The sequence below is a fragment of the Cervus canadensis genome, chromosome 18 (genome assembly GCF_019320065.1).
Source record: "Cervus canadensis isolate Bull #8, Minnesota chromosome 18, ASM1932006v1, whole genome shotgun sequence".
NCBI classification, from domain to species: domain Eukaryota; kingdom Metazoa; phylum Chordata; class Mammalia; order Artiodactyla; family Cervidae; genus Cervus; species Cervus canadensis.
The window spans coordinates 17,045,726-17,117,544 of NC_057403.1; the positions used below are offsets into that span (position 1 = coordinate 17,045,726).

The following is a 71,819-nucleotide window of genomic DNA, read 5'->3' on the forward strand; positions in this document are numbered from 1 at the left end:
CCGCCCCATTTGTTTTTTCCTGGTAGAGTGGTTACAGTCCTACTGCATTGATATGTTTCTTACAGTTCTTTTTATTAAGATTCTGACTCTTCAAATATTTGTTATGTTTTATCAGTGAGATAAAGCAAAGCTCTACTGGTGTCAGAGAACTGCTTTAGGTTGGCAGTAACAGGACGGCATGAAGGAATATTCTGGAAATCTTTGGCCGAGAACTCCCGAGAGTCTAGGGTTAAAGCTCCAAAGGGGCAGGCATGGCCCTTCCTCCACTTCGGGTCCCGGGAAATGTATTTCGCCGCCCTACCCCGCCCCCCTCCATCCCCCCCTATTCCCCACGCCCCCCACCCCGAACTCTCTCCGGAAATGAGGGGTTGCTGCTCCTGTTCTTCAGGGCTTTTGGGAAGTGTAGTTCCCGAGCTCTGTGTAGTCAGAGGCTCTTCCGCTCCGGGAAAGCGCGGCTGCCACCATTTCTTTCGGTTTGGGAGGTGAGTTATCCCTGCGCCCCTCGACCCCTCCGAGCTTTTCTGGCTTGAGCGTGGCACGAGTCACTACCTGGCCGTCTGTCTTAGTATGGAGAGATCTTGGCCGCCGGCGGAAGCCAAGAAGCGGAGAGCAGAAGTGTGGAATCCCTCTGCTGTCCTCCCTGGCTTGCCAAGCAGCGGTGCTACTTCTATCCTTACGATATATGGCGAGCTGTTGATTATGAGTGCCCCTACTTTTATCCTCTGTAAGATTGCGAGAGATATGGTCACTACTGGTTAGGGTTGTGATTAGATTCACGTGAAGTCACACGTGTCAGTAGCTTCGAATACTGGCGGCACCTAACGGGTTGCCTTTTGCTATTGATGCAGTTCATTTTCCCAGGAGCACCGTTTTGACTGGATTCCCCAGGGAAGACACCCAGGAGCGATGGCGTGGCCTTTCTGTCCGGAGACAGCTCCTTCCGAGCTTTGACTGATCTGTTTCTGTAGGAAGCACTGAGTCACCCCGCGCTAGTGCCTCGGAATGTCCGCTGCAGTTTATACAGGAAACGTGAGACGGACAGAGTCATTCTGTCCCACCGCATCGTTTTCGTCGCCCGTCCTGAATCCGGAAAGGGGGGAAAGCGAGGACTTCCTGGCTCCCCAGAGCATAGCTGCAGGTACTTACTAATGAAAGGTCTTTCTTGGTCGGTCATCTGTTTTCAGTTAATCAGGTTTCCTTACCACTAGGAAAACGTTCAGTTATCTATTGAATACATCTGAGAATGTTTAATATGCTTGTTAATATGTACGTGTGTATTTCTACCATAAATACATCTGTTTTTGAAATAAATATTATAACGATATAAAACATTTAATTTACTTTAGGTTTTAAATATTAAAAAATATTTTTGAAGTATAGTTGATTTACAAGGTTGTGTTAATTTCTGCTGTATAGCAAAGTGACTCGGTTATATTCTTTTTATTATGATTATTACCAAATATTGAATACAGTTCCCAGTGCTACACAGTAGGATCTTGCTTATTCTGTACATAATAGTTTGCATCTACTAATCCCAAACTCCCAGTCCTCCCCTCCTCCAATTCCCCCACCCCCAACAACAGTTTGTTCTTTATATCTGTGAGTCTGTTTCTGTTTCATGGATGTGTGTTATACTTTAGATTCCACATATAAGTAGTGTCATGTCGTATTTGCCTTTTTCTTTTTGGCGTCGTTTAGTATAATAATCTCTAGGAGCATCCACGTTGCTGCAAATGGCATTATTTTGTTCTTTTTAATGGCCGAGTAATATTGCTTTGCATATGTGTACACCACATGTAATTTGTCCATTCATCTGTCAGTGGATGTTTAGGTTGTTTCCATGTCTTGGCTGTTGTGCATAGTTCTGCTGTGAACATTGGGGTGCATGTATCTTTTCGAATTATAATTTTATCTGAGTGTATGCCCAGGAGTGGAATTGCTGGGTTATGTGGCAACTCTGCTTTTAGTTTTTTGAGAAATCTGCGTACTGTTTTCCATAGTGGCTTCACTAGTGTCCTTTGCCACCAGTAGTGTAAGTGGGTTTCCTTTTTTCTGCACCCTCTCCAGCATTTATTATTTGTAGACTTTTTAATGATGGACATTCTGACCAGTGTGAGGTGGTACCTCATTGTAGTTTTGATTTGCATTTCTCTAATAATTAGTGATGATGAGCATCTTAACATGTGCCTTTTGGCCACCTGTGTGTCTTCTTTGGAGATGTCTACTTAGGTCTTCAGACCATTTTTTGATTGGGTTGTTTGCTTTTTTTGAAATTTATTTTTATTTTATTTTGTATTTTGGGCTGTATGTCACAGCTTGCAGGGATCTTGGTTTCCCAACCAGGGATTGAACCTGGGCCATGGCAGTGAGAGCCTGGAATCCTAATCACTGGACCTCCAGGGAAGTCCCCCTGTTGTTTGCATTTTTGATATTAAGCTGTATAAGCTGTTTGTATATTTTGGAAATTAATTCCTCATTGTTCACATCATTTACAGACATTTCCTCCCATTCCATAGGTTGTCTTTTTGTTTTGTGTACAGTAGGATCAGAAATCTTCACAGTAGGGATACTGTGTTTGGTCATGCAGGTTGTTCTTTGTCCAGTGGCTGCTCGCTGACAGTCTTGTTAGTAACTGCAGTCTACTCCAAGCTCTGCTTACCAAGCTATGGGGGCGTATCTGCCTTGGAGCATGTGTGTTTGTGCATAGTTTCTGCAAAGATCCACATGGGGTCATGAAAGCCGTGGCCTGCATCTCATGGCTTCTTTGTCCTTCCCCAGTTGTGCCTTCTCAGGACTCTGACTTTCCCCAGAAGGAACATGAGAAAATGACCGAGTCTCAGGTAAGTAAGGCATTGCTTTCTGTCTTCTAAGGATTTTATTTCTCAGAGATTAGGGACATCTTTGTCCCTAATCTTCCTTGGAAAGCTTAATGAACACAACACATCTTGAGTGCATGTTGTGTGCTAGGCTGTGTGTTTTGTTTGTTTTATCATCTTTGTTTCACAAAGCAATCTTTGAAAACATTAGGGAAACTTAAAATAGACAAACATAATTTATACTGCTACCCTGCTTACAATACAAACTAGCTGTTTTCACTTTCTCATTTTCCTTTTTCATAGGCATTCACAACGATATATTTGCAATATTAGAACCGATGGGATATACTTATTTATTTGTTTAGAATTTTAGTATGTTATTGATTTATTGGCTGTGCTAGGTCTTTGTTGCTACACACTGGCTTTCTCTAGTTGTGGCAAGAGGGGGCTCCTCTCTGCTTGTAGTGTGTGGGCTTAGTTGCCCCATGGCATATAGAATCTTCCCAGACCAGGGGTTGAACCCCTGTGCCCTGCATTGGGAGGCAGATTCTTAACCACTGGACCACCAGGGAAGTCCAGTGACGTGTACGTGTAAACATTAGATAAAGATTTAATATCTCTAATTCTTATCAAAATTAGCAAGACAAACTAAGACCCAATTGGAATATGAGCAAAAGAAATTAATAGACATGTCAAAAAAAAGGAAAGTAGATTTATGAAGAAAATAATGAAGATAATAACTAAATGTGTGAAAACGTTAATAAATCTTTCTATTTATTTATTTCACTTAGATTCTTGAATTTTTTTTGTTTCGTTTTTTAAGACTTTCAGTTCAGTTCAGTCCCTCAGTCAGTCGTGTCCAACTCTTTGCGACCCCATGAACCGCAGCACACCAGGCCTCCCTGTCCATCACCAACTCCCGGAGTTTACACAAACTCATGGCCATTGAGTTGGTGATGCCATCCAACCATCTCATCCTCTGTCGTCCTGTTCTCCTCCTCTTGTCCCCTTCTCCTCCTGCCTTCAATCTTTCCCAACAAGGCTTTAGGTCCTAATTAACCTGTCTAGAGATTCAGAAACATTTGTACTCCTTCATGTGAAAGGTGAATCGGGAAAACCTTTTGAGAAAAGGGAAACCTGCCATTACACTTTCAAATATTTTAAAGTGCATATTCTTTGACTTTGCAATTGCTACTTCTTGGCTAAGGTCTCTGAAAAAGGATCTTTACAGCATTGATGATAAGTAAATATCTGTAACTAATTGTACTTTATTTGAATTGATTAAAGCTAAATCACCAGTTCTGAGGAATACTGTACTGTACGGTCACAAAATGAAATGAAAGAGATTATAATAAAACTGCTTGTTCAAATTTATTGAGCACTTATTATGTTCCAGGCACCAGTGTAAGTGATTTACATGTATTCACTAATGTGATCCTTTCAAACACCTTGTGATTTAGATACGATTATAGAGAGGAAATTAAGATAGTGAGAGGTGAGGGAATTTGCCCAGTGTCCTGTAATTAAAGCCTTGAAGTGTGAACTTAGCCTATGCCTTCACCAGCTGTGCGTGCAGCAGTTTCTGGACGTGGCTCATGCCTTTAAAGCACAGACCAGAAGCTGTGTACCTGTCCTGGAGGGTTGCTGAAGGCCTGTGAACTTTGCAGACATTAAAAACAGTGATGGAGTGGGGCGGTAGGGAGGTGACAGCATTGTGACTGAGAGAGAGAGACAAGTGTTGGGACTGAAAACTGCCTGGAGTCGCTCCAAATCAGTAACCGTTTTTGGGGTTCATCTTCTTTATCCTGCTTGATGCCTGTCCTTCTGGTGGAGGTTGTAAGATTGAGTTGACACGTGTTTGATGTTGTAGGAGGCCGTGACCTTCAAGGATGTGGCTGTGGTCTTCACTGAGGAAGAGCTGGGATTGCTGGACTCGGCCCAGAGGAAGCTGTACCAGGATGTGATGGTGGAGAACTTCCGGAACTTGGTCTCAGTTGGTGAGGACGGGCGCCCTCTGACCCTGAACCTCATCCCCCATGAGAGTCTCTTATCCTTCTTTGTTTGAAGGGTTGGACCTTTTAGCCATTTTTTTTTTTTAAACTGAAGGTTAATTTTATAGTTACTATTTTGTTGTTGTGGTTTAGTTGCTAAGTCGTGTCCAGCTCTTTTGTGACCCCCACAAACTATAGCCCCCAGGCTCCTCTGTCCATGGCATTTCCCAGGCAAGAATTCTGGAGTGGATTGTCATTTCTTTGTCCACTTTGGACCTTTTGAAATGGTTCCCTGACCTGGAAGACAGAGATGTTTCTAACTCACAGGTTTCTCTGGTCCCTGTCTACTTGGGCAGAATTCTGTTCAGGGGTGATTTTGCATCCCTGGGAATGTTTAGTGATGTCTGGAGATAGTTTTGATTGTCACAGCTGAGGGAGGGGTGGTACTGGCATCTGGTGGCTGGCGATGTGGTTAAACCTCCTCCAATGCACAACACAACCCCCACCACACAGAATAGCCAGTCCAGAATATCAGTAGTGCCTCAGTTGAAAAACCCTGTTTTAGATGAACTAGAAATGCGCAGCTTAGCTTCTATACTTTGTCAAATATTTTGGTGGATCATGGAGGCACCTTAGGTCATTGTACTGGGATTTTTTTTTTTTTTCAATAAAATAGAATAAGAATAGAAACTGTCAGAGTTCCTTATCAAGACCCACTCACATTGCAGCAAAACCCATGACCGTTTGCATTAAGTAGTGTGACAGTGTGGGAAATATGATAAAAACAGACATTGGCCAAATCTGATTTTATCTATATATAGTCGTGAATTAGATTACAACATTTCTTTTTCTTTTTTCTTTTAAATTGAAGTATAGTTGATACATTAATACAGTGTTGTGTTATTTTCAGGTGTATAGCAAAGTGATGCAGTTGTATATACATATTCTTTTTCAGTTTCTTTTCCCTTGTAGGTTATTACAAAACATTGAGTGTAGCTCCCTAAATTCATTTCTTATTACAGTTTGTGATCAAGAAGTTTTTGAAATATCACTCAAGGGTTATAGAATTTGGACAAAGATCTCTTTTAGCTGTGTGTTCACCTTAAATATATAAATCTGGCTTTTCCTAGGACATCTTCCCTTCAAAGCAGATATGGTATCCCAGTTGGAGACAGAAGAAAAACTGTGGACAGTGGAGAGGGAAACCCAAAGAAATGGGCATTCCAGTGAGATCCACTCAGCTGTTACTTCAGGTATTAGTTAATCTGCTTCTCTCCACATCCATGCCATCACCTCTTGCCTGTGACAGCAGCCTCCACACTCATCTCCACACTTCCACCCTTACACTCCTGTAATCTCACATGGTAGCCAGACTGGTTCTTTACAAAGCAGGTAAGACTATGCCATTCCTCTGCTCGAAACCCTTCCAAGGCCTCCCTTCTCATTCCAAGACCTTCCAGTGGACTGCAGGGCCCTACCTGATCTGGCCTCCTCACCAAGTTCCTCTTTGATCACCCGGCCTTTTACCCTTGCTTACATGATCCCTGCCATCCTGGCCCTTTTGGAGTATTCTCTTCTGTTTCCTGGCCTTCGACTTGCTCTCTGCCTCGGTGTCCAGGCCCCCAGCCACTCCCTTACTCACTCAGGTCTTTGCTCAGATCTCATCTCATCTGACAGCCCTTCTGTGTCTGCCCGATTTACTGTCCCATCCTCTCCCCATTCTCCATGCCTTCACCCTGTATTAATTTGTGTCTAAGCACTGATCACCTTCTGACCCAGTAATCTGTCTTTATTTCCTTGTTCATCATCTGTCTCCCTGTGAAAGTAAGAATTTGGGCAGTTGTATTTGCTGTCTCTGTTCAAAGCCTCTGATGGCCCTACTGCGTGATAGGTGCCCAGTACATACTTCTTGGGTGAAGAAATTACTCTAAAACTTACTATTGTTTGGAGCAGGGGTGAGGAAGCTCTCCTCACAGTTCCTCCTGACCTGTGACCCCAGCCTTCCTCATCCATGAAGTGCGCTTCATCCTCCAGATCCCCAGCCTCTCCATGGCCCTCGGTTCTCCTGCCCTCGCTCAGATTTGCTTTGTTCACTTCACTTTCTAACCGCCTTTTCCTTTCCCGCCTCTTCTTTCCTTTCTCTTTAATTTGAATATTCCTCATTCCTACCCATTTAAGCATATTAGATATTCATAGGGAATGTAAGTGTATATACTCCCCCTCTGCCTGAAAAATGAAGCAGAGAAGCTTATCTGCAGACATGATGGATGAGGCCCTGCATTCTGAGCGTCACCGATCTGCCTTCATTTGTCCATCTCCCTTCTCAGGTCTACATGTTGCTTCACATTTGATGCATTCAGGAATGTTACATACTTGCTTCACTGGAAAGAGTTTTGTTTTTCTTTTTTTTAGATTGAAGTATAGTTAAATTACAGTGTTTTTACATTGCACACTGGACCTCCGGAATCATAAGCCTCCATATTGTCACACTTCAGCTTTGTGCCATAGACCAAGTCTTTCTCTTAAGAAATCTGGTAGCATTTTCTGCCCCCACCTTTCTCAAACTTTCTTTGGTAGGTTTTTTTTTTTTTTTTTTGGACCTCTTCCATCATCCACATGTTTCAGGATTTAATGGATCATTTTGGAAAATTGTCCCCCATGAACCTCTAATGTAATTCTAATTTCTTAACATCCTTCAATATGTAACAGTACATACTCAGTAACCTTATAAGATAAAAGCTGTTCACAGTTATCAGAATGTATCACTAAATTATCAAACACTAGCCACACCAGGATGCCAGGCATTCTAGTTCATCACTTCTCATGTAGCAATTTCAAGTTGGCTGCTTATGAACAGGAACTGCCTCATCCCTCCAAGCCAACTTCCCACTGAACTTCTAAATAGCCACTACCCAAGCAGTTATATGACATATATGGTAATTGTTTCAAACTGGATATTTCCAGAAGTCTAAGGGCATTGGCATAACCCATGGATATGAAGGAGTTCTGATTAGGACAGAAAATGACAGAATTCCTAAATAGATTTTCCAGTGTAATTCACATCCTAGGAAAGAAAATTACAGACGTTTTACAGAAAATCTAAATAGATTTTCCAGTATAGTTTGCATCTTAGTGTCATGATAGGCTATCACAGGTAACATGAGAAGCCTTCTACATGTTGCAATGAGTTCTCATACCGAGCACCCAAAATTCACAGGCTAAGGGCACTGCCCCCCAGGACTTCAGACACCAGCTTGGGGTTCCCAGGGCCTCACTTCTGACCAACTGGCTACAAATTCAAGTGTTTCTACAATAATTTGCTAGGACGACTCAGGACAAGCGCAGGAAAGCTCTCTGCGTACAATTACAATTTTATTATAGCAAAAAGGATACAGACTGGTACTGGAGGGAGATGTGTAGGGAACCCTGGGAGAGTTCTTTCCTGTCTCCCTCTTACAAGGACCCTTGTCATTACTCTGGGCTCACCTGGAGAATCCAGGATAGTCTCCCCATCTCAGGATGCTTCATTCAATCAAACCCAAAGTCCTTGTGGCTGTGTCCATTAACATATCTGCAGGCTCCAGGGATTAGGGCATGGGCATCTTAAGGACATTCAGTTAGCAAGCCTGTCATACCCAGAAACGTGCACATACCTGTTGGGACTTGTTTAGTTTATATTTGACTGTAAGTTTCCATTTAAGGAAATAATCATTCAGGACTTGACACCCCCTTAAACATTTTAAGCCAGCGGCTTCCATACATTTTAAAAAATTAATTAATTAATTTTTGATTGTGCTGGGTCTTTGTTGTTGCGTTGGCTTTCTCTAATTGTGGCAAGTGGCAGCTGCTCTCTAGTTGTGGTGTGTGGGCTTTTCATCGTGGTGGCTGCTCTCGTGGCACACAGGCTCTAGGTCTGCAGGCTTTAGTAATTACGCTCATGGACTCTGGAGTACAAGCTCAGTAGTTGCGGTGCATGAGTTTCATTGCCCCGTGGAGTCTTCCCAGACCAGGGATGGCACCCGTGTCCCCTGCATTGGCAAGTGGATTCCTGATCACTGGACCACCAGGGGAGCCCCTTCCATACATTTTTAACTGTGATCCTCAATAAGAAGTATTTTACATCCCGACCCAGCATGAATATAATGCATGTGCATGTTTATGTGTATGTCTGCAGCTGAAACAGCGTTTCATGTAGTGGTACCCTTACTGCTTTTGATACATTTATCATGTTTTTAATCTTTTCTTTTTCCCCAACGTCACAAGGTATGGAATTGGTTTCACAGTTCTCTAAAACATGTCAGCAATTTGAAGTGCATGTTTTCCTTGTGACGGTTATTCTAGTGGGTCTAAGAGGGAAGAAAAAACTAGGGAGTATTAGTAAATCCAGTAAGTGCTGTGGGGGAACATAAAGCGTGTAAGGCAGATGGGAAGAATGGAAAGAGTGGGGAGTGGGGAGGAATTATTTTTACATTGGTTGATAAGAAGGCCTCATCCAACAGAGTGACATGCAAGCAGAGAACCCAAAGGGAATAAGAGAAAAGGCAAGCTTCACGGCTTCCTGCACAAAACACTCTTAAGCGGAATAGAACACCCCCTCTCCTCCCATTCGGGGTTGCCTTTGAGAGTCTGCACTCCGCTCTCTTTCTTTCCCCCACCCAAGTTCTTTCTCAGCTGTCCAAGGTTAGTTTTCCCTTTTCCTGCTTTTTTTCACAGAGACCTGAATCACTCCCAGGTTTAAAACAATGAATGCTATTATCCCAACTGCTTCCCAGATTTGCTCTTGGAAGATTGTTTCTACCAGGACCTAAAATACTGTTCTGTGCCTGGACTCTGAGCTTTTGTAACCTAACTGAGTAGAAGCCCACTTGTCATAAGGCTGCTACAGAAAAGACGAGGGGACTTTTAATTGATGTTGCTTTTGTCTGAAGTGTGGGTTGTCTTAGTTGTCCTGCAGCCATCTGGTTTCAAATCTACCACCCTCCTATTAAACTGTTAGACATACAGTTCTAAATGGGTCACGTTTCCATAAGAGTCTGCTGACCCCATTCTTCAGAAAGAATAACAAAAGGATAAACGGTGTGGTATAGACATGACCCTTGCCCTGGATTATCAAGGCCTCATCCCATGGCCCAGGTGTGAAATCCCAATATTTCTGAACAAAGCATTTACTTGTCCTCATCTCTGAATATCTCCTTTTCTTTAGGCAACAAGAACCCAAATGAGATGGAGACTCTTGGGAAAGTCATGTTGAAATACCTCTCGTGTGAAGAGCTGTCCTGCTGGCAAATCTGGAAACAGTCCACAAGTGATTTAACTCTGCAAAGGAAGAATTCCTGGTTCCTGCAAGGTGATTCTCTTCAAGTTTCTGAAGATGAGAACCATATAATGAATCATAAAGGAGATCACTTCGGTTGCCTGGAGAATCAGGAGTTGTTGATTCCGAGAGCCCAGGCTTCCTGTGGGAGTAGGTGTCTGAGCGAGTCAGAGAATCCGAGCAGAGGTAAACAGATGAACGTGAAAAATCACCTGCATGTATGTGAAGGCTTCACAAAGAATTCACCACTGAGCGATCCTGGTAAAACTGACGCAGAACAGACACCCTGCAAAGGAGAGAGACTGCGTCCCTGTAGAGTATGTGGGGAGAGCTTCAGTCATGGCGCGGTGCTCCCAGTTCATCAGAAGGTTGACCCTGGAGAAAAATGCTCCCATCTGCAGACTCATCAGAGAATTCACCCAGGAGGGACTGTCAATAAATGTCCTGAGTCCAGCAATGGTTTTTATCAGAACTCCTTTCACCCCCATCACTCTAACCCTGCAGGAGAGAAGTCCTACAGGTGTGACAGTTGTGGCAAGGCCTTTGGCAGCAGCACAGGCCTCATCATCCATTACCGGACGCACACAGGGGAGAAACCTTACAGATGCGAGGAGTGCGGTAAATGCTTCAGCCAGAGTTCCAATTTTCAGTGCCATCAGAGGGTCCACACGGAAGAGAAGCCCTACAAGTGTGAAGAGTGCGGGAAGGGCTTTGGCTGGAGCGTCAACCTCCGTGTTCACCAGCGGGTCCACAGGGGCGAAAAACCCTACAAGTGTGAGGAGTGCGGGAAGGGCTTCACGCAGGCCGCCCATTACCACATACACCAGAGGGTCCACACCGGGGAGAAGCCCTACAAGTGCGACGTCTGCGGCAAGGGGTTCAGTCACAACTCGCCTCTGATTTGCCACCGGCGGGTCCACACCGGCGAGAAGCCCTACCGGTGCGAGGCCTGCGGCAAAGGCTTCACCCGCAACACGGACCTCCACATCCATTTCCGCGTCCATACAGGGGAGAAGCCCTACACCTGCAAGGAGTGCGGGAAGGGCTTCAGTCAGGCTTCAAATCTCCAAGTCCACCAGAACGTCCACACCGGGGAGAAGCGGTTCAAGTGCGAGACCTGCGGGAAGGGCTTCAGCCAGTCGTCCAAGCTCCAGACTCACCAGCGAGTCCACACCGGGGAGAAGCCCTACAGGTGCGACGTGTGCGGCAAGGACTTCAGTTACAGTTCCAACCTGAAGCTGCACCAGGTCATTCACACCGGAGAGAAACCCTACACCTGCGAGGCGTGCGGCAAGGGCTTCAGCTGGAGGTCCAACCTTCATGCCCATCAGCGAGTCCACTCCGGAGAGAAGCCCTACAAATGTGAGGCGTGTGACAAGAGCTTCAGTCAGGCCATAGACTTCCGGGTCCATCAGCGGGTCCACACGGGCGAGAAACCCTACAAGTGTGGTGTCTGCGGGAAGGGCTTCAGCCAGTCCTCGGGTCTTCAGTCCCATCAGAGGGTCCACACCGGGGAGAAGCCCTACAAATGTGACGTGTGTGGGAAGGGCTTCCGATACAGTTCCCAGTTTATTTACCACCAGAGGGGCCACACCGGCGAAAAGCCTTACAAGTGTGAGGAGTGTGGGAAAGGCTTCGGGCGGAGCCTGAACCTTCGCCACCACCAGAGGGTCCACACAGGAGAGAAACCCCACAAGTGTGAGGAGTGTGGGAAGGCCTTCAGCCTCCCCTCCAACCTTCGAGTCCACCTGAGTGTCCACACCCGGGAGAAACTGTTTAAATGCGAGGAGTGTGGGAAGGGCTTCAGTCAGAGTTCTCGGCTTCAAGCCCACCAGAGGGTCCACACAGGAGAAAAACCCTACAAGTGCAACATGTGCGGTAAGGACTTCAGTCACCGTTCACGGCTGACATACCATCAGAAAGTCCACACTGGCAAGAATCTTTAAAAATGAGAAACGTGTTGACGGCTTCAGTCAGGATACACACATTCAGGGTTTTGGACAGTCCATGCTGGTGATAACTATAAATCAGGGGTCCCCAACATCTAAGATCTAATGCCTGATGATCTAAGGTGGAGCTAAGGATGTGCTTGTATCATCCCCAAACCATTCCCCCTACCTCTGGTCCTTTGAAAAATTGTCTTCCACAGAACCAGTCCCTGGTGCCAATAAGCTTGGGGTCCACTGCTATAAAATATTGAGATGGAAAGGGATTCCTTCAGGTGGCTCTTTCTAGCAAGTCCATTAAAATGGTTGGTAACATAGAACCATAGATATTAACAGGGAAAAAGTAGGTTGTAACCCTCTTGGTAAGATTCACTTGATTTAAATGACCTCTCAGAGTGATTACTGGAGAAGGAAATGGCGACCCACTCCACTAATCTTGCCTGGAAAACCCCATGGACAGAGGAGCCTGGCAGGCTACAGTCCGTGGGATCACAAGAGTCAGACACGACTTAGCGACTAAACCATCCACCACTACAAAGTGAATATATGCCTAAAGATAATGCGTGAAAAGGATATTTGCCATATACTAGCTAGTTTTTTGGTGGGAGGGTGTGAGTCAAGGAAGACTTGGGGTTATTTTTTCATCAACTTCCATTTTATACTTATTTATAATGGCCATTATTTTTACTAATACTGTAAAACTATGAAAATGAATAAAATACTAAAAGTTTCATATAGCCAAAAATTCATAATATGATGACTTTATTTTATATGATAATATGAATTAAAACATGTATCTGTCACAGATGTATATGAAGGAATGTTCATTGCATCATTGTTTATAATAGCAAACATAGAAATAATCAGTTGGGTTGCCAAAGTATTTTATGATTTATTTATCTAGTGCAAATTGTTAACGGATGTTGGAGGATATCCAGAAAACATTCACCTGGAGAAACAAAGCATGGGATTTTTGGGTGATCTCATTAAAAAGAAAAGGTAGGTATTTATTTTTACTGATCTCTGAATGATGGAATTTTGATTCATGTAAATTTTTTATGTTTCTTTAAACTTCTTGTTTTGAAATAATGTAACACATGCCAGAAATTGTGAAAACTCTCTGAAATCTTTCATGTACCCTTTACTCAGATTCACCAGTTAACATAATTGAAACATATTCTCTTAACGTATGTGAATGTGTCTGTATGTGCACACATATTGACACATACTTTTTAAAACCATTTTTAATTGGAGGATAACTGCTTTACAATATTGTGTTGGTTTCTGCCATATGTCAGCATGAATCAGCTATGGGTATACACATGTGCCCTCCCTCTTGACCCTCCCTCCCACCTCCAACCCCATCCCACCCCTCTAGGTTGTCAGTGGAACTTGGATTTGAGCTCCTGTGTCATATAGCAAATTTCCACTGGCTGTCTAATTTTACACCTGGTCATGCACGTGTTTCAGTGCTACTCTCGGTTTTTCCCACCTTCTTCCCACACTGTGTCCACAAGTCTGTTCTCTGTGTCTGCATCTCCACTGCTGCCTTTCAGATTGGTTCATCAGTGCCATCTTTCTCGATTCCATATACATGTGTTACTAGATGATATTTCTCTTTCTCTTTCTGACTTACTTCACTGTATTTAATAGGCTCTAGGTTCTTCCACCTCATTAGAACTGACAAATGCATTCCTTTTTATGGTTGAGTAATATTACATTGACATATACTTTTTCTTAACCATGAGTATGTTCCAGTCCTTTTACCCTTTGCATCTAAATACTTAAGTATTTAGACATATTGATATATTGTAAGAACAAGGAAATTTACTTCCATATCTACAAGTATAGCACTCAGGAAAATTGAATATTGATATATAACATTGTCTAACGTCCAGACCTTATTCAAATTTATCAGTTCTCTCTTTCCCTTTTCTCCCTCCCTCTCCTTTTTATTTATTTTTTGATAGGTGACAACTAAAATCAACTTACGGAATCTTTAAAGAAAGGTCTATATTGCCTCCCATATAATTTAATTATTCACCATTTGAATATTCAGTTGTTGCTATACCAGTTACTGAAAATTTCCCTTATTCCCCACTATTTTGTAGTGCCACTTTTGAAGAAAATCAGTGATTTAAATATGATTAGATAGATGTCTTGACTCTCAATTCCCTTTGATTGGTCTACTTTTCAATAATTTTACTAATACCACACTACTTCAGCATAGCTTTGCAATGAGTCTTGGTATTTGGTAGAAGACATTTTCTCATCTTGTTCTTTTTAAGGGTGTCTTGGAAGCTTCCAGTTAGGATAGTAGGAGGTACAAACAGAACCCCCATGAAGTATTGTTTCTTAAAAAAACAAAAAAACTGGAATCAAACCATTCTAACCATTGGTTCACAGGAAAAATATGGAGAAATATTTGTGACAACATGAATGAAACTGTAGGACATAAACTAAATGAAACAAGACAGAAAGACACTGCATGGTATCATTTTATCTTACATGTGGAATCTAAAGGGGAAAAAGTGTCAAACTTCCTAGAGACAGTGAGTGTAATAACGGTGGTGGCTGTCTGGGAATGGGGAGAGGTTATAAAAAGGGTACAAACTTTCAGCTTTAAGATGAGTAAGATCCAAGGATCTAATCTATAGCTTGGTGACTATAGTTGATAATGCAGTATTGTATAGTTGAAATTTGCTAAGAATAGATATTAAAGGGTCTCCCTTTCTGCCCCACAAAAGAGTTAGCTATGTGATGATGTGTTAAGTAATTCATTTGTGGGAATCCTTTCACAGTATATATCAATTCATCACATATATTAAATTTTCCCTATCAATTATACCTCGTAAAGTTGAAAAAAAGGAGTTGAATTTGTTACGGTTATCTGAGCAGGATACCCCACTTTCACACCAACTTTTTGAATAATCATCATGGCTCAATGATTTAGACCAACCTGAAGAAAAAAAATTCTGTAGTATTTATGATGGTTTTATTTGTTACAGTGATTTTACAAATTGAAGGTTTGTGGCAAACCTGTGTCAAGCAAGTCTTCTGGTACCATTTTTCCAACAGCATTTTAAAATTAAGGTACATACATTATTTTTTAATATGTAATCGTATACCTTGACTACTACAGTGTAATCTTAACATATGCACTGGGAAACTAGAACATTCATGGGGCTCACATTATTTCATAATTTGCTCTATTGCAGTGGTCTGGAATCTAACCTAAAATATCACTGAGGTATGCCTGTATTCTAGGCCGTTCTTTTTCTTTTCTTTCTTATTTCCTTCCCTTCTTGCTAACGCATCTTCTTTCATTTGCTAGAAACTCCAGCTTTCAAAAGGAGCAATTAAAACCAACAAAAGTGGGAAACTTTTGTGATTTGTTTTGTGGCTTGATCAAAGGTTACTTTTCCTTCTGGTGAGTCTTTAACATATTGGAATGACTAGGTCATGCCAAGTAAACATTGTCAGTGGTCTAAATGCATCCAGGTACAAGTAAAAGCAATAAGCCAAGTTTGGGATTCTCCCCGCCCTTCCTTTCTCGTGCTGCCACATTTACTTTTCAGTCACACTTATTAGTAATGTAATGAAAACAACAACACCCAAAACCCTCCAGAAGACAGGAAGGAAAAGAAAGATTAAACTAAAACAGCACCTCGGTGAACTGAACGAGCTTTATTTTTTAAAGTTTCACTACTTTTGCCGAGGATTCTGGGAAGTGTAGTCCAGTGCGCCGGGTACAGCGCCACTTCCGTCCCCGAGGGTGAGGGGCCGTAGCCCTTGTTCTGGTGGGGGATTCTGGGAAGTGTAGTCCGAGAGCAGTGTGCAGTCCGGGCACTTCCGCTATAGGAGTGAGAGGCTTCAGTATCTTCTGAGAGGTGAGTCAGTACCTAGAAATTTGGGTCTCTTCTGATCCTGTCTGGATGTGGAGTATGCAGCTGTCACCCTCGCCCTTACCCTCGGGAAACAAGCAATGGAGGGCAGGGATGACGGTTTTTGTGTCTGGCGTTTGGCGAGGTTCTCGGGTCCCCTGGTTGGGGGCGAGGCGGGGTAGCGCTCCCCGAGTTTGAGAGTCTCGGCCCCTCGGTTTTCCTCGCCTCTCCTACGTTATGCACGCTCTGCCATCTCTTAGGGATATACTCTTAGTAGAATTATCAGATTGCTCCAATTCACTTCGGTAAAGAGGAGTTAGTAGTGGTACCTCCGTAGTAGGCATGTGGTGAGATTGACGTGAAACAAGTGTGAAACTGCTTAGAACCGATCGCTGGCAGCTGCTAAAAGCGGTCGATGGTCCAGTTTCTTCTTTCCCCGATGCTTTCAGTCCTTGAAAGCCTGTGTGAGCCCCGGGTGTTCTGAGCTCCAGCTGCAGAGCCACTGGCTCTTCTCTAACCTCTGCAGAAAGAGGGGTTTTCCGTGGATTCCTTTGACATCCACAGCCCCGACCTTTTTTAAAGAAAGAAGGGAGTCTCGCCCTTAGCCGATGCCTGGGGATGTCCGCTGTAAGTTATCCTGGGCCTGACACACAACTGTGTCTTTTCATTCTTCCATATCTTCCTATCTTTCCATTCCTGACCCTGATTTCTCAAAGAGGACTCACAGAGAGGAGAGAGTGAGTGACCCAGGAATCCTGGTACATTGTCCCAACGTGAGGGAATTTTATCTTGCCGCGTCATTTCTGCCAGCGGGCAATAAGTTTCCTTCACTCATGAGCAGGTTTTTTCTACAGGACAAATGTTCCAATGTTTATAGAATAAATGGGAGGTTGGATGAGACCTGTTGATGAATGAGTAATAATAATCTGTTAACATAGTGAATGCCAGATACTCTTCTACAGGCTTTATATTCAATGTGAAGTGAAGTGAAAGTTGCTCAGTCATGTCTGAATCTTTGCGACCCCATGGACTGCAGCGTGCTAGGCTTCTCCATCCTTCACCATCTCCTGGTGTTTGCTCAAACTCATGTCCATTGAGTCAGTAATGACATCCAACCATCTCGTCCTCCGTTGTCCCTTTCTCCTCCTGCCTTCAATCTTTCCCAGCATCAGGGTCATTTCTAATGAGCCAGGTCTTCGCATCAAGTGGCCAAAGGGTTGGAGCTTCAGCATCAATCCTTCCAATGAATATTCAGGATTGATTTCCTTTAGGATTGACTAGTTTGATCTCCTTGCAGTCCAAGGGACTCTCAAAAGAGTCTTCTCCAACACCACCGTTCAACAGCGTCAATTCTTTAGCGCTCAGCCTTCTTTATGATCCAACTCTCATATCCATACATGACTACTGGAAAAACCATAGCTTTGACTAAACAGACCTTTGTTGGGAATCTCATTCATCAACCTGGTTCCAACCCATCTGGGGTCTATATGCGTGTTAACCACTGTCACATAGACCCTAGATGGTTGGAACCAGGTTGATGACTGAGGTTCCCGAAACCCAGAGGAAAAAATTGGAAGATGCAGTTTATCCTCTCTCCTCCCAATCAGGAACAGCCTCAGGATTTTACAGCTCAGAGGAACCTCTGAGACGGTCCAGCCCAATCCTTGCCTGAGAAATTGTGTCTTTGGCCATCCTTTGATTCCATGTGCAGACCCTTTGATTCCATGTGCAGAGTCTATATCCTCCAACTCCCCTTTCATTTCTCCCCAAGGATACCCTTTTGTGTGATTAGAGACCTGGAGACCAGCCCTGGAATCAGAGTTGGATTCATGTCAGTCAGGTCTCATGAGCTCTGTGATTATCAGTAAAGTAATTGCATGAATCCTCAGCTTTCTCTTCCATTATATGGGGGAAATAATCATCATATCATCACTTATTGAGGACTTGTGTTATGTGCCAGGCACTGAGCCAAGGCTGTTTCTCCCCTATTAAAAAAAATTTTTTTATTAAAAAAATATTTTTTAGGCTGCTCCTTGTGACTTGTGGGGTTATAGTTTCCTGACCAGGGTTTGAACCTATGCCCTCTGCAGTGAAAGCACAGTCTTAACCACTGGACCACCAGGGAAGTCCTTTCGTCTCCTATTTTTTAACTTGAGATGTAATTCACATATAAGATTCACATATACTTTTTCTTACAAAATATACAACTCACTGATTTTTAGTATATTCACAGGATTGTACAAACATCACCACCGTCTAGTTCCAGAATATTTTCATCACCCCCAGAAGAAACCCCATGCCCCTGAGCCATCACCTCTCACTTGCCCCCTCCCAGCTCCTGGCAACCACAGTTGACCTTCTGTCTGGATGGACTTGCCTATTTAGGGCTATTGGACTTGCTCACTTAATCCCCAAAGCACCCTTATAAATTCAGATCTGTTGTGGCCACTACAGTATTGTTCATTTAAGTGAGACAGACCACTGCACTTTTGTTTAAAATGAAAAAAAAGAAACAGAAACCTAGCAGTTGTATTTTAAAATTTTTTTTTTTTTTACTTCAGTCATCATGACAGAGGGGAATGTGCCATTGAGACTCTTCTGGCTACTTGAAGAAAATTCTCAAGTACTGTATTTATACCTTTTATAGAACCAGATGCTGATATCAATGAAATATCATTACAAGACCAGAAACTATTAAGTGACACAGCCAATCAGAACTATAGACTTGTCAGAAATAAGGGTGAATTTCTTAAGACAGAGCGTTGAACAGTCTCTGAAATTTGGATGTTATCAAAAGACTCCTTTATTGGAATGAAGGCAAAACAAAACACACTTCTAGCATTCAGGAAATTATGAGGGTTTCAGGAGCCCTGTGTCAGGAACTGAGGGCAGAAAAACCAATATCTTACGTCACAGGAGTAGTACCAGGGTTAACCTGGGACCTGTTGGCCCCAGAGTCCACTCTCATAGCCAGTACATCCCACCGCCTTTCATTTCCCCCAATACCCAGGATGAGAATGAGGGCCCTGAACCCCGGGAGCCCCAAGGGACTCTTGTATGAGCTCTGCTGCTTAGACTTGAGCAGACTGTTCACTGCCCAAGGGCCAGAGGGGCTGGTGAATCACACGAAGCAGTCACTTGGGCTTGGACCTATGTCTCAAGGCTTCTTTCTCCTTTGCCACTGTGTCTTCCCAGGACTCTTGACTTTCCCCAGAAGGGGTGGCAGAGCATGACCAAGTTCCAGGTGAGTTGAGTTTTCTCTCTTAAAATTACATCTCTTTCCTCAAAGATTCTCTTTTCTTAAAGATTAGGCACATTTTTAAAAATTGAAGTATAATTGATTTACAGTGTTAATTTTCACTGTACAGCAGAGTGATTGCATTATGCATATAAACACATTCTTGTTCAAATTCTTTTCCATTATGGTTTATCACAGGGTATTGAATATAGTTCTCTGTGCTATACAGTAGGACCATGTTGTTTATCCATCTTATGCATAGTAGTTTGCATCTGCTAGTTCCAAACTCTCAGTGTATCCCTCTTCCACCTGGCTCCCCTTTGACAATCACAAGTCTTTTCTCTATTATCATGTTTTGTTTTTTTCTCTCTTTTTTTCTTCTCTTCTGTTATCTTTTTTCTCTTCCATGAGAAGGATAAAGGAAGAAAACATTCCTTGTATGCCAGGTACTTGCTTTTTTATGGTTATATTTTTTGCTTTTGCTTTTAGTTTGTTTTTTTTTTTGTCATCTTCATTTCACAAATAATAGTACAGAAACTCAGATATCAAAAAATTTGAAAAACTCAAATTACTACACTGCTTGTAAGTCAGCTACATTTTGTTTACCTAGAATCATAGTCTAGGTACAGTTTTCAATTTTATATTCTCACTTAATATTATCAGTTGAGTTTTTCATGGCAAATAGATGGGGAAACAGTGGAAACTGTGGCTGACTTTATTTTTCTGGGCTCCAAAATCACTGCAGATGGTGACTGCAGCCTTGAAATCAAAAGACACTTACTCCTTGGAAGGAAAGTTATGACCAACCTAGACAGCATATTAAAAAGCAGAGACATTACTTTGCCAACAAAGGTCCATCTAGTCAAGACTATGGTTTTTCCAGTAGTCATGTATGGATGTAAGAGTTGGACTATAAAGAAAGCTGAGCGCAGAAGAATTGATGCTTTTGAACTGTGGTTTTGGAGAAGACTCTTGAGAGTCCTTTGGACTCCTAGGAGATCCAACCAGTCCATCCTAAAGGAGATCAGTCCTGAGTGTTCATTGGAAGGACTGATGTTGAAGCTGAAACTCCAATACTTTGGCCACCTGATGTGAGGGGCTGACTCATTGGAAAAGACCCTGATGCTGGGAAAGATTGAGGGCAGGAGGAGAAGGGGATGACAGAGGATGAGATGGCTGGATGGCATCACCGACTCAATGGACATGGGTTTGGGTGGACTCTCGGAGCTGGTGAGGGACAGGGAGGCGTGGCGTGCTGTAGTTCATGGGGTCGCAAAGAGTCAGACACGACTGAGTGACTGAACTGAACTGAACTGATGATTCAGCATTTTTAAATGTATTACCTCCGAAGGGTTTCTGTGTTTTGTTTAACCATTCAGAAGTCACAGTTAAGCCTACAGACTGTTGTACCTCTGAATAAATTTGGTTTTGATTCAACACTTTTGCATAGGGCTTTTAAAAATAGAATATAATTTACTTACAAAAACTACACAAATTTTGAAGTGTTGGGTCAATGACAATTGTATATCCTGTTTTCAAAGTTGTGTAATTGCATTAGGCCACTATCCAAAACAGAAATAAAAACTTTTACATTACCCCCAAAGTTCTCTCATGTCTCTTTCAAGTCAGTTTCTTTGACCTGGGAAGCATCTCCTGTTCTGATCTGTCATCATATGATGAGATTTGTTTGTTTTCAAATTAAACATAATTAACAAAATCATACTGTATGTACTCTTGTACTTTTTGACCCTGCATAATGTTTTTGAGGTTCAACTGTATTGTTGCAGGTGTTACTAATCCATTCCTTTTTATCATATTCCATTTTATGAATAGATCACAGTTTGTCCTTTTAAGAGATATTTGAGTGGTTTGTAGCTTTAATGTAATTATTTTAAAATTTTCATAATTTATTTGTATATTATTTACTTCACTAATTAATTTCTTTTTTGGCCATAGTTTGTGGCATATGGGATCTTAATTCCCTGATCAGGGATTGAACCCAAGCCTCCTGCCAAGGGAGCATGGAGTTTTAACTACTGGACTGCCAGGGAAGTCCCTATTTGTAGCTTTTCATTGTTTTACTCTTGTGATCATGCCTCACAGACCTTCTTAGGGATGTGTTTTCATATCTCTTGGGTAAACATTTAGAAATGGAATGACGGGATTTGTGGAGTAAGTGAATATAAACTCTTTTCCAAAATACTTGTACCATTTGACAACACGTCAGGGGTGCATGAAATGTTCAGTGTGCCCTTCTTCTTTTCTGTCATTTGGTATTATGGATCTTGTTTCTTTAAGCCATTCTAGTGAAATGACAGGCTTCCCTTGTGGCTCAGCTGGAAGAGAATCTGCCTGCAATGTGAGAGACCTGGGTTTGATCCCTGGGTTGGGAAGATCCCTTGGAGAAGGGAAGGGTTACCCACTCCAGTATTCTGGCTTGGAGAATTCCATGGACAGTACAGTCCATGGAGTCACAAAGAGTCGGATGAAAGTGAAGAAGAACTAAAGAGCCTCTTGATGAACGTGAAAGAGGAGAGTGAAAAAGTTGGCCTAAAACTCAACATTCAGAAAACTAAGATCATGGCATCTGGTCCCATCACTTCATGGCAAATAGATGGGGAAACAATGGAAACAGTGACAGACTTTATTTTCTTGGGCTCCAAAATCACTGCAGATGGTGACTGCAGCCATGAAATTAAAAGACGCTTGCTCCTTGGAAGAAAAGCTATGACCAACCTAGACAGCATATTAAAAAGCAGAGACATTACCAACAAAGGTCCATCTAGTCAAAGCTATGATTGTGAGAGTTGGTATGGATGTGAGAGTTGGACTATAAAGAAAGCTGAACGCCAAAGAATTAATGCTTTTGAACTGTGGTGTTGGAAAAGACTCTTGAGAGTCCCTTGTACTCCAAGGAGATCCAACCTGTCAATCCTAAAGGAAATCAGTCCTGAATATTCATTGGAAGGATTGATCCTGAAGCTGAAACTCCCATACTTTGGCCACCTGATGCAAAGAACTGACTCATTGGAAAAGACCCTGATACTTGGAAAGATTGAAGGTGGGAGGAGAAGGGGATGACAGAGTATGAGATGGTTGGATGGCATCACCAATGCAATGGACAGGAGTTTGAGTAAGTGATGTTGGTGATGGACAGGGAAGCCTGGCGTGCTGAAGTCCCTGGGCTCACAAAGAGTCGGACAGGACTGAGTGACTGAACTGAACTGAATGAAATGACATCTCACCATGACTGTGATTTCTTTTTCCCTCATGATGTTGAATACTTTTTTGTGGGTTTTCTCCACTGTCATATCTCTTATGAAAAGCCTGCTGAAGTTGTTTGCCCATTTAAAAACTTGGCTTCTACTTTTTATGATTAAGGAGTTCTTTATATTTTCTGAGTTCAAGTCCTTTGTTATATATACGTTTTGGGAGTAATTTTTTCCATTCTGTGGTTTGTCTATTTGCTTTGTTAATTGTGTCTTTTTATATCATTTTGTGGTGAAAGTTACATATACTTTACATATAATAAATGTATTTGATCAATTCTGATAAACATACCCATGTGACCACTGCCTCAGTCTAGATGTAGACCATTTTCACCACCAAAAAGTTTCCCTCTTCCCCAGTTAATCCCTATCCCACATGCCTGACTATAGGCAGCAACTGATTTACTTTATGTCACTACAGACTAGATTCATCATTTCTTGAGTTTCATGTTAACAGAATTACACAGTATGTGCTCTTTTTGTGTCTGGCATCATTTGTTCATTTTGAACACAGGTCAATAGTTTGCTCCTTTTTATTGCTTAATTGTATTTCATTGCCTGGATATACCATAATTGAGTTATTCATCCACCTCCTGATGTGCATTTTTTATTGTGATAAAATATACATAGCATAAAATTTACCATTTTAACCATTTTTAAACGTGTGGTTTAGTACTTTTAAGTACATTCACACTGTTGAACACATCTCCAGAACTTTTTCATTCTTCTCAAAGTGAAATTCCATACCCATTAAACAGTGACTTCCTACCCCTACCCTCTACTGATCATAAGATTGAGGCTACATGTGTTTGGTGTTGTAGGAGGCAGTCCTTCAAGGACGTGGCTGTGACCTTCACCAAGGAGGCGCTGGGACTGCTAGACTTGGCTCAGAGGAAGCTGTACCATGAAGTGATGCTGGAGAACTTCTGGAACTTGGTCTCCATGGGTGAGGTCTCAGGGACTCAGTGTCAACCCTCAGGAGTGCCTTGGTGTCAACATGTTTAAGAGTTTGGGGCTCTTGAAATGCTTCCTTGCATGTGGGGGCCTGAATTTCCTCCTCTTCATGGGACATCTTATTTATTCCTTGTCTGTTTTCTCAAATTGCAGTTGTAACATCTTGGTGTGGTTTAAAGTCAGTGAGTTGTATCATTATTGCATTTAATGAAATAGGACGGAAGTAGCATAGCTTGTCAGAAACTGCATATAGTGCAACAGAAACTGTGAATGAAAAACAGGAAAGGAGACATGATAAAAGTAGTTAATCAGGGACTTCCCTGGTGGTCCAGTGGGTAAGAGACTCCATACTTCCAGTGCAGGGGGCAGGTTCAAGCCCTGGTCAGGGAACTAAAATCCCACGTGCTGCCAAAAAAAAAAAAAAAGAACAAAGTTAACTGGCAGTTGAAATAAGCTAATCTATTCAATCATGTAAAGTAAAATTTCTGTACAATATGAAAATAAAAACACATAAATGTTGAGATCTACAAAACTGTAAAAGTAGAATCCTTATTTTTTTTAAAGTAGATAATGGTTAGGATTCAGTCACTTGTTTCAGTGATATGCATCCGTTTATTTGCGTGCCCAATCACAACAGAAGAGGTATTTATTACAACAGGTCATGATCAGAATTTGGAAAAATACTGCTGAGAGTGCATGAAGATCGTAGTATTGGAATTAAAAATTTTGCTTTTATTCACCTTACACATGTATGGTTACTTTTTCCCAGGATATCAACCCTTCACATTAGATATAATACTCCAGTTGGGGCGAGAAGAGCAGCTTTGGGTGATGGAGCCAGACACCCGCGGAGACGAGTGTTCAGGGGAGAACCATGGAGTCTGAGCCCTTGCAGCTCACAGAGAGGGGTGCTCAGTGGGTCTCACTGTGCCCTCCTCCTGCAGACAGCTCACGAGTAGAGAATAAACCCGTGTGATGAAAGGATTATTTCAGAACACAGTTCATCTTCTGATGAATGTCTAATTTAAGTTTAGTTTCTGTATACCTAATTAGTCATCTGTTGCTGTATGACAAATTATTCTTAGATTTCTCAGCTTAAAACTATAGACATCACAGTTTCTGTGCATCAGGATTCTGGGGGCAGCCTCGCAGGATGGTTCTGGCTCACGATCTCATAAGATCTCAAGTCTGCCAGAGCTGCGGTCCTCTGAAGGCTTGATGGGCCTGAAAGACGCTTCCAAGATGCTTCTCATTCACAGAGTTGTTGGCAGGAGGCCTCAGTTCTACCCTGGCTTGACAGGAGAGGAGGCCTTAGTTCATTGGCAAACAGCCCTCTCCCTGAATGTTCTCAAAACACGGCAGCTAGTTTTCCCAAGGTACTTGCACCCAAGGGATTAGAAGGCAGAAACTACAGTGTCTTTTATGGGATAATCTTGGAAGTGACGTACCAGCACTTCTGCCATATCCTATTTGGTTTCGCAGACCAATCCTGATAAGTTGTGGACGGGACTTCAATAGGGTTTTCATATCAGGAAGCAGGGATCATTGGGGGCTGTCTTATGTGCTGGCTACCACAGCACCTATTGGTTATTTGCTGATTCATATCTACAAAACCTGGAAGATAATATTAGCCATTCAGGCTTATCAGAAAATCCAGCCAAATTTAGCAGCAGTAATTATCATAGGATTTTTTACTGCCATAGGATGTGTCAGCTAAGGGAATAAGTTTTCTAGTTTTTTTCCTAATTGCAATGTTCATTAGTTGAATATTATATATTCAGACATCATTAAAATAAAGAGGAACTCTCTCAAATCTAGCTTATGTATTGTGCTTGTGCTCAGTCATCTCCAACTCTTTGTGACCCCATGGATGTAGCCCTCTGAGCTCCTCTGCCCATGGGATTTCCCAGGCAAGAATACTGGAGTGGGTTGCCATTTCCTTCTCCAGGGGATTTTCCCCACCCAGGGATCGAACTCACATCTCTTGCATCTCCTGCACTGGCAGGAGGATTCATTACCACTGTGCCACCTGAGAAGCCCAGCTTATGTATTAACATGTGCATTTAGTGGCTAAATTAAGGAAAATGAAGTTATCATCTCATGGGTTCATTATCAGGACAGAGGAGATGTCTCCCACTGCAAATATATTCTTTTCACTTTTGCTGAGAACGTCCCATGCTCTGTAGCACTGTGTTTCTCATTTTGACCTCATGCATAAGTCTCGGCATATTAGTTCCTTTTTTAAAATTTAATTTTATTCATTCATTTATTTATTTTTAGGCCATGCCATGCAGCATGTGGGAACATCTTAGTTCCCCAACCAAGGGATTTAACTGATACCCACTGCATTGGGAATGCAGAGTTTTAACCACTGGACCACCAGGGAAGTCCCATCAGTATACTACTTCTAAAGGAGTCTCATTATTACCTCTTTGTTTCCATAGGCATGATAAAATTAGGAATCCAGCTGAATGATCCACTGGTTGAATAGGATCTCCCAATACAGTTGACCTGTGAAATATCTTATATCCCTGAACTTGCCCTCAGTTTCATCTCTGAATTTTTTATCCTTCTAGGACACAGGAATCAAAATGAAATAGAGACTCTTCAAGAAGTAGAACTAAGACACCTTTTGCATGAAGGCCTTATGTGTGGGCAGATATGGGAACAAACACAAATAAATTAACCAGGACTCAATAATAGGTCTGCAAGGCAAGAAGTCCAGATTGCTAAAACAAGTTGATTCCTCCTGTTGGGTGCGGGCAGGAGAATCTGCTGAGGTTGCTGAAGATGAGAACTGTGTGGGAAAGCTTCAAGGGGAGAGTTTTAATAGTGTCAGCAATCAAGAGCTTCAAATTCAGACCTCCTGAGATTTCTGGAGGAAAATGGATCTGAGAGAGTCAGAATTATTAGAGTAGGTATCAGCAAATTGACATAAAAAATAAACTGTGGCCATGTGATCATTGCATCATGAGAATGATCTCATCATCATGGTGATCAGGAAATACACAAAAGCAAGATGGCATTTGGCAACAATAATTGTGGAAAAGACTTTGTGAGGAACACATCCCAGCATAGCATCATCCACTCAGAAGGTCAGATCTCTGGTGAGAATGGAAAAGGCATCAACCTTGGCTCTGATCTTGAACTTCAGCAGCAGCTGCAAGTAGGAGAGGAACCCCATGTGTAGTGAGTATGGGAAGGGCTTGGGTCAGAGCTCACATATGCAAACCCACCAGAGAGCCAACCCAGGGGAGAAAGCTTACAGATGTCTAGGTGTGTGCTGACTGCTTCAATCAGAACTCCTCCCTTCCTGCTGATGAGCCCATTCACCCCAGGGTGGATCTGTATAGATGTGGCAGGTATAGGAAGGGATTCAGTCATGTCTTAGACCTCAACAGTTGCTGTGTGGACAACACTGAAGAGAAATCTTGGAAATGTGAACTGTGTGGTAAAGGCTTCAATAAGATATCACAACTTCAAGCCCATCAAACAGCCTATCCTGAAGACAAAACATCCAAATGGAAGACATGTGACAGGATGTTCAGCCAGTGTTCTGGTCCTCTTCAGAAAGTTCACACTGGAGAGAAGCCATATAAATGTGAGGTATGTGGGAAAGACTTCAGTAAGGCCTTATACCTTCAAGCCCATCAGAATCCATACCAGGGAGAAGCCCTACAAATGTGATGTATGTGATAAGAACTTCAGCTGGAATTTCCATCTTTAGGCCCATCAGAGAGTGCACACAGGAGAGAAACCCTAAAATGTGATATGTGTGGCAAGGACTTCAGTTAGATTTCCCATCTTCAGGCCCATCAGAGAGTCCACATAAGGGAGAAACCCTACAGATGTGATACGTGTGGGAAAGGCTTCAGTCAGAGCTCACATATTCAAGACCACCAGTGGGTCCACACCCGAGAGAAACCCTACATGTGCGATGTGTGTGGGAATGGTTTCAGTTGGAACTCGCATCTTCAAGCCCATCAGAGAGTCCATACAGGGGAGAAACCCTACAAATGTGAAGAATGTGGGAAAGGCTTCATCTGGAACTGATGCCTTCACATTCATCTGAGTATCCACACAGGAGAGAAACCCTGTAAGTGCAGCATGTGTGGGAAGAGCTTCAGTCAGAACTCCCATCTTCATTGGAGGGTCCATACAGGAGAGAAACCCTACAGATGTTTTGACTGTGGTAAGGGCTTTAGCAAGAGTTCTTGTCTTCAGGTTCATCAGAGAGTCCATAGTAGTGATCAGTCCAGTACACATGACAAGTGATAAAAATTTCTTCAGAACTGAGACGTGACATTTTCATCAGAAAACCCACACAGCAGGGGATATTTATAAAATGTTGTATTTTAAGAATTCAGGAGGGAGCTGTACTTTTTACAGTCATCTGAATTCCAGTGAGGGGACCTACTTGTTGTATGAGTATGGCTAGTGTGTCCAACAGAGACCAAAATGTTACAGTTTTCAAGAAAACATACAGCAGAGAAACCCTGTAAGGATGGTGCAGTGGGTTTCAATCAGAACTTTCACATTCAATGGAATCTACACAGAGGAAGCTTTACAATTAGAAGTGCTCTTAGGACTTTAGCAAAAGTATAGTGATGGACACAACAAAATCCATTTCCACTAGAATGTAGATTTCATAGGGACAGGAAATCTGTTTGCTGCTATACAGTCATGACCGGGCACCAGTGCCAAACATAGCAGGTGCCCTGGAATTTGTATCACTCGAAGGATAGGAAAACCTACTACAAATAGAACAAACATTTGAAAATTTTAGTGCACTCAATCCCAGTTAATCACAATAAATTGTACTAGGAAAAAGATTCTTAGAAGAGGCCTTAAAGATTAATTCAAAGAAATGATCATTTAATAAAGATACATAAAATCATGCAATCTGCAATTTGAATGTTAGATTTTTTTCCATTGCATTCTGTCCTGCTTAGCTTCACTTTACAGGCAGAAAAGGACCCAAGTTTTTATCTTACCAGTTAAGACTTTGTCTGGACAGTGTACCATCAGTCATTTGTATTGTAAGTTTCATTATTTTTCTTTTATTGGGCCCTTGGTGACAGGACCAGACTGAATGAAACAGAGAAAGTTGGTTTTCTTTCCATAAAATTTTGTGGCAAAGAGTGTACAAAAGGGGGAAACATATTTCGTTTGTTTGCTTTTTTTACAAAAGGGGGAAACATATTAAAACGTGCATTCTGGATGCTGCACTAAGCTATTAAGGCACAGAGTGTTTTGAACACTACTCTGTGCTTCTCAGATGCTTTCAAGTTTGCTTGGTCGAATGGTTTACTCAGGTGTACATTTACTGGAGGCTTTCCACCATTGTTTTATTGAAGTATAGTTAATTTACAATGTTGTATTACTCTCAAGTGTTCAGCAAATTGATTCATGTATATATTGGTATATTCTTTTTCAGATTCTTTTCCCCTATAAGTTATTACAAAATAGTGAGTAGAGTTCCCTGGGCTATACAGTAGAACCTTGTTGTTCTCACAGTTTCTTCTGGGCCTTACCTTCCAGGACACTGGATACTTAAATTCTATGCTATCGCAAGTTTCATGTTACCAAAGAAATCCAGGGCCACCACCAGACCCTGGGGTGGGCTGCTCAGAACTCCTGGTGGTTTATAACCATTAGGATGTTCTCAATTGCAAGAAACAGGAAACTCAACTCAAACTAGCTGAGAGAATAAGGGAGATTATGTACTTAATTCAAAATCTTTTCCAGATAAGCCCAACATCTGAATTGGTATTAATGTCTGTTAATTGTTTTTTCTCATTCAAGTTCTGATTGTTCTGGTTCTTGGTAAGATGCATGACTTTTTTCTTTTCTTTTCTTTTTGTATACTGGATACTTAGGGTATAATGCTTTGGACCCTATTTGATATTTTGTGGAAGGAAGTCACCTCTTTAGGTGTAGTACACAGGTCTAAGGGCTTCCCAGGTGGCTCAGTGGTAAAGAATCCACCTGCAGTGCCGGAGCCACATGAGATGTGGGTTCAATCCCTGGGTCAGGAGATCCCCTGGAGGAGGGAATGGCAACCCATCCCAGTATTCTTGCCTGAGAAATTCCATGGACAGAGGAGCCTGCCAGGTTATATTCCATTGGGTCACAAAGAGTCGGACATGATCGAAGCAACTTAGCGCACACACACACACACGCCAGGTCTTAGTTGTGGCATGTGGGATCTACTTCCCTGAAGTTGAACCCAGGGCCCTTGCATTGGAAGTGTGGAGTCTTCGCCACTGGAACACCAGGGAAGTATTCCCCCATATTCAGTTTAAGTGATATTCCTCAAGTCTACTTAGTTTATACCCAGGATGGAGGATTTACTGTGAGTAGGGGTGGAAAGAGCTCCAGAGAGATCAAATACCTTTATATTCACTAGAGTCCATGAGAGGAGAAGTCCTACAAGTGCTGTGTGTGTGGAAACGATATTGCATAGAGCTGAGTTTTCACACTCATCTGAGGGTTCTTCCAGTAGATGAATCCTGTAAATGTAATGAATGAAACAGCCATGAAGGTGATGAGTGAAATAAGGGTTGATTTGGAATTTAGATCTTCGTGTCCATCTCAGAACCCATGAGCTTCCCCGGTGGCACTAGTGGTAAAGAACCCACCTGCCAATGCAGGAGATGCAAGAGAAGTGGGTTCAATCCCTGAGTCAGGGAGATTCCCTGGAGGAAGGCACGGCAACCTACTCAAGTACTCTTGCCTGGAGAATCCCATGAACAGAGGAACTTGGGGGTTACAGTCCATGGGATCTTGAAAGAGTTCGATACGACCAAAGCGACTTAGCACACATACATGCACAGAACCCACGAGAGGCGCCATGCATATGAAAAAGATATTAAGAACTTCAAGTGAAACTCATACCTTTTTATTCATCAGAAGTGCATGAGGAAAAGAAAAGCACGTGTATGTGAAGACTTTATTGCTTTTAATAACAGTTCAGACCTCACTCATCAGAGCCGGCACAAGAGGACAGAAATTCTATGCATATGGTCAGTACTTGACTTGTCAGGGTTCAATAGAGAAATAGATGCCACTCTATATTCTAGGCATGAATGCTTTTTTCTTGGGGGGTAATAGGGGTTTTTTTGGCCTTGCTATGTGGCATGTGGGGTCTTAGTTCCCTGACCAGGATCAAACCTGTGCCCCCTCCGGTGGAAGCTCAGAGTCCTAACCACTGGACTGCCAGAAAATTCCCATGGAGTGGTCATTTTGCTTGGAGTATAGTTGGTTTACAAGGTTGTGTTAGTTTCTGCAGGCACAAATGCTTTTAATGCAAGCAATAAGAGGCACACACACTTTCAGCAGAGTTGAGGGAATGGTGGTCAGGCAAGCCAAGGCAGCCTGCAGCACCAAGTTACGTTCTCAAGAGCTTTCTCTCTCTTTTGTTTAAATTTTATTTTATTTATTTATTTTTGGCTATGCTGTGTCTTTGTTGTTGGGTGGGCTTTCTCTAGTTGTTGGGTGGGGGCTACTCTCTAGTTGTGGTGCTTGGGCTTCTCATTGTAGTGGCTTCTCTTGTTTGCGGAGCACAGGCTCTACAGCACAGGCTCAATAGTCGTGGCATATGGGCTTAGTTGCTCTTTGGCATGTGGGATCTTTCCAGACCAGGGATTGAACCCAAATGTCCTGCATTGCTCACAGACTTCTTTACCTTTTGAACCACCAGAGAAGCCCAGGAAACCCCTCTAGAGGGACCCTAAACTGTGATAAAACAGCACAGAGAGAACTGACCCTTATTTGGTCCAATGAGTTTTTCCAACTAAACACCCAGAATTGCCAGATCTCTGTGCGGCCCCCAGGTACAAGGCAGAGGCATCTGAAGGTCCTGGCGGCAGAGAGAGGAAATTAGGAGTTGGGAGGGGACGCTCCTTCAAGTAAGGATAGACGCTAACAAGAATGGGCATCCCCGACAGCTCAGCGGTAAAGAATCCACCTGGCAATGTAGGAGATGCAGGTGGTGCAGGTTCAATCCCTGGGTCAGGAAGACCCCCTGCAGGAAGGCATGATGACCCACTCCAGTATTCTTGCCTGGAGAATCCCATGGATAGAGGAGCTGGCGGGTTACAGTCCATGGGGTCACACAGAGTTGATCACGACTGAGGACGGAGTACTAACAAGAATAGGGAACACGTCTAAATGCTTACCATGTGCCTAACACAGATCCATGTTTCATGTATAGTTACTGTGTTATGCCTCCTGAAGACCTAGTGAGGAGGTTATGATTTTTTTCCTTTTACCCAGGTGAAGCCCAAAGAGGTAGCAAGTCACTATTAAAGCCTCAAAGAGGGACTTACCTGGTGGTCCAGTGGTTGAGGTGCCACCTTCCAATGCAGGGGGTGCAGGTTCCATCCCTGGTCAGGGAACTAAGATCCCACCTGCTGCGTGGTGCAGCAAAAAAAAAAAAAAAAAAAAAAAACCACAAAAAGCCCTCAAAGTTAAGGCTCCAGAAACCACGCTCCCCACTGTGTTACACTCTCCAGCAAGCAGATCCCATGTCAGCAGGAGCTTTCCCCTTTCCTGTGTGTCTGTCCTCTACTCCTTGTGGCTGACTGAGTCAGTGCCCCCTAAAGATGTCCTAGACCCCCAAGAACCTAGACATATATTCCCTTATGTGGCAAGAGGGACTTTGCAGGTGTAATTAATGTCTGGAGATGGGGAGAGGAGCCCGGATGATCCAGGTGGGCCCAATGTAATGACAAGCGTCTTAGGAGAGGAGGGCTGGCTGGCTGAAAATAGCAGGTACCTGGCTTTAAAGATGGCGGAAGGCACTGCGAGCATCGCCGGAAGCTGGAAGAGCTGAGAGAGCTTTCCGCAGAGCCCCAAGGAAGAACCAGCCCCGCACGCACCTTGATATTAGCCTTACTCGCTTCCGACTTCCAACCTCCAGAACTGTAAGATAATGCATTTGTGTTGTTTGCAGTTGAATTTGTGCTAGTTTTCCACAGCAGCCCTAGGAAATGAATCCACTCTTGGACTGTCCTTTTCTGATTCCATGAGAATCCCTCCTTCGCGTCTGTACTTGTCTTTAGAGCTGCCCGGTGAGGAGGTGAAGAGCACAGGTTCTTGAGTCAGAAGTGATTCAGTAACTACCCCTTTTGTTGTTGTTTAGTTGCTCAGTCGTGTCCCACTCTTTGCGACCCCATGGACTGTAGTCCACCAGGCTCCTCTGTCCATGGAATTTTCCAGGCAAGAATACTGCAGTGAGTTGACATTTCCTTCTCCAGGGAATCTTCCTGACCCAGGGATTGTACTGGCGTCCCTTGCATTGGCAGGTGGGTTCTTTACCATTCAGCCACTGGGGAAGCCCATATATGTTTTTAAATTTCCATAAGAGGTTTTTTACAGATCCTGAAAACAAAAAACCTGGATTCAGTCCCAGCCACTGCTGCTTGCCAGTTGTAACACCCGGGTATCTCGGTCTCTTTGAACTTCAGCATTCATGTTAAATTGGAGCAGTGGTCATCCCAGACCTCATTAGTTGTTGAGAATTTAATGAGCCAGGCCCTGAGGCTCACAGAACCTCCATGGGTTGGGTTTTTGTCATCGCTGCTCAAGTATATTAAAACAGAGATTCACAGGGACTTCCTGGTGGTCCAGTGGTTAAGACTCTGCCTTCCAATGCAGGGGTTGCAGGTTTACTCCCTGGTCAGGGAATTAAGATTCCACCAATACTGTGGAATGGGACCCAAAAAGCAATTAAAAGAAACAGTGAAACAGAGACTGGCTTCATGGAGAAAATTGACCAGCAATGATTTGGGGTTTTTTTTGTTGTTTAGTTGCTCAGGTGTGTCTGACTCTCCTGCGACTCCGTGGCCTGTAACCCACCAGGCTCCTCTGTCCATGGGATTTCCCAGGGAAGAATACTGGAGTGGGTTGCCATTTACTTCTTCTAGGGGATCTTTCCTACTCAGGGATTGAACCCACTTCTCCTGCATTGCAGGTTGTTTCTTTACCACTGAGCCACCAGGGAAGCCTGATACCTTTCTTTAATTATGAACTTAAAATAACTAGGCAACAAATAAGTAGCACTCAGAATTTTACACTTTCCAAAGGTTACAGTCTGATGTTCAGGTGTCTGCAAGCTCTTTGACAAAGATGGCTTTACCGTGCAGCACAGCATCAGCTTCTATGCAGTGACCAGAAAAGGAAGGGTCCCTGAGGGGAAGTTAGAACAGCTTTTCACCTGCCCACGTGTTGAACCCTCACAACTATCCTGAGAGGTAGGCTCTGTTGGAGTCCTCAACTTGCAGATGGCGAATTAACATAAGCACAAGTTACTTAACCAGTGAGTAGCCTGGCCATGACTTGAACTCAGGCGTTTTGGCCCCAGCACCAAAATACATTCTCGTGCCTCCATGCCCACGTTTCCCAGGACAGTACAGCCAGCCTGGGTGCTCTGAGGACCAGCTGCTGACCATGATGGTGCTCAGTTGAGTTGAACTAGTGGCAGCTGGACCCCAGCCCACACTTGGCTCACCAAGGCGCATGGGGCCATGTCTGCTCCGTGGAAGGGACACCTTCTTGTAATTTTCACAAAGATACCAAACAGGCTAGGGTTTTCCTGCCTTTCTCTCATCATGTCTTTTTCTAGCTCTGTCTTCTTGTGACTCTGCCCTTCCCCAGAGGAAGGAGAAAACAACCAAGTTCCAGATGAGTTGCTATCTCATATCTTGTTTTGAAATGAGTGGCTGCATCTTTTCTGATTTTCTGGAAGTGTGAAAGATGATACCGAATATTTAGTACTTATGCCAGGCATTTGCCTTTTATGATGCAATTTCATTTATAGTTTTTGTTCTCATTTTTGTTTCCCAAATAATAGTATAAAAGTGAATTTGAAAATTTCTGCATTACTACTTCATTACGAAGCAGTTTTCTGACTTGAATTTTATTTACTTGTTATCAAAGTATAGTTGATCTTACAATATTGTCTTAGATGTATAGCAAAGTGACTCAGTTACACATACATATTTATATATCTATATTCTTTTTTTCAAAATTCTTCTCTGTTATAGTTTATTACAAGATACTGAATATGTTTCCCTGTACTATACAGGAAATACTGTTTATTTTATATGTGGTAGTGTACTTCTCTTAATCCCATACTCCCAATTTATCCCTCCTCTAAGCCAGTTGTTGTCAGTGCTCTTTAAAAAAAAAAAAGGCGTTCATCCTTTCAGCCATGATTTTTTGCATGTGTTATCTTCCTGGATATGTTCTAGTGTCTCCTAGTTTATGGGAACTTGACTAGACTTTGTATCCTACTGTTGTGTGAAAATTGTATAAATCTTAATTCTGTCGAATTAGTTCGTCATGCTTTTCAGGTCTCCTATGTCCTCTGTATATTCATTCTATTAATTTTTGAGTGTCTGCTCTTGAAACTCCAACCAAATATCTTAATTTATCCACTTAATAAATAATTGTAATATATTGTTGGTTGTTGTTTGGTTGCTGAGTTATGTATAGTGGAACTGTATGTAACCTTGTTCTGTGTTTTCCAAGTTACTTGTATTTTCCAAGTAAATGTGTTATCATACTTTCATAATTTGAAAAAGAAAGAAAACATAGGCATTCATAATAATATTTGCAATAATAGAAAAAGTGATTTTGAAGAGTGCTTTTTTGGCCTACTTTTTATAACTGCTTAATTGAGATATAATTCACATACTGTGTAATACACCCACTTAAAGTGTAACATTCAGTAGTTTTTAATATATTCACAGATATGTGCACCTATCACCACAGTTAATCCTAGAACATTTTCATCACCTCAAAAGCAACACTGTACCCTTTAGTTACTACACCCCCGAACCCCTCATAAAAATGGGATCCTATAATATATAGTCTTTTTGTGACTGGCTTGCTGGATATGGTGTAGTGTTTTCAGTTTGATATGGTGCATCACTTCATGGGAAATAGACAGGGAAAACGTGGAAACAGTGTCAGACTTTATTTTTGGGGGCTCCAAAGTCACTGCAGATGGTGATTGCAGCCATGAAATTAAAAGACGCTTACTCCTTGGAAGGAAAGTTATGACCAACCTAGACAGCATATTAAAAAGCAGAGACATTACTTTGCCAACAAAGGTCCACCTAGTTAAGGCTATGGTTTTTCCAGTGGTCATGTATGGATGTGAGAGTTGGACTGTGAAGAAAGCTGAGCGCCGAAAAATTGATGCTTTTCAACTGTGGTGCTGGAGAAGACTCTTGAGAGTCCCTTGGACTGCAAGGAGATCCAACCAGTCCATCCTACAGGAGATCAGTCCTGGGTGTTCATTGGAAGGACTGAGGCTGAAGCTGAAACTCCAATACTTTGGCCACCTCATGCGAAGAGTTGACTCATTGGAAAAGACCCTGATGCTGGGAGGGATCGGGGGCAGGAGGAGAAGGGGATGACAGAGGATGAGATGGCTGGATGGCATTGCTGACTCGATGGACATGAGTTTGAGTAAACTCTGGGAGTTGGTGATGGACAGGGAGGCCTGGCATGCTGCAGTTCATGGGGTCGCAAAGGGTAGGACACAACTGAGCGACTGAACTGAATGTTTTCAAGGTTTATCCAAGTGACATGTATCACTACTCCATCCTTTTTTTGTGACTGCATAATATTCTTTATGGATATAGCACATTTTGTTGATCTTCTCATCCATTTGGATTGTTTCCACCTCTGGCTGCTGTGTATAATGCTACTGTAATCTCTATACACATTTTTGTGTGACTATGTTTTCATTTGTCTGGGATATTTCTCTCGGGTAGAAGTAGAATTACTGGATCATCTAGTGACTCTGTTTAAATGTTTGGGAAACTGCCAGACTGTTTTCCAAAGTGATTGCACCACTTGACGATCCCGATAGCAACGTTTGATGGTTCCAATTTCTCCACATCTTTGCTGACACTTGTTGCTTGTGGATTTTTTATTTTTTCATTCTGGTGATTCTAGTGGGTGTGAAGTGGTTTTGCTCTGCCTTAACAACTAATCTGCTCATTTTAAAACTGGGTTATTTGACTTTGTACTATTGGGTTGTAACAGTACAGCGTACGTTCTAAATACTAGCAGATACATGATTTGCAAATATTTTCTCCCATTCTGTTTCATAGATAGGTTCAATTTGTCATATTTTAGATTCCATGTAAGTGATATATGAGTGATACCATACAGTATGTCCTTCTCTTTCTGAACTTCACTTAGGATGATTATCTCTAGTTGTGTCCATGTTGCTGCAAATCACCCAGCAACTTTTGACAAACTTCGTAGCTTTTTGTCTTTGTAAGTCCATGACTCTCCATTCTTCGGAACACACTTGTGTGGTTACCTGAATCTGCATCTCCCAATTTGCAATTCTTAAGACCCCGGATAACCTCCTATTTGCAGCCTTTGGTTAACCAGGAACCCATGCGGGACATCTCACTCCTCAGCTTTCCCTTTTAAGCTTTGTGATTAGTTCATTATGGGCCCCAACAGAACTGCCTTGGGCCACCATGGTGCACAAACATTGTATGGGGTGGGCCTTCCAGGGAATCTACCAACTGGCCCAATAATAACTCCTTGGGAAGGAGGCCTGGGAAGAGCTCCAGGTCTGCCCTGCTTCCTCCAGGACTGGAATAACAGGCTTTCAGTTTCCAAGGCTACTGCTGAGCTGGGGAGTGGGAGGTGGGCCTAAGCTAAGGAAAAACCACAGACCTTCCTCTCCTGACTGAGATTCAGCTATTTTTCTTGACTAAATCCTCCTGGGTTGCTGCAGGCTTTCGGTTAACTTCCAGAGTTCTGGAAAAAAGTCAGTTCCACATCTGCCAGTTTTTGGTTTTTTTTTTTTCATTTTTTTATGTAGAGTGGCTTTCCAAAGTCCTTAACTCTACCGTTTTAGCCAAACATTTCTATATAAGTATTTCCATGGATTAATTTGTCCTACATCAAATTTGTCCTACCCCAGGAGGGTACTCACTGGGGCACAGGAAAGACAGTATATTAAGGTTTTTTAAAAAAACAGCCAGACATCCCCCCTCCCAGTAAGTTGTACTGTTTTCGATACAAACTTCAACTTTATGATTCATAATGTCACGTGAACTGAATCATACAATTGAAATGTCATATAACTAAATTACATTTTCATGTATGACTTACTGATTTAACATAAAGTTGAGGTTCATCAATATTGTTAATTTAATGTTTATCAATTAATTAGAATTAGTTCATTAATCAGTTCATTCCCCTTAAGACTCTATTTCATGTTATGGCATGGATATAAGTTTATGATATGAATCTATCACAGTTGTTTACCTATTAACCTGCTGATGGAGCTTTGTTTATTTTCAACAGTTGGCACTTATGAATAAAGCTGCTATAAACATTGCATACAGATTTTTGAAAGCATGTTTTCATTTCTTTTGGGTCACTGCCTAGGAGTAAGATTGCTGGGTCTTAGGATACATGTTAGTCATTCTGATAATAAACTATCAAATTATTTTCCAAAGTGCTGTTAAATTTTATGTGAGTTCCGGTTGTGCATCCTGAGTAGAACTTCCTTCCTTATTAATTTGATCCATTCTAATAGGTGTGTTGCTGTTGTTTCATCACTAAGTCATGTCCAATTCTTTTGTGATCTCATGGACTGTAGCCCACCAGACTCCTCTGTCTGTGGAATTTTCTAGACAAGAATACTGGAGCGGGTTGCCATTTCCTACTCCAGGGGATCTTCCCGATCCAGAGATCAAACCCATGTCTCTTGCATCTGGTGCATTGGCAGACAGATTCTTTACCACTAGCGCCACCTTGGAAGCCCACACAACGTCATAATCTACCTTAAAATAATGCTGTGTTGCTTAAAGAATGATGTCAGATCATTACAACCATGTGCTTCTAGTTTCTCCCTTCTGTCCTTTATGCTATCATTATATATTTCACCCCACACATGTAATAAATTTCAGAAATGTTTGTGGTTCAAATAGTCTATTTCTTCAAAATTTATTTAAAATATCACTATTTTACTTTACAATAAAAATGACTTTATAATAATAAAGAATATTTTGGTGTTTAATTCTGTGAATTAAAATTTTTTATTTTGAGGATTCCACTTCTTTATTTATTTATTGGCCATTCTGTATGGCTTGTGGGAATCTTAGTTCCCTAACCAGGGATCAAACCTGCATACCCTGTACTGGAAGCATGGAGTCTTAACTACTGGACGACCAGAGAGTGCCCAAATTCTGTGAATTTTAAGACATGTATAGATGCGCGTAAGCATCATACTCAGAATACAAAATGGTATCTTCACACCAAAAAAACTTCCTTATGCTATCTCTTTATGGCTGCTCCTCATCACACTGAAAACCCCTCAAAACCAGTGATATGCTCTCTAACACTATGGTATTGTCGTTTAGAGAATGCCATTTAAATGAAATCATATAGTGCTTAACATTCTGTAACTGGATTCTTTCAATTAAGATAATTCCTTTAAGGGACTTCCTTAGTGGTCCAGTGGTTAAGACAATGATATAATGCCTTTAAGGAACTTCCCTAGTGGTCCAGTGGTTAAGATAATGCAGGGGCCCTGGTTTCCATCCCTGGTCAGGAAACTAGACCTCACATTTTGCAACTAAAGATCTTACATGTTGCAACTGAGGGTCCTGCATACCGCAACTAAGACCCGGTGCAGTCAAATGAATAAATAAATTTAAGTTTCATTCAGTCACTCAGTCGTGTCTGACTCTTTGCGACCCCATGGACTGCAGCACGCCAGGCTTCCCTGTCCATCACCAACTCCTGGAGCTTGCTCATACTCATGTCTGTTGAGTCAGTGATGCCATCCAACCATCTTGTCCTCTGTCGTCCCCTTCTCTTTCTGCCTTCCATCTTTCCCAGCATCAGGATCTTTTCCAGTGAGTCAGTTCTTTGCATCAGGTAGCCAAAGTAATCTTAATTTTAATAAGATTCATCAAAGTTGTTGTGTATATCAATGGTTGGTTCCTTTTTATGGCTGAGTGGTATGTCATTGTGTGGATATACTGCAGTTTATTTATCCATCCACCCTTTGAAGGGCATTTGGGTTATTTCCAGTTACTGACAATTATGAATAAGGCAGGTGTAAATATTCATGTACAGGTTTTCAGTCATGTTGGACTCTGTAACCCCGTGGACTGTAGCCCACCAGGCTCCTCTGTCCATAGAATTCTCCAGGCAGGAATACTGAAGTTGGTAGCCATTCCATTCTCCAGGGGATCTTCCAAATCCAGGGCTCAAACCCAGGGCTACTGCGTTGCAGGCAGATTCTTTACCCTCTGAGCCACCAAGGAAGTCCTTTACTATAAGCATAAGTTTTCATTTCTCTAGGAAAGATTGCTGAGAAGAGTACTCTAGAGTATTTTTTAAATTTGTTGCACTTTTCTAATTGGTTTCCACCAGTGTTGTTCAGTTGTGAAGTCTAGCCCGACTCTGTGACCCCATGAGCTACAGCACGCCAGGCTTCCCTGTCCTTCACTGTCTCCCTGAGTTTACTCAAACTCATGTCCATTGAGTCAGTGATACTGTCCAACCAACTCACCCTCTTGTTGCCCTCTTCTCCTCTTGTCTGTACCATTTTCCATTCCTCCCCTCCAGTCATACATGAGAATTCCAGTTGCTCTGGGACCTTGACATTTTTCCTATTTTTGTTTTGTTTTTAAAATTATTTTTAATTGGAGGATAATTGCTTTACGGTGTTGTTGGTTTCTGCCACACATCAACATTCAGTTCAGTTGCTCAGTCGTGTCCGACTCTTTGTGACCCCATGAATTGCAGCATGCCAGGCCTCCCTGTCCATCACCAACTCCCAGAGTTTACTCAAACTCATGTCCATCGAGTCAGCAATGCCATCCAGCCATCTCATCCTCTGTCATCCCCTTCTCCTTCTGCCCCCGTTCCCTCCCAACATCAGGGTCTTTTCCAATGAGTCAGCTCTTCGCATGAGGTGGCCAAAGTATTGGAGTTTCAGCTTCAGCCTCAGTCCTTCCAATGAACACCCAGGACTGATCTCCTGTAGGATGGACTGGTTGGATCTCCTTGCAGTCCAAGGGACTCTCAAGAGTCTTCTCCAACACCACAGTTCAAAAGCATCAATTTTTCGGTGCTCAGCTTTCTTCACAGTCCAACTCTCACATCCATACATGACCACTGGAAAAACCATAGCCTTGACTAGATGGACCTTTGTTGGCAAAGTAATGTCTCTGCTTTTTAATATGCTGTCTAGGTTGGTCATAACTTTCCTTCCAAGGAGTAAGCGTCTTTTAATTTCATGGCTGCAATCACCATCTGCAGTAGATTTTGGAGCCCCAAAAAATAAAGTCTGACACTGCTTCCACTGTTTCCGCATCTGTTTCCCATGAAGTGATGAGACCAGATGCCATGATCTTAGTTTTCTGAATGTTGAGCTTTAAGCCAACACTCTCCTCTTTTACTTTCCTCAAGAAGCTTTTTAGTTCTTCTTCACTTTCTACCATAATCGTGGTGTCATCTGCATATCTGAGGTTATTGATATTTCTCCCAGCAATCTTGATTACAGCTTGTGCTTCTTCCAGACCAGCATTTCTCATGATGTACTCTGCATATAAGTTAAATAAGCAGGGTGACAATATACACCTTTTCCTATTTGGAACCAGTCTGTTGTTCCATGTCCAGTTCTAACTGTTGCTTCCTGACCTGCATACAGGTTTCTCAAGAGGTGGGTCAGGTGGGCTGGTATTCCCATCTCTTTCACAATTTTCCACAGTTTATTGTGGTCCACACAGTCAAAGGCTTTGGCATAGTCAATAAAGCAGAAATAGATATTTTTGTGGAACTCTCTTGCTTTTTCGATGATCCGGCGGATGTTGGCAATTTGATCTCTGGTTCCTCTGCCTTTTCTAAAACCAGCTTGAACATCTGGAAGTTCACAGTTCATGTATTGCTGAAGCCTGGCTTGGAGAATTTTGAGCATTACTTTACTAGTGTGTGAGATGAGTCCAATTGTGTGGTAGTTTGAGCATTCTTTGGCATTGCCTTTCTTTGCGATTGGAATGAAAACGGACCTTTTCCAGTCCTGTGGCCACTGCTGAGTTTTCCAAATTTGCTGGCATATTGAGTGCAGCACTTTAACAGCATCATCTTTCAGAATTTGAAATAGCTTAACTGGAATTCCATCAACATTCATCAGCCATAGATGTACATATGTCCCCTCCTTCTGGAACCTCCCTCCCACCTCCCACCCCATCCCACCCCTCTAGGTTGTCACAGAGCCACACAGCAAATCCACTCTGGCTACCTATTTTACATGGTAGTTGGTATGTTTCCATGCTATTCTCTCAATTCATCCGACCCTGTCATTCCCCCACTGTGTCTATAAGTCTGTTCTCTATGTCTGCATCTCCACTGCTGGCCTGAAAATGGGTTCATCAGTACCATCTTTCTATATTCCATATATATGCCTTAACATACAATATTTGTTTTTCTCTTTCTGACTTACTTCACTCTGTGTAGTAGGCTCTAGGTTCATATACCTCATTAGAACTGACTCAGATGCATTCCTTTTTGACTGAGTAATATTCCATTGTGTATATGTACCACAACTCCCTTATCCATTCACCTGCCAGTGGACATTTAGGTTGCTTTCATGTCCTAGCTATTGTAAATAATGCTGCAACGAACATTGGGGTCCATGTGTCTTTTTCAGTTACGGTTTCCTCAGGGTATATGCCCAGTGATGGGATTGCTGGGTCATATGATAGTTTTATTCCTAATTTTTTAAGGAATCTCCATACTGTTCTCCATAGTGTCTGTATCAGTTTGCATTCCCACCAGCAGTGCGACAAGAGGGTTCCCTTTTCTCCACACCCTCTCCAGCATTTATTGTTTGTAGAGCTTCTGATGATGGCCATTCCAACGGGTGCGAGGTGATAATCTTGTGGTAATTTTGTTTTGCATTTCCCTAATACTGAGTGACATTGAGCATCTTTTTTTGGGTTTATTAGCCATCTCTATATCTTCTTTGGAGAAATACCTGTTTTGGTCTTCTGCCTACTTTTTGGTGGGGTTGTTTTGTTTTTCTGGTATTGAGCTTCATGACCTGCTTGTATATTGCTCCTATTTTTTATTTAAGGCATTCTAATAGGTGTGTGAAAGTGAAAGTCACTCAGTCGTGTCTGACTCTTTGTGACCCCTGGACTGTACAGTCCATGGAATTCTCCAGGCCAGAATACTGGAGTGGGTAGCCTTTTCCTTCTCCAGGGGATCTTCCCAACCTAGGGATCAAACCCAGGTCTCCTACATTGCAGGCAGATTCTTTACCAGCTGAGCCACACGGGAAGGTGTGTAGTGGAATCTAGTTGTGGTTTAACTTGTAATTTCCTTAACTGCTAATGATGTTGTATATATTTTCATGTGCTTATTTGTCATCATTATATCTGCTTTGGTGAAGTGTACATTGATTTTTTTTTTTGCCCATTTTCAATTGGGTTGTTGGTCACTGTTGAGTTTTAAAGTTCTTATTGTTGAGTTTTGAAAGTTCTTTATATATTATGGAGAGAATGTTTTTTGAATATATGTTTTGCAAATATTTTCTTCCTGTCCATTGCTTCTTTCGTTCTCGTAATGTCTTTTACATAAGTTTTAAATTTTGATAAGATTTAATCTATGAATGTGTTTTTATATGGAGTGTACTTGTGGTATCAAGTCTAAGAATTCTTTGCTTAATCTCAGATCCCAGAGATTTTCTCTTATGTTTTCTTTTTTAAATTTTCCCCCCTTTAAAAGAAATATTTTATTGGAATATAGTTGATTGACAGTGTTTTAGTTCCAGATGTACAGCAAAGTGAATCAGTTATACATATATCTTCTTATTATTTTTAAAATTTTATAGTTTTGTATTCATATCTGTAAGTCATGGCTAATTTTTGCATCAGGTGTATGTTTAAGTTAAGGCTCATCCTTTTTCTGCACTGGAGGTCAATTGTTCAAACACCATTTGTTGAAAGACTGTCCTTTCTCCACTGAATTGCTTTTGCCTTTTTGTCAATTTGCCAGATTTATACACGCACATTTCTGAACTTTCTGTTTTCCACTAATCTGTGTGCCTCCCCCATCACTATCACAGCATTCTTGATTCCTGTAGCTTTAGAGTGTCTCTCAACATCAGGTAGTATGTTTCTTCTAGTTTACTGTTTTAAAATAAAAATTTGTCCATTTGTTTCTTTGCTTTTCCGTATAAATTTCATTTATTCTTAATTGGAGTATAATTGCTTGACAGTGCCGTGTTAGTTTCTGCTGTACAGAATGTGAATCAGTTACAAGCACACATGTATCCCCTTCCCCGTGAGCCTCCCTCCCACCCCCCCAGGTCATCGCAGGGCGCTGAGCTGAGCCCCCTGGCTGCAGAGAGGCTCCCACTGCCGGTTTCACACACAGTGGTGTGTACACGTCAGTGCCACGCTCTCCATTCGTCTCCTTCCCTGACTGTCCACATGTCTGTCCTCTACATCTGCGTCTCTATGCCTGCTCTGCAGCTATTAATATTTGTTGTTCATCAGAACCATTTTTCTAGATTCCATATATGTTAATATATGATATTTGTTTTTCTGACTTCACTCTGGATGACAGACCCTAGGTTCATCTATATCACTACAGATGACCCAATTTCATTCCTTTTTATGGCTGGGTAGCATTCCATTGTATATGTGTACCACCACTTCTTTATCCATTCATCTGTCGATGGACATTTAGATTGCTCCCATGTCCTGGCTGTCGTCATTGCATAGTGTTGCAATGAACCCTGGGGTCCATGTGTCTTTCAGTTATGGTTTTCTCAGGGTATATGCCCAATAGTGGTTTTGCTGGGTCATATGGTAGCTTGATTTTTTAAATGAACCTCCATACCGTTCTCCATAGTGGCTTTATCAGTTTACATTCCCACCAACAGTGCAAGAGGGTTCCCTTTTCTCCACAGCCTCTCCAACATTTGTTTGTAGATTTTTTGATGACAGCCATTCTGACCAGTGTGAGCTGATACCTTGTTATGGTTTTGGTTTACCTTTCTCTAATAGTGATGTTGAGCTTCTCTAATACTGAGTGTTGTTGAGCATCTTTTCATGTATTTATTGGCCACCTGTATGTTTTCTTTGGAGAAAAGTCTGTTTAGGTAGTTTCTGCCCATTTTTTTGATTGGTTGGTTGTTTGTCTTTTTGATATTGAGCTGCATGAACTGCTTGTATATTTTGAAGATTAATCCTTTGTCAGTTGCTTCACTTGAAAATATTTTCCCCCCATTTCTGAGGATTGTCTTTTCGTCTTGTCTATGGCTTTCTTTGCTGTGCAAAATCTTTAGAGCTAATCCACGTCTTCAGGCTTCTGTGACAACTCAACGGAATCCACCTGCAATGCAGGAGACACAGGAGTTCTGGGTTCAATCATGGGTCAGGAAGATCCCCTGGAGAAGAGGATGGCAACCCACTCCAATATTCTTGCCTGGAGAATCCCATGGACAGAGAGGAGACTGGTGGACTACAGTCCATGTGGTCACAAAGAGTCAGACCCCACTGAGCAACTACACGTACACACACACAATCTGTATTTTTAAAATGCTTCTGGGGGACTTTCCTGGAGGTCCAGTGGTTAAGACTCTGAGCTTCCACTGCAGGGGGTGTGGGTTCAATCCCTGGTTGGGGAACTAAGGTCCTGCATGCCTTGTGTTGATGCAAAAAAAAAAAAAAAATTGCTGCTAGAAATTTGATTAATGTTGCATTAAATCTGTAAATCAGTTTGGGGATAATTGATATGTTTACTGTGTTGAGTATTCTAATTCATGAACACTGTATATCTCTTCAATTATTTAGGTGTTTTTTGGTTTCTTTCTATCAGTACTTTGTAATGTTTAGCACGCAAATTCTCTACATGTTGTTAGATTTAACCTAATATTTCATTCTTTGGAGAGATTGTAAATGGCATTATTTAAAATTTTTGTATATTCCTAAGGCATAGAAATATTATACATTACTAGGGAAGTGAAAATTGGACTCTTTCAGACCCCACAGACTATAGCCCACCAGGCTCCTCTGTCCCTGGGATTCTCCAGGCAAAAAGTTGTGTTCAGTCATTCAGTCATGTCTGACTCTTTGCTATCCCATGGACTGCAGCACGCCAGGCTTCCCTCTCCTTCACTATCTCTTGGAGTTTGGTAGGATATTGAAATGTAATTGATTTGTGTTTTTGTATTTATTGGCCTTATATCAAATGACCTTAATATACTGCTTCTAAATTCTAGGTGTTTGTAGATTCCTTAGAATTTTCTTGGGTAGATAATTATTTCTTCCTTGCCAATCTGTATACCTTTCTCTTCCTTGCTTTGGTGTATTGGCTAAGACTTACAGTACAATTTTGAATAGACGTGATGAGTGTGAACATTCTTGCTTTGTTCCGTCACATGGGGAAAGCCTTCAGTCTTTACTAAGTACGATGTCACCTGCTGGGTTTTCTACATGTCTTTTATCAAGTTGAAGTTCTCTTCTTTCCCTAGTTTGCTCAGAGATTTTTATCATTACTGGATGTTTTATTTTGTCAGATGCCTTTTCAGTATCAATTGAAATGATAAAATGAAATGTCTTTTCTTCCTGAGACCAGTATTGGTAAACATTTTCTAAAAAGGTGTGTGTGTGTGCATGCTCAGTCGTGTCTGACTCTTTGCAACCCCACAGACTGTAGCCCACCAGGCTTCTCTGTTCCTGGGATTCTCCAGGCAAGAAGACTGGAGTGGGTTGCCATTTCCTCCTTCAGGGGATCTTCCTGACCCAGGAATAGAACCCACATCTCTTGTGGCTCCTGCACTGGCAGGCAGATTCTTTACCACGGAGCCACCCGGAGATAAGAGAGTAAACATTTTAGACTTTGTGGGCCAAGAGGAAAATTGAAGATATGTGTGCATTTAAATCAGTGGTCCCCAACCTGTTTTGGCACCAGTGACTAGATTCATGGAAGACAGTTTTTTCATAGACAGGAATAGAGGAGGGTGAATGGTTTCAGTATCATTCAAGCACTTTACATGTATCATGCATCAGCTACACCTCACACCATCAGATTCCGGAGGCTGGGGACCCCTGACTTAAATAACAAGAAAATTCTTGCCCTAACTCACTCTGTTTGCCCTGGTGGGCTTCTGAGGTGGTGGGCACGCTTTGTGTCCGGCTGCCATCACTTGGAGACATTCTTAGACTATAGAGCATCTGGCCTGAGGAGGAAGGGCCTAAAGGGCGGAGTCTCTTTAACATAAACAGTGGCACAGAAAATCAACATCAGACAAGGCCACTTTGTTACCATGATACATACATCAAGGCAAAACCAAGCCCATTGTGCAAAACACTGCCTCAACAGTACAAAAATAGCACCCAAACAAAAATGATCAACTAGTCCCCTCTCCTGGTTGATCTGAGTAACTGCCTATTTTTTTAAGTCTATCATTAAAAAGCCTTGGTCTTGTTTTCTCTTTCTGTATTATTGTTCCATCAGCTAAATCGTGTCCGACTCTTTGTGACCCCATGAACTGCAGCGCACCAGACTTATTAGTTAAACTCAAACAGAATTATGTCCTTTGAGTGAGTGTGTGTCTGAATCTTTTTTCCTACAGATTTGATAATTTCTATTAATCTATCTTTGAGACCACTGATCAATTTTTTTACATTCTGCTCTTTCAGTAATCTGGCAATAACACTTCAGTTATTATATTTTGAATGAATAGATTTTGTGGATTTTTTAAAAGAGAAGTTTTATGTTTTACTCTTTCAAAGAAAAAGAGGCAGGTAGTAGAGAGTCCCCATGAACCCTGTCTCCCTGGCCTTCTCCCTTCTCCTCACCCATTTCCCTCATTATTAACATCTGGCATTAGTGTGGTATACTTGTACAACTGATGAACCAATATTAAACATTATTATTGGCCGTACTGCATGGCATGTCAGATCTTAGTTCCCCGATCAGGGATTGAACCCGCATCCCCTGCAGTGGAGCACACAGTCTTAACCACTGACCCACCAGGGAAGTCCTGAGTGTTGTGATTAACTAGAAAGTCTACAGTTTACAGGAACATCAGCTCTTCCTGTTGTATAGGTCTGTGGATTTTGACAAATGCCTCATGTCATGTATATCGCATTACAGGATCACACAGGATAGTTTCATGGCCTTAAAACGTCTCTGTGTTCCTCTTCCTTGCTTGCTGCAAACCTCTGACCTTTTTATGGTCTCCATAGCTTTGCCTTTTCCAGAAAGTTGTACAGTTGGAATCATACAGTATATAAGATTGTTCAGCCTGGCTTCGCTTACTTAGCAACATGCATATAAGGTTACTTCATGTCTTTTGGTGGCCTGATCATTTCTTTTTTAAAAAAGCATCAAGTATTATTCCATTGTATGGATGTACCATAGGTTGTGTATCCGTTCACTTATTCAAGGAACATCTATCTTGGTTGCTTCCAGTTTTTGGCAATTATGATTAAAGTTGCTAAAAAACATTTGTGCAGGTGTTGAGTATGCATAAGTTTTCAACCCAATTGGGTAGGTTCCTGGAAGCATGACTGCTGGACATACAGAAAGACTGTTCAGCTTCGTAAGAAACTGCCAAACTGTTTTTCAAAACGACTGCACCATTTTGCTTTCCCACCAGAGATGGAAAGTCTTTCCTACTGCCTCCACGTTCTTAACAGCCATTTGGTGCTGTTTTTTGATAGCCACACGGATAATCGGTGTGTAGTTGTATCTCATTTTAATCTGCAGCTCCCTGATGACCCGACGTAGAATACATTTTCATGTGCTTATTTTCCATCTGTCTATCCTCTTTGATGAGGTGTCTATTCAGATCTTTTGCACATTTTTAAGTTGGTTCATTCTTGTTGACTTTTAAGAGCTTTTTGAATATTTTGGATACACATCCTTTATTAGATTGGTGTTTTGCAAGAATTTCCTGAGTCTGTGTTTTTTTCCTCTTCATAGTGTTTTGTGCAGAACATAAGTTTTCAATTTTACAGAAATATAACGCTAATTTTTTTCTTTCAAGGACATGTGTTAAGTGTTGTATATTCTTTTGGTGCTGTATCTACAAACCCAAGGTCATCTAGAATAGGTTATCTTCTATAAATCTTATAGTTTTATATTTAAGTTTGTGATCCACTTTGATTAAATTCTTGTGAAGGGTGTAAGGTCTGTGACTATATTCTTTATTTTTTTTTTCTCACATGTGGATGTCCAATTGTTCCAGTGTCATTTGTTGAAAAGACTTTCTTTGCCTCTTTGTCAAAGAGCAGTTGACTAGTACTTGTGGGGGTCTGTTTCTGGGCTCCCTATTCTGTCCCACTGATCTATCTGTATATTCTTTTGCCAGTATCACACCTTAAGTCTATACCTTTATATACAGTCAGGTTCTCTGACATTCTTTTTTTGTTGGCTTCTGGATCCTTTGCCCCTTCATATAAAATTTAGAATCGATTCATCAATATTCACCAAAAACAAACGAACGAACAAAACAACCAGAGTGGGATTTCTGTTGGGACTGCATTTTGTCTGTGGCGCAACTAAGAGAACTGACATCTTGAGTCTTCTGTCTATGAACATGGACTCTCTCTCCATTTATTTAGATATTTTGTTTCTTTCGTCAAGGTTTTAGTTTTCCTATGGATCATGTGCATATTTTGTTAGATTTAATTTAACTAATTAAAATAGTGTTTTGTTTTTTAATTGAAACTCCAATTGCTCATTGTTGTTATATAGGGAAGCAGTTGAATTTTGTATATTGTAGACTCTGCCTAGCTAGAATAATTTTTACTTCCAGGAGTTATTATTTTCTTGTTAGTTCTTTGGGATTTTCTACGTAGACCATTACATCATCTGTGAACAAAGACAGTTCCACTTCTTTCTTCCCAAGCTTTCCTTATTTTATTACATTTAGCTAGGACTTCAAGTGCAGTGTTGAAGAGGATTGGTGTAGGTGGACATTCTTGCCTTGTCTTGGTATTTGGGGGAAAACATCTAGTTTTCCACCATTATTATGTTGCTGTAGGTTTTTGTAGATGTCCTTTGTCAAGTTCAGAAAGTTCTATTCCCAGTTTACAAATGGTGTTAGAATTTATCAAATGCGTTTTCTGCATCTATTGATATGGTTGTGTGACTTTTCTTTAGCCTGTTGGTGTGATGGGTTATTTTAATATTCAGAAATTAAACCACCTTTGTATACCTGAAATAAATCCCACTTTATTATGGTATAAATTCTTTTCATACATTGTTGGATTTGTTTTGCTAGTATTTTGTTGAGAATTTTTGCATCTTTGTCCATGAGAGAGATTTGCCTATAGTTTCTTTCTTCTAATATCTTTACCTGGCTTTGATATTAGGGTAATACTGCCCTCATAGATATCCCTCTGCTTCTATTTTATGGAACAAATAATATCAATTTTCTATAATTTCTTCTTTAAATGTTTGGTATCTTCACTGATGAAATCCTCTGGGCCTCGCTTTTTGTGAGTTTATTACCACTGGTTCAATTTCTTTAACAGACACAGGCCTAGTCAGATTACCTATTTTATTCTTTAGTGTGTCTTTCAAAGAGTAAGTCCATTTCATCTAAGTTATTTTCAAGTTCAGTGAGATACTTTTCTCTGTCATTTTCATTTCTGTTACAGTGATCTAGTAAATTTAACTTAGGATATATATATATTTCTAGTTCTTGAATTTTTATTTTGTTCTTTTAGGATAGTTCCAATTTCTCAGCTGAGATTTCTTATCTCTTCCTTCACAGTGAGTATATATCCCTTTACATGTTAAGTATAGTTATAATTGCTTTTAAAATTCATTATCTAATTGCAATATCTGGATCATCTCATGGCTGATCTCTATTGATCTCTTTTCTCTTGAGAATGAGTCATGTTTTCCCATTTCTTTCATCTGTCTAGTAATTTTGGATTATTTCCTAGATATTGTTATTAATATATTGAAGAAACTGGATATCATTGTGTTCCTCCAAAGAGTATTGATTTTCTTTAAAAAAACAACAACAAAAAAACACATATTTTTATTAGGCACTTAATTTAGCTGGATTCAAACTGAAAATTCTTTCCTGTGAGTAACAGCTCAAACTTCAGTTCTCTCTATATTGACTTGGTAACTTTAAGTCTCCTTTGCCTTTTAGAGTTGAGTTTGGGGCTTTCCCTCTCTGGCTTGCTTTTTACAGGCTGTCCTACACGTATCATTTTTCAGCAGCAGTTGTACAGGCCTTGAACTCTTTTATAGTTTTCCAGATGATAATGTCCAGGATACAGTCTAAAATTTTAGCTGCCCTAGATTTGACTGGGACTTGCCCTCAGGGTGAAAGCCATAAAAAGCAGAAAACTGATCCTGTCATTTCCTTCTCAGTATTGACCTAGTCCCAGGATAGGATAAGTAGGATGTACCAGTTTTGTTCACTCGCCATTGCTTTTGTATAGTTTAAATATTTTTTTTAATTTAAAATATTTGGTATAGAATTAATACTTGCTATCCATTGGAGTTTTGGTACAATAAGAACTTCCTCTGAACTTCAGCATATTTAAAATCTTCTCTTGTCTCATCACGTCCTTCATATATGGTTACTCATTTACATGTATGTCTATCCCGGTAAGCAGTGTATCCCTCAAATGTTTTCCAGCTACATCATGACGGCTCGTGAGATGCTTCACAGATAACTTGTTCTGACAATTGCTCAGTCTCCAAACTCAGATATTATTTTTTAAAGATCCCAAGAGCATTGGTGTTATTACCATAATAGCCCTATTCTCACCAGAACAGCCATGTTCTTTAAGTGGAAGACAAAAATTGGAGTTGGAGCTGGTATGCTTAGAATTCATTTCGGTCACAGCCTATCTGAACCACACACTATAGACAGCTTCATCCCCCATGTATTCCTAACCCAAATTCCTAGCTCTTGCTTGCGTCTTCTATAACAAGTGGAGAAAATAAACTCAGTGTTCCCCAGTACTAGAGGCTGACATGAGAGACAGCTCTGGACAGCGGGACAGAAACGGAAGCCCACCCTTTTCTAGACGCAGGAGCAAACACCTTGAATGGCAAAGAAGACAGAAAGCGCTCAAGGAGAGTGAAGGAGCTGACAGCAGCAGGCTTCGGGTCCTTGTGCACTCAGTTATTAGAGTGAGGACAAAGCGGGGATGAGCTGGGGAGAGCAGAGTGGGTGATTGCAGAGCGGAGGAAGCATTTGAACTTGAGATGCTAGAGGGGCTTCGGGGGACTGGCAGTGAGGTGTCGCCGTGGAGGCAGGGTCTGCGGCACTGTGGAAGACAAGAGCCCTGGGAGCAGAAGGGTGGAGGGACTGAGGGCTTTGGAAGTGGGTGTGTGAATCTTCAAATAGCGTGGCTGGAGGAGTGAAACCGGTTCTGGAGATAAAACCTTCAAGGAAGCATGAACAGATTGGTAGGTGGCTGTATGGAGAAGGCATGGTGGGTAGTTTGACGTGAAAATGAATGCTGGAGGGGTGGGAACTGGAATTTCAGAAGACAGTTTGGAAGGAGAAGTGAATAAGACACCCATCCCATGTCCAAGCCTAGTGGGACAAGGACTGTGAGAGAGAACACAGGAGACCACTTGAAAGAGAGAGAGTCCTTAGGGGCGGGGGAATTAACTTCACTGAAATTTCAGAATATTTATTAAGAATGCCTCATTTATAGCAGAAATATATAGTATAAATAAGATTACATATTAATTATTAGTATACATTAATATGGGCTTCCTGGGTAACTCAGGGGGTAAAGAATCCGCCTGCAATGCAGGAGACCCTGGTTTGATTCCTGGGTCAGGAAGTTCCCCTGGAGAAGGGATAGGTTACCCACTCCAGTATTCTTGGGCTTCCCTGGCGGCTCTGATGGTAAAGAATCCGCCTGCAATGCGGGAGACCTGAGTTCGATCCCTGGGTCAGGAAGATCCCCTGGAGGAGGGCATGGCAACCCAGTCCAGTGTTCTTGCCTGGAAAATCCCATGGACAGAGAGGAACCTGGTGAGCTACAGTCCACGGGGTCACAAAGAGTCGGACACAACTGAGCGACTAAGCACAGCACATACATTAATATACATATTATTAGTATACATTAATATGATGTAAGTATTTATAAATACATATATCATAATTAGTAAATTGTCCATCTTAAAGCAACCACATCAACTACAGAGCTCTGCTATAAACTTTCTGACCCCAAATGTCTATACTAACTCTATTTTATATAATTCCTGGCATATTTTTGATATAAAGAAAAATATAAGAATGAAACAAATATCGTTTTATAAGCCACCCAGCTTTTGTTGCTGTTCAGTCACTAAATTGCGTCCAGCTCTTTGCAAACCATGGACTGCAGCACACTAGGCTCCCCTGTCCTTCGCTATCTCCAGAGTTTGCTCAGATGCAGGAGTATTGAGTCAGTGATGCTATCTAACCATCTCATCCTCTGCCACCCTCTTCTCCTTTTGCCTTCAGTCTTTCCCAGCATCAGGGTCTTTGCCAGCTTTTGTAAATCCACCCAGTTTCCACCATGTATTATAGTCTTTCCATTCCTATGGTCTACCTACCCGAAGGAATATAACGCAGTCATTAAAGATTAATTTCATGAAGAATATGGAACATTGAAAAGCACTTACTGTGTAATTCCAAGGCAGTAAATAGCCCACTTTAAATATCTGAAGAGGGACTTCCCTGGTGGTCCAGTGGTTAAGCATCTGCCTTGCCACACAATCAGGTGTGTTTTTTTACAGTGACCTTGTTTAGGAATTCTAAAGGGACTTACTGTGTTTTGGAAAGTGAAAGTCGCTCAGTCGTGTCTGACTCTTTGCGACCCTATGGACTATACAGTCCATGGAATTCTCCAGGACAGAATACTGGAGTGGGTAGCCTTTCCCTTCTCCAGAGGATCTTCCCAACCCAGGGATTGAACACAGGTCTCCCCCATTGCAGGATTCTTGACCAGCTGAGCCACAAGGGAAGCCCAAGAATACTGGAGTGGGTAGCCTATCCCTTCTCCAGCAGAGCTGCGTTTTGGAGGACGGAACAAATGAGTAAACAGACTGATGACTGGGAGCCTATTTCTGACTATTGGAGAAAGAAGTCAATATGGAATAGGGAAAGGCTGGAAAGACTTACTTGAAATGGAAGGTGTCAGCATTTACACACATACACACGAAGGACTGCTACCCTAGTAACAGTGAGAACAACGAGTGGTTTCCCCACTCCGAGGACTCGGGGTTCTGTAAAGTCTGTGGCTCCAGCACACAGTAAGATAAACCCAGGATCCTACCATGCCAGAAAACAAGGATTTATATTGAGGGAGAGACATGGGGGAGAGGGGAAAGCTCTTCTCATGGCAGAGAGCCAACTGCTAAATGTAAAAGGGATGATAGAGTAAGAAAGTCATCCTTTTGCCATCATCACAGTGATAACTGATTCTGAGAAGAATATTCATGAATGCAAAGACTGCAGGTGAGGGTTATGAGAGTTGTTGTTACACAGCCCCAAAGATTTCCCCACAGATTAGTTATTAATTTCAAAGGCAAACAGCAATTTCATGCTGAAGAAATCTAGTAGTTATCAGTGTATCCGAGTGACTGAAGTCACCATCACTAATGAAACAGATGCATTGTTTCCTGTTCTAATGCACTGGGAACCATGCATCACTCATAACACTCACATGACAAATGTTTAACGTGAATCTAACTATGAGGACTCAAAGCCCCAGTTAGGAGCGTCCTATAAAATAACTAGCCTGTGCTCTTCAAAAAGACCAGTTCGATGGAAGACAGAGAAAGGCTGTGGAACTGATCCAGATTTAAAGACTAAAAGACATGACAATCAAATGCAGGTTATGACACATCTTTAGATCTGGAAATAGGGGGAAAATGTTATACATACATATATGTATATGTGTGTGTATATATATAGGGATAACTAGAATTTGAATAAACTGTAGATTAGAAAACGTTGTAGCAATGTATGATAGTCTTATTATGTGTGCAGATTCTTTGACATTCCTCACCTCAGGTGGGGTCCATATCCCCACCCCTTACTCCTGGCTGGCTTTTGTGACTGTCTCAACAGACTGACTGACATTGTTACTTCCATGGTCAGATCAGCAAAGGCCATAGTGCTTCCGCCGATTTTTCTCAGCAGACTCTCAGCACCTTGTACTGTTCAGTTACTGTGATGTGGTCATGCTGGAGGCCACACAGATTTGTAAAGACAGGCCAAGGCTGCCTGGGTTCTCAGTTCAGCTATTAGGTAAATAGGTTTGCTTGTAGTCACATTACTCAAAAAGTATATTTGAGATTTCTATTTTTCTTCTGAGTGTTTAGAATGAACTAAAATACTCTAAAAACATTTCAAAAAATTACAAATGTAGAATAATGCCCTTAGGTATCTGATTTATCTATATTATGACATATATGTATGATATGTATATGACCTAGTTACCTTTAAAGGGAGGGCATTATGTGAAACTTATTCCATACAAAATTCTGTCTCTGTGGCCACTTTCCTCAGGATATTCTGCATACCTACTAATGTCAGTAACTGTGAATCTACCTTTTCCCATTGGATGCCATATCATATTCCACCGAATGGATAAGCCACAGATGAATGCAGCGTGTGCTGTTACCAGTGATGTGAACGGTGAACACCCTTCTGTGTACATCCGTGACACAGGTTTACATGCCATGAGATAAAGCAGTTAAGATTCAGCTGTAAGGGATTTTCATTCAGTAATTTTGTTGTCCCAGTTTCACTGCTTTGCTAAAATGGGTAATGGTTACTATAAAATAATTTTTCAAACAGGTAAAGAGAATCCATCCCAACCTCTGCTGGAGTAAACCAGGTAGCATATTAATCAGTATCTCCACCTGTCATCCCCGTGCACATGACCATGCGGTTAGGTACACCTCTGTGCACATGACCACATGGTTAGGCACACCTCTGTGCACATGATCACACGATTAGGCACACCTCCATGTGCACCACATCATTAGGTGTATGCATCCTGTAACGACCTGGACTACACCAGGAAGACTCTCACCTACTTTTCTCATGAACATTTCTTTTCCTGTCATCACAACCTGTAACATATTTTCCATGGCTGTTTATTATTAGAATATATTTATGTAAGTATTTTGGCGCCCCCCCTTTTTAAAATCAGTATAAGCATCTTTATGTACAATTTTCCTTGCATGCTCAGTTGCATCCAAATCTGTGACCCCATCTCCTCTGTCCATGGGATTTCCCAGGCAAGAATACTGGAGTGGGTTGCCATTTCCTCCTCCAGGGGATCTTCCTGACTCAGGGACTGAACCCGCATCTCCTGTGTTGGCAGGTGGATTCTCGACCACTGAGCCACCAGGGAAGCCCCTGGAACGAGTGAGACAATCTTCCTTTGTGTAAGCAAGACCCCCACTGCTAGGATTTGCCAGGGCAGAGTATTTTGATATCTATTAGCCAGTGAATGTTCCCTTTTACTAAGACGTCCAATCCTTGAACACAGAATGCTATGTACATGAAATCTCAAAATCCAAAAGCGTTCGTGTCTACCCCACCCCATTTTTAGGGAGGGGACAACTGGGTGGAATGTGACAAACAATATCCTTGGTTTCTGCCAAACCCACTGCCTAAAGAAGTGTGGATAAAGGATCATGCGTAGAAAAGACACTGTGACCAGGACCTGAATGGAAACAATGCAAAGAAACCAATTATTAACAATTCAAGTTTACTAAGAAACTTTTTGTCACTAGTAACTGCTTTTAACACTTTCAGTTACAGTAAAACCCTACCATAAGAAGTTAGGGTACAAAATTTCCAATCATATAAATTGTAATATGTTATTAGACTAGTAAAAAGTCTCTGTTGGTGTATAAAATACAAGCTAATGATACTAAATATTACACTGCACACAATGGGTAATTCTATACATACGACTGAAGCTGGATGGAGGCTGGTGGCCATTCACAAGCCTCGTCCAAATCGGTACTGTTGTGGGTGGCAGTATTAACGTGATTCTGTGTGTCAATGAATGTTTCCTGAAATCAATCTGATTAAGGCGACTTGCAGGATTCCTCTTGAGTATGTTGTTACAAATTTAGGGGAGGGAATTATTTTGGACCAAAATTTTCAAATATTCGTCCTAATTAGAGGGTTTTTCTCTACTTGGTTCAGTAATCGCCGGGGACCTATTAGAAGCCAAACACAGTTCTACACGGCAGAGACACAGTGGTGACCAACAGTCACCACTCCGCTCTGTGTGGAGGGCACCTTCGGCTGACAATGACTGTCTGCACTATGCTTCTGTTAGTTCAAGCCCTGCCCATAACCTTCATGTATAAGCCTTCTCTCCTGGGAAAAGGGCAATGGTTCTTCTCCTGTCACATCTTGAGAGGGTATTCAGGGCTCTGGAGTAATCAATCACTGACCATATTTATAGAATACATTCTCTACAAAGAGGTCACCTCCCAGCTGAAACTTTCAAACACTGCCTTTTCTACAACTTCTTTCCCAGGAAGATGCCCCGGAGCTTCCAAGGCCCACAGGAACCTCCCACGATCCCCAGGACAGGACTTTTCCAACAGAGGTGAAGAGGTGGGTTCTTGCTGAGGCGAGTTCCACACCCCCTACCCCTATAGATTCCCTCCGGCGTGGACCCTCTGGTGGTAGACAAGATGCGACCTCTGGCTGAAGCCCTTACAACATACGTCACATATGTAGGGCCTCTCCCCCGTGTGGACCCTCTGGTGCGTGTGGAAGTGCGAGGCCTGGCTGAAGCCCTTCCCACACTGCTGGCACGTGTAGGGTTTCTCTCCCGTGTGCACCCGCTGGTGGGCGCTGAGCCCCGCGCTCCAGCTGAACTCCTTCCCGCACTCCTCGCACTTGAAGGGCTTCTCGCCCGTGTGGATGATCTGGTGGACTTGAAGGTTCGACCTCTGGCTGAAGGCCTTGCCGCAGGTACCGCACTTGAAGGGTTTCTCCCCGGTGTGGACTCTCTGATGCGCCTGCAGGTGCGAGGCCTGGCTGAACCGCTTCTGACACGCGGCGCACTTGAACGGCTTCTCGCCGGTGTGGACGCTCTGGTGCGCCTGGAGGTTGGAGGCCTGGCTGAAGCCCTTGCCGCACTCCTCGCACTTGTAGGGCTTCTCGCCCGTGTGCACGCGCTGGTGGTTGTGGAGGTTCAGGCTCCAGTTGAAGCGCTTGCCACACACCTCGCACTTGTAGGGCTTCTCCCCGGTGTGCACGCGCTGGTGGGCCTGGAAGTAGGAGCTCTGGCTGAAGCCCTTCCCGCACTCGCCGCAGCGGAAGGGCTTCTCGCCCGTGTGCACGCGCTGGTGGCTCTGGAAGCTGGAGGCGGAGCTGAAGCCCTTGCCGCACTCCTGGCACTTGTAGGGCTTCTCGCCCGTGTGCACGCGCCGGTGGCTGTGCAGGTTGAAGCTCAGGCTGAAGCGCTTGCCGCACTCCTCGCACTTGTAGGGCTTCTCCTCTGTGTGCACCCGCTGGTGCGTGTGGAGGTTGGAGCTGCAGCTGAAGCGCTTCCCGCAGTCCGTGCACCTGTAGGGCTTCTCGCCCGTGTGGATCCTCTCGTGGGCCTGCAGGTGGGACCTCTGCGTGAAGCCCTTGCCGCACGCCTCGCACTTGTAGGGCTTCTCGCCGGTGTGGACCCTGCAGTGGATGTTGAGGTCGGTGCTGCGGCTGAAGCCCTTGCCGCAGCTCTCGCAGCGGTAGGGCTTCTCCCCGGTGTGAATGGGCAGGTGGGCGTACAGGTGCGAGGTCTGGTTGAAGCTCTTCCCGCACTCGTGGCACGAGTAGGGCTTCTCCCCGGTGTGGACTCGCTGGTGGGTCTGCAGGTTGGAGCTCTGGCTGAAGCCCTTCCCGCACTCGCGGCACCAGTAGCGCTTCGACCCCGGGAGGGCGCCCGGTGAAGTGGGGCACGCTGAGCCGTGAGCCGGGTCCTTCTTGGGCGTCCTGTGGGTCGGAGACTTCCCGCCCACGTGTAGCCGCTGATGAAGCTCCAGGCTGGCGCGGTCACCGAGTCCTCTCTCACCCTCTTTACACGGGTAGGCTTTTGGTCCAGCCTCAAGGATGCTTCGCTGGGCTAGTGGTGATGCCTTGAGGAGGTCTTTACCACACTCTCTGGTGCCCTGAGCCTTCTCTCTTTGGGGCACTGTGTGGTCGTCGTGGTGAGGGGAGATACATGCGAAAAAGTCAACACATGGAGCAAACATACAGATCTTGTTCTTCATGGGAATCAGCTGACAACCCCTCTGGTAATTCTGTGTCCCGCTCAGACAGAGTTTACTCCAGGAATTGGGAGCTCTCCCAGCTGGAAATTCTTGATTTTCAATAATATCAGAATGACCTTCTATAAGAGTCACAAAACAGCTGCCTTCCATGGAAGCCTGGGCAGATACTCCTGCAGGGGAATTATGTTGTTTGGGGGACTGGGAACTCTTCTCTTGAGTATTTATCACAGAGTTTTGGCTTTTGGTTGATTTGCTCACAACGTGTCTGATCTGCCAGCAGGAAAGCTCTCCCAGTGAAAGGCACCTCACTCCTGTGTCCTGAAAAGTTCCCATCTCATGTTTCCTGCCTCCTGAAAGGGAAAGAATAAGGCATTAAGGAAGGAGAGCATGACATCACCAACATGGTGGGCCAAGCAGCTCCAAGCCCTTGATCCCGCCTTTGGAACATTCAGTAAGCAACTAGACACTGGGGGAAATGCCTTCATCAGAGTTCTGAAAAACAAAGGTCTACAGAAACTGAGAGAACATCCAATGAAGAAAAAGCCAAATTTTAAAAAGGTATGGCAGGGGAGTAGAAAAAAATTAAATTAAAAAAATGGGCTATTTGGGATCAGTTGAGAGTGAGGTGTGCCCATATCCTTGGTGGATGCAGACATGGGTGAGATGGAGGGTCTGGACTGAAAAACAGCCGCTAGAAGCCAAGACAGACAAGGAAGTGTGACACCAACACATGTGATTTACCCAAAAGAATGAGAAAAGGACAAAGATGAACAAAGTAGATGAGCACCCCACCCCCAACAAAAGTGACTGTTAATATACCTGTTTCACTAACTATATTATGTGGAAGCAGACTCCCCTAAAATCTCTACCTGCATTCAGTCAGAAGGAAACAAGAGGCATACAGATTGGGAAGGGAAGGAAAAGAATATATTTGCAAAAGTTATGAATCGGCATAAAAATCTTTAGGAATGTACAAAAATGCATTCAGAATAGGTGAATATGGGAAAGTTGCTGGCTACAGGATTGTACAAAAATCTATTCAGATGTAATACAATAGAAGCAAATAACCGGAAAATGGAATTAACTATCATATAACATCAAAAAAAACACTTCTGAAAAAGAAGACATACAATTCCTATATACTACATGCTATAAAGGTGAATTGTGATTTATAATGTATCATCTTCCATGGTTCCTGGCTCATGGCTCCGAAGGGGAAAGAGCAATGGGAGTGTCTTTTGTTCTAATATTTGGTTTTTTACTTTGTTCTAATATTTTGGCCCCTGTTCCTGAAATGGCTTCAGAGCCCTAAGGGTGAAATGGCTGTCTTATTATTCATAACAAGCCCAGGATGCTTCATGAATTGATGAATAAGTCCACTTAGATCTTCACATTTACTCCATTGAATTCTGTCTCGTATCAGATCAGTAGCAGCAACAAGATCCCCAAGCAGAACTTCCGATGGTGTTCTGGGACAATAAGAAACACAGGCATGGCGTCAGGAGAACCATTCTGAGTTCACGGTCTTTCTCGCCATTTCTGGGAACTGCTGGTATGTGTTGAAAGTATTCCTGAATTTGTGTCACGTGTCCTGGCATGAAATGTTATAAATGTTGTCTGTCATCAAAACTGAGGCTCAGACTGAAAGGACTGAACCCATCTCAGGGAAGTGCCCTCGCTGACTTTCACGTGGAAGCAGCAGCAAATGTACACTGTGGTGTGTGGACAAAGTCCACTCTGCTTTTGTAGACAGTGACCCCTCAATGCCAGATGTCCTTGTCACCTGGCAACAGCCGGCTCCTGAGTCAGACTGAGATGCGCAAACAATTCAAGGGATAGTCAGGGCTCCAGGAAACCCAAGCTGGCCGCTCGGCTCTCTCCAGCTCCCTGGAAAATCCCATTGTTGGTGTTTGCATTCCTTCACCCACCACAGCGTGTTTAGGAAAAACCTTTAGGTCAAGACTCTGTACAGCCTGGTGACTATAGTTATAATATTGTACTGCATATTTGAAAGTCACTGAGAGGAGACCTTAAGACAGGAGACCTTGAAAGTTTTCATCACAAGAAAAAAAAATTCTAAGTATATGTGGTGATGGATGTTAACTAGACTCACGGTGATCATTTTGTCATGTATACAAATGTTGATTCCATATGTTGTACACCTGAAATTAATGTTAATTACCTCAATTTAAAAAATTTAAAAGAAAAAGTAAAACCATCTTTGTCCCTAGAGGCCTCAGACCTGCTCTTTGTGGATCATCTGAACACTCAGCAGCAGGGATTCATTCAAGGGCCGCTCACTGTGGGTCACCAGGTGGGATGTCTTCCAGGTGGTAAAGGCTTTCCCGGCCACAAGCGCCCTCATGGTGGCAAAGAAACTGTTAAAGAATGTGTTTCCTGCTTGGGGTGCACCTTCCAGTCTCTAATGATCGAGGCACCCACATCAACCAGGCAAATCACATGAAAACACTACGAACTTCTTGGAAGGATCACTGCCCTGTTGACCTCAATCATCAGGCAAGGTTGAAAGAATTAATGGAAAAAACAGATTCAAGTAGAATTAAGTGTTAATTACGGGGCAACAGAGACTGAGGAAGATGCTCTGATGTTTTTTGTTTGGCCAGATTTAGAGAGACCTTTTCTTCTCTTAGGTTACCTATGACTTACAACAATATGGTACAATATACTTTTGTTAGCACAGATGAGACATCTACTTTAAAAAAAAAAAAAAGTTTACTTATTTCTTTGGTTGTACCAGGTCTTCTTTGTGGCATGTGAGCTTTTACTTGCAGCATGTGGCATCTAGTTCGCTGATCAGGGATTAAATTCCAGCCCCCTGCATAGAGAGCACAGAGGCTTAGCCACTGGACATCTAGCCCCGAGACATCTATTTTTTAACCTTAACTGATCCTTCCAGAATTCAGGAAGTCTCAGTGACTATTCTTATTTTCCTGACACTATATCTGTTCACATAAATTCAGTAAGAATCTGTTTTTGTGACAGGACACAAATCGAAACACCACCGTTTACCCAGGCTTGACTGGAATGTCGTATTTGAGAGACAGGTGTAGACTCGGATGTGCCCACACAGCTTCAGGAACTGCTTGGAGCAACTGAGCCAGTACCTGGCTTTCAAGCTTCCAGGAAAGCAATCTTAGAAGAGATTTAATGTGATCGGTCACCTTTCCTGCTGTACTTACATAAACAGTTGGGCCAAGTTTAACACAAATGAGCTTTACTGCAATCATCTCTGGTTAAAGAAAAGGCAGGGGAGTAATTATAGAGGGGGGAAAAAAAAGGTTTTACCTTTGTAGCTATTAGATTCTACTCCTGCTAATTGTCTTGGAGCTTTTTTCATATATCTGTAAACTGGCCTGGATCCTGAATTTTTCTAGTTTCCTCAAATATCTACCTCTGATTCAAATTAATGCTTCCAATTTTCTCCCACCTCCTGATCTGGAGTCAGAAAGAAGGAAAGCAGCCCTCAAGCCCCTTCAGAAAGGACCTCACCAAGTGCGCTTGTCCACTGACGCTTCGGGGAAACTAGAAGGTATGCTGGGGATCTCCCAACCACAGTGACCTGGGCGCGGGGTAGCTGACACCTGCCTTAGCCCAGGACGCCGGACCCAGGCTTTAACTAAGCGTGAATCCTGTTCTTTACTCCGGCGTTGACCTGGGGAGATTATACCCTCACTTGCATCTCTCAGGCCACAGCTAAGGGGGTAATGTCTGAAATTCAGAATAGATTTTCTCCTAACCTTAAAAGTTAACAGACCCCTGGTTTGAATGATAACAAACAGAATCCACTAACAGTGCCGTCTTCACAGAGGTAGTCTGTGCCCTGACAAGGCTTCTCTTCTCTGGGGTGAAGAGAAGAGGGCTTTCAGCATCATCCTCAGGCCTGTGGATGCCTCAATGGTAGCGCACAGCTGGGTGATGCCAATCAGTTACATAACCATGCCCCCTACCTGCTCTAGAAAGGGCCTGGACTGCCATTCTGGACTTGAAGTCGCTCAGTCGTGTCCGACTCTTTGCAGCCCCATGGATAGTAGCCTGCACCAGGCTCCTCCGTCCATGGGATTTTCTAGGTAAGAATACTGGAGTGGGTTGCCATTTCCTTCTCCAGGGAATCTTCCCGGCCCAGGGATCAAACCCAGGTCTCCCGCATTGTAGACAGACGCTTTACCATCTGAGCCACCAGGAGTCATATATTTCTTTGAGCCCCTTTTTTTGGGAGGGTGGGGCAAGAATACTGGAGTGGGTTGCCATTCCCTTCTCCAGATCTTCCCGACCCAGGGATTGAACCTGGGTCTCCCGTGTTGTAGGCATACGCTTTACCGTCTGAGCCGCCAGGGAAGTAAAGAAAGGGCCTACCGGGAGGCTTTTCCTGATTCAGGATCTGCTTCCGTTGGCAGGGCCCTACTTTCCCAATTAAGAGTTGATTATAAGTGAGGCTGTGACTAGAAACCTTAACTCTTGCAGAGACTGCAGATTCCGTTGCTACGACACTAACTGCCCAGAGAAATGTATGGACCTTCTGGTCAAGGCTGTTGCTAATAGGATTGTTGTTGTTTAGCTGCTTAATCTTGTCTGACTCTTTGTCCGTGGGGTTTCCCAGGCAAGAATATTGGAGTGGGTTGCCATTTCCTCTTCCAGGGGATCTTCCCGACCCAAGAATTGAACCCACATCTCCTGCTTAGCAGGGAGATTCTTTACCACTGAGCCACCTGGGAAGCCCGCCTAACAGGATGGCCCTTGATTACCTCCCAGCTGAGCGAGGTGCTGTCTGCTGTGGCCAGCACCACGTCCTGCACCTGGTTAACACTTCTGGAGAAGCTGAAAACGCAGGTACAGAAGATCACTAAGGAGGCCACCTGACTTAAGATGACTTCATGCTATACACAGAAAATCCTAAAGACGCTACCAGAAAACTATTAGAATTCGTCAATGAATTCGGTCAAGTTGCAGGAGACAAAATTAACACAACAGAAATCTCCTGCATTCCTACCACACTAACAACAAAAGATCAGAAAGAGAAATTAAGGGAAAAATCCCATTTACCACTGCATCAAAAAGAATAAAGTATCTAGGAATAAAAAACTTAACGAGGAAAAAGATCTGTACTCTGAAAACTGTAAGACACTGATGAAAGAAATCAGACAGACATAATAGAAATTCTCTAGTGGGGTTAAAAAAAAGATGATAGGTGTTAAAACGGAACTCATTTTTATCACGTATACCCTCAGGTTGGTGCTTTTGTATATGATTATCTTAATCACATTCACAATTTTAGAATGAACTAATTTTCTGTGTTATACGTTGAGATTCTCCCACTTCTGCAGTAGATGCTGCACTTGCCAGAAGATGGCAAACGGGCAGCTTAGGGGTCCACGGAAATGCTAACAAGTTTTACGTCAGTGCCTCTACTAAGAGCAAACAGGCTTTAAAAAGCCCTGACTCACCCACTGACAAGCTGTGTGACATTTTCTAAAGCATAAGTTTCACCCCATGAAAAAGAGATAACCACCCAGGTGGTCAGGAGATTGAATGCATAAGGTGCTTTTTTTTTCCTCGTAGCACTGCGAGGTTTGTGGGATCTTAGTTCCCAGAACAGGGGGATGAACCCAGGCCCTTGGCAGTGAAAGCATGCAGTCCTAACTACTGGACCACCAGGGAATTCACAAGGTGCTTCTTGTAATACTAACGATAAAATTACCAAATTACACAAATTAAACTTACTCAGAATGGCAGAAAGTTCATTTCTGTAATTTCTTCTCTGTTCCTACACAGAGCCTCCTTGTCGACCCAGCTGCAAAATCTGTGACTTCTATAAATGTCACATTTGAAATGTAGAAAACGTCACTGAGGCCATGGGATTGTTTAAGTGCCGGAGAGAGGGGCAGAGAGGGTCAGATGACTGCCTGCCTGGCTGGGAATATGGATTCCACACAGAAAAAATAGCTAAAACCAATAAATGAATTCAGCAAAGTAGCAGGGTATAATGTTAACATACAAAGATTAGGTTGCATTTCTAGCCATTGTAGAAAACAGTATGGAGGCTTCTCAGAAAACTAAAAATGGAATTACCATATGCTCCAGCAGTCCCACTCCTGGGCATATATTCAGCCAAAACGATAATTTAAAAAGACACACATACCCCTATATTCACAGCAGCACTAGTCACAATAGTCAAGACATGGAAACAACCTGAATAGCCATCGACAGATGAGCAGATAAAGAAGATGTGGTGTGTACGTATGTATATATAATAGAATACTACTCAGCCATAAAAAGAATGAATGCCACTTGCAGCAACATGGATGCAACCAGAGATTATTAAGTGAAGTAAGAGAAAGACAAATACCTTATGATGTCATTTCTATGTGAAAACTGAAATCTGACACAAATGCACGTATCTATGAAACAGCAACATGGACACAGACTGGTGGCTGTGAAGGGACATGGGGGGGACGGAGGGATGAACTGGGAGTTGGGTTAGTAGGTAAAGCTTTTATATACAGAATGGATAAACAAAGTCCTACTATATAGCACAGGGAACTGTATTTAATACACTCTGATAAACCATAATGGAAAAGAATTATGTAAAAAAGAATGTGTATGTATGTATATCTGAATCACTTCATTTACAACACAAAATACAACACTGTAACTTAACTATACTGCAATTAAAAAAAAACCAAATTAACTGCATTTCTATACTCAATGAACAATTTGAAAACAAAGGAAAAAATTCCATTTATAATAGTATCAAAAAGAGTAAAATACTTAGGAATGAACCAAGGAGGTGAAAGGCTTGTACACTGAAAGCTCCAGAACACTGGTCCACAGATGGGGATTTAATATTGCTTTGCCAGTGCTCCCCAGAGGGATCTACAGATTCAACACAATCCTTATCAAACATCCCAACACGGAAATAGGAAAACTCATCCTAAAACTCATACAGAATCTCAGGATCCCCCTGGTGGTCCAGTGGTTAAGACTCTGTTTCCACTGCAGGGAGCTCGGGTTCCATCCCTGGTCAGGAAACTAAGACCCCCACATGCAGCACCACAGCGCAGCCAAAAAACATGAATTAAAAGTAAAAGGAGGGGCAAGGGAAGGCTGTGGGTGAGACAGCTTCTGAGCAGAGGATGAGGGGTCGGAGGTTTGCAGGCCAGCAGCCTTCCGGCCAGAGGAAAGAGAGGAAACGGTCCTCGTGTAGAAACATAAACCTCGGATGCGAGAACAGAGGACGTGGGAGGGGGATGTGACAGCAGGGAAACGCAGGGCGGTAAGGCTGGGTGAACGGGCCCTTAAGCACATCGGACTTTATTCCGAGTGGAGTGGGGGGCTGGGGGGGTGCTGAAGCGCCGGACTGTGAGGTGACCGAGCTTTTCAAAGAGCCCCTCTGGCTGCTGCGTGGAGAAGACACAGATGCTCCAGACAGACGTCTGGAGCGCGGGTAACCGGGCCCGGCCGCGCAGTTCTCACCTGAACGCCCTCCTCTCTGGGGCTGGATCTCTGTCGTCCAGAGCTTCTCCTCTCTCTCCAACTGGGATATCATGTCTGGCTTGGAGGACTGGTGCCCTGAGGAAAAAAAGGAGGAGAAAAGTTCTGAACAATTCTAGTTCCAATCCCATGATGAACATTTTTCATCAGACCCACCATGAGAAATACACATAGTCTCATTAGTGACTATCCCACATAAACTACTGAAATAAAAGCTAGAATGACCTGTGTCTCACCGTGGTCATCACATCCTTTTTAGACTCCCACACTCCTTACTGCAAGCACTGCAGTTACTGCTACAACCTGCACCATTCTTGCTGAGAGGCTCTGATGTTGCTACTTTATTCTAAATTATTGTAAGAATGCCAATGCAATTTACTAATTTCATGATGCCCCAATGGCTCAGGACCCACAAGTTTACAAAAGATAATATGAAAGGGTTTTGTGTGTGTTTTTTTTTTTTTTTTGGCCACAAGGCATGTAGGATCTTAGCTCCCCAACCAGGGATCAAACCTGCACCCCCTGTATTGGAAGGCAAATTCTTAACCACTGGACCACCTGGGGAAGTCTCAAAGAGAGGGTTAAATTTGGGATTTAAAAAAAGCAAGCTATAATATGAAATAAGGAGCCAGGTGCAGTCAAGCTCGACTGTTCACACAATTCATTTACAAAAGACTAATGTTTACCTTGGAACAAAGACTAGGAACATTTTGTCTCTGTGTTTTCCAAAGGGACTGGAAAACTGGTCTCTGAGGAGTCCCAAAGTCTTGAAGTAGCAGCCAGAGGGCCAGGGACACTACTAAACATCCTAAAATGCTCAGGAGAGTCTCCACTACAGATCACCTGGCCCCAAAAGTCAGCCGTGCTGATGCAGGGAACCCTACGGGGGTGATGCCAAGTCACAGGGAGCCATCCTCACCCACGGACAGCAGGTTCCGGAAGTTCTCCAGCATCACGTCTCGGTACAGCTTCCTCTGGGCCAAGTCCAGCAGCCCCAGCTCCTCCTCGGTGAAAGTCACAGCCACATCCTTGAAGGTCAATGCCTCCTACAACACCAAACACATGTAGCCTCAGTCCTCCGACCAACTGCCTTTGAGGGAAGGGCAGCACGGAGACGGTGGAGGAGACACGTGGGAAGCTCTTCCAGATTCTAAGTGACCTGAACCTCCTTTTAGGAGACGGTCTCCTCTTCCCCTTCCACAGTCACACCAGAGACACGGGGGTGTTAGGGGGATGGTGGAGGAAGGAACGAAAAGGAAAAATTCTAAAACCTTCCGTGCACGCAACAAGGCGCCCTTCGTATAGTCACGTCTCTAGAATTGTTGTCCTTCAATCATGGTATACAGGCATTTTACAATTTGAAAGTGCCACATTTTGTAAGAAATGTTGAGTTCATTGGCTCCCAACAGTATGTAACAGTCCATCTCCTTCTCTCAGTGGGCAGTACCACAATTTTGTCAATGCCTGCCCATCTAACCAGCCTACAGCACCCGAGTGGAGGCAGGTATGTAGCTCACTCTGTCTCAGGGATGCGCCGTATCTGTCCGGGCAGCATTCGGTGCCAAGGTGGAAAACACAGGTTTTGGAGACTGAGCGCTTCAGTTCACACTCTGTGGCTCTACTTCTAGCTTTATGATCTTGGACAAGTCACCTAACGTCTCAATCCCTCAATCTCCTCATCTTCACAAAAGCATATCATCAGGGACTTCCCCAGTGGTCCAGTGGCTAAGTCAGAACTCCCAATAGAGGGGGCCCAGGTTCAATCCCACATGCTGCACTAGATCTCACATGCTGCATCTAAGACCCAGTGCTGCCAAATAGATAAATAATTACTTAAAAAAAAAAAAGGCAACTCACCATAGGGTACTTGAAGGGATTAAAAGAGAATATGCAAAAGATTTAGGATAGTATCTGACACGTGTCATTAAAAACTCAACAAATGTCAGCCACCACTATTCCTATTATCATTATTTGTGTCTGCCTGGTATTCACACAAGTGAAAAATACATATTTACTCATTCCAAATGATACATATATCTAAGAATTTAAACCTATTAATGATGCTGCAAAAACAAACATACATATTTTCATATAGATCTCAGGCAACTTGTCTGGTTATATTTCCTTAGGTTAAGTTCCAAGAAGTGGCAACCGCACTATCAAAAAATATGTACCTCTGGGGACTTCCCTGGTGGTCCAGTGGTTAAGAATCACCTGCCAAGTGCAATACTCTAAAGCAATTATCCTTCAGTTAAAAAGAAAAAAAAAAAAAGAATCCACCTGCCAAGGTGGGGGACAGGAGTTCCATCCCTGGTCCAAGAGGATCCCACAAGCTTCTGGGCAGCTAAGCCCATGCACCACACCTCCTAAGCCCACGTGCCTAGAGCCCCTGCGCTGCAACAAGAGATGTCACCGCAGTGAGAAGCCCATGCACCAAAACCAGAGAGCAGCCCTTGCTCTCCACAGCTAGAGAAAGCCTGAACACACCAAAGACCCAGCACAGCAAAGGCCAATAAATAAAGTAAAATACCATAGGGCTGCAGAGAGTCAGACATGACTGAGCAATTGAGCACAGCACAAAATAAAATACTTAAGAAAAAAAAAAAAAAAAAAGAATCTGTCTGCCAATGCAGGGGACCCAGTTTCGATTCCTGGTCCAGGAAGATTCCCTTGCACCCTAACTACTTAGCTTGAGCTCCAGAGGCCGTGCTGCACAACAAGAGAAGCCACAGCAATGAGAAGCCCGTTCACCACCAGGCAGCAACAAAAAAGACCCAGCAGAGCCATAAATAAATAAATAAGACCATTAATCTAAAGGCTTTGCTCATCTCGGCATTTGTTCTGACTGGAGTCCTGAGCACTGATGTATTAAACAACTAGTTGACACATCTGGCAAAGAAGAGACAGGTGCTAAGAAAAGGCACGACGTGAGGGGAGTGTTATTTTTGGAGTCCTCCAGCCACAGGCCCTGCCAGGCGTCTGCACGACTTGGCCTCAGGGACCAGAATGCAGCAGTCTCTTCTCCTGGCTCTCTCCATTTACCCTCATCCAACTCCTGAAAAGACCTAGCCCAGGCAATGGAAACTCTAGTGTCAGCTGGGGACTGAGTGGATTTTAATAGGAAACTGAAAGCTCACAAATCTGTTTGTTAAAATGCAGCTGTATCTTTATACAGGGCATCTATGGTAAAGAACCCGCCTGTCAATGCAGGAGACTCAGGGTTCAATCCCTGGGTCAGGGAGATCCCCTGGAGAAGAAAATGGCAACCCACTCTGGTATTCTTGCCTGGAAAATTCCATGGACAGAGGAGCCTGGGGAGCTACTGTCCATGGGGTCGCAAAGAGTCGGACACTACTGAGCACATACACATATCCTTACAGTTGCTCCATGGAGTAAATGCCTGGTAAGTCCCTGCTGCTACTAGACTTCCCAACCTCGTGTGTAGCTCTAAAACATACTCACACGGCAATGAATAAAACAGACACTTAACTATAATACATACACGTGTAATTTAGAGTTACAGAATCTAGTCCTTCTTGGAACTTCCCTGGTGGTTCAGTGGCTGCCTCCATGCTCCCAATGCAGGGGGCCGCAGTTTAATCCCTGGTCAAGGAATTAGATCCCACATGTTCCAACTAAGATCCAGCACAGCCAAATAAATAAATAACTCAAAGAAAAAGAAAAAAAAGTTCTAGTTCTTTTTGTTTAAAAACAAAACTGTTTTCTCTGAGTTCAGTATCAGTTGGATTCTGTTATACCCAACCATATTTTAGACATTTTAGCCACACAAGTTGAGGCTCCCCATGAGAAAAATGAGCTCTGAAAATTTTAGAAAGAAAATGGCAGAGCACTCAGAACTCCTGTTAGGGAAGGAAGGTTATATGTAGGAAAACTGTCACTGTAAACATTTTGAAATGGTAAAATTCATCGTTGTTGTTTAGTTGCTAAAGTCATGTCCAGCTCTTTGCAACCCCATGGACTGTTGCCCGCCAGGCTCCTCTGTCCATGGGATTCTCCAGGCAAGAATACTGGGGTGGGTTACCATTTCCTTCTCCCTGTCCAAGAATCGAACCCAAGTCTCCTGCCTTACATGTGGGTTCTTTATCACTGAGCCACCAGGGAAGCCCAGCAAAATTCATAGACCACATTAATATGGACAGTAGGGGAAAATATTAGGTAAACTATGGAAAGTGATGTGACCATTTAAGTTGTAGGTGCTATACAATTAAATTTTAAAAATCCAAAATGGTACTGAAACTATCATCACAAATCTACACATGTAAATACAAATGAAAAGGAATGTGGGAAGATGAAAACTGATTTGTAAACATGTTTATAATGTGGGAGGTGTTTTTTATTTTTTAAAAATATTAATTTGGGGGACGTCCCTAGTGGTCCAGTGGTTAAGAGTCTACCTTCCATGCAAGGGACTCCAGTTTGATCCCTGGTGGGGGAACTAAGATCCCACCTGTCGTGGTGCAGCTAAGCCCACGGGTCACAAGTACTGAAGCCTGGGAGCCACAACTAGAGTCTGTGTCCTGCTACAAAATATCCCACATGACGCAACTAAGCCCTGATACAGCCAAATTTAAAAAAAAAAAATTTTTTTTTCCCACACCATTATTTGGAAATAAAAAGCAAGGGCCCGTCACACAGTTCCTCAGGTGACTTTGGTTCCCTCTTACCTTTCCTGAGCAAGAGAGAAACATGTCCAGTCTTTGTGAAATGAGATGTCATTTTAAGAAACAGAAAAGCAAGTCTGACTTACCTGGAATTTGGTCATTTTTTTTCTCCCTCTTCCTTCTGGGGAAAGGCCAAGTTCTGGGAAGGCAAAACTGGGGGAGGGAAAGAAAGCCACAGTGAGATCACAGCTGCCGGGATGGCTGGTGCATGTGGGACTAAATGTGATCAGGAAGAGGGTCCCCTTTCTCTCGGCAATCGCAGTGACAACATAACCCCGTGAGAACAGAACTGGATTCCAGTTCCCCCGGACCCCTTGGCCAGCTGCCTGAGTTCACGAACAACCCGGAAACAGCCCTACCCTAAGTGTTTCTTATAAGCTCCCAGGGTATTCCTGAGGCTGGCTCTCAGAGGAAATGAGATGCAGACAGGCAGTACCAACAACTGAATGGGGCCAAAATGCCTGGGGTCCAATTCCAGCATTTCTACTTGTTTTCTTCTTACTAGTCGCATAAACCTTGAGCAGGTTGTTAATCTCTCTGTACCTCAATCCAGTCTACTTGTAAATAAATGGACATAACAGTGCCCTAACTCCCTGTTTCCTGCAGCTTCTGACAAGCAGGTCCCCTTAAGACTCATAAAACTTCCTTTGTGAATCCACTTCACAGAAGACGGTTCTTAGGAAACACAGACTTCAGAGATGATGGCTCTTGAGTTTCACTCACTTTCAGAAAAAAATCTAATTCGGACAAGTGATCTCACAGGTGGTTTGTGCTGTTGTTAATGAAGGTTAAATGGTCAAGGAATTTTCCTCCTTAATAAGCTTAACTACTTGCATGTGTTGTTAAGCTGGAGTCACTCAACTAAGTTTCTTCTAGAATATGCGTGAAGGTAAACAATGACTAATAAAAACC

At 42.7% G+C, this 71,819-nt stretch overlaps 3 protein-coding genes across 12 annotated transcripts in view; 2 read left to right on the forward strand and 1 right to left on the reverse strand.

Moving 5' to 3' along the window:
- The first annotated feature begins 364 nt into the window (after positions 1–364).
- LOC122420281 (zinc finger protein 227) lies at positions 365–19,869 on the forward strand. 5 transcript variants are annotated; one of them, XM_043435263.1, is made up of 8 exons: positions 365–482; positions 849–1,138; positions 2,779–2,840; positions 4,687–4,813; positions 5,938–6,060; positions 10,011–11,999; positions 12,972–13,066; positions 19,147–19,869. In XM_043435263.1, exons 2-7 carry the CDS (start codon positions 1,003–1,005, stop codon positions 13,046–13,048), a joined length of 2,514 nt encoding a protein of 837 aa, XP_043291198.1. In that variant the 5' UTR covers positions 365–482; positions 849–1,002; the 3' UTR covers positions 13,049–13,066; positions 19,147–19,869. The 5 variants fall into 5 exon arrangements, with proteins under 5 accessions (XP_043291198.1, XP_043291197.1, XP_043291199.1 ...); XM_043435262.1 differs by lacking the exon at positions 19,147–19,869 and having other exon boundaries at positions 12,972–13,622; XM_043435261.1 differs by lacking the exon at positions 19,147–19,869 and having other exon boundaries at positions 373–482; positions 862–1,138.
- ZNF233 (zinc finger protein 233) lies at positions 15,559–29,423 on the forward strand. The gene is given in 12 exon segments (XM_043437120.1): positions 15,559–15,568; positions 15,945–15,957; positions 23,280–23,404; positions 24,182–24,275; positions 25,987–26,094; positions 26,096–26,311; positions 26,313–26,393; positions 26,395–26,598; positions 26,600–26,687; positions 26,689–27,062; positions 27,064–27,170; positions 27,173–29,423. Coding segments are annotated over 12 exon segments (1,935 nt in total). The 3' UTR covers positions 27,688–29,423.
- A 23,945-nt stretch (positions 29,424–53,368) lies between these two features.
- The window catches only part of ZNF235 (zinc finger protein 235), a 23,958-nt gene continuing 5,507 nt past the window's right edge, over positions 53,369–71,819 (reverse strand). The window contains exons 2-6 of one of the 6 annotated variants that reach the window (XR_006263251.1): positions 70,994–71,060; positions 67,145–67,271; positions 66,208–66,303; positions 55,413–59,066; positions 53,371–55,380 (exon numbers count right to left, since the gene is read on the reverse strand). Coding sequence is in view for 5 of the 6 variants with exons in the window: in XM_043435266.1 (XP_043291201.1) it covers positions 57,103–59,066; positions 66,208–66,303; positions 67,145–67,271; positions 70,994–71,008 (2,202 nt within the window). In the remaining variant the exon portion in view is untranslated. The other 5 variants (XM_043435266.1, XM_043435265.1, XM_043435267.1 and 2 more) reach the window with 5 other exon arrangements.

Coding starts and splice junctions, on each gene's coding strand:
- LOC122420281 (XM_043435263.1), top strand. CDS start 1,003: ATGTCCGCTGCAGTTTATACAGGAAACGTGAGACGGACAGAGTCATTC. Junction 1,139..2,778: donor TCCCCAGAGCATAGCTGCAG/GTACTTACTAAT, acceptor GTCCTTCCCCAG/TTGTGCCTTCTCAGGACTCT. Junction 6,061..10,010: donor CCACTCAGCTGTTACTTCAG/GTATTAGTTAAT, acceptor CCTTTTCTTTAG/GCAACAAGAACCCAAATGAG.